A 60,948-nucleotide genomic window follows, 5' to 3' on the forward strand; every position below is an offset into this window, starting at 1 on the left:
GTACAATTTTCTACATTGTAGAATAGTAGTGAAGACATCAAAACTATGAAATGGAATCATGTAGGTACCAAAAAGTGTTAAACAAATCAAAATATATTTTATATTTGAGATTCTTCAAAGTAGCCATCCTTTGCCTTGATGGCAGCTTTGCACACTCTTGGCATTCCCTCAACCAGCTTCACCTGGAATGCTTTTCCAACAGTCTTGAAGGAGTTCCCACATATGTTGAGAACTTATTGGCTGTTTTTCCTTCACTCTGTGGTCCAATTCATCCCAAAACATCTCAATTGGGTTGAGGTTGGGTGATTGTGGATGTCAGGTCATCTGATGCAGCCCTCCATCACTCTCCTTCTTGGTCAAATAGCCCTTACACAGCCTGGAGACGCAAACCAGATGGGATGGCGTATCACTGCAGAATACTATGGTAGCCATGCTGGTTAAGTGTGCCTTGAATTCTAAATAAATCACAGACAGTGTCACCAACAAAGCTCCCCCACATTATCACACCTCCTCCATGCTTCATGGTCGGAACCACACATGCGGAGATCATCTGTACGCCTACTCTCACAAAGACATTGTTGGAATTTGGACTTATCAGACCAAAGGACAGATTTCCACCAGTCTAATGTCCATTGCTTGTGTTTCTTGGCCCAAGCAAGTCTCTTCTTCTTATTGGTGTCCTAGTGCTTTCTTCACAGCAATTTGACCACGAAGGTCTGATTCACGCAGTCTCCTCTGAACAGTTGATGTTGAGATGTGTTGGTGACTTGTACTCTGTGAAGCATTTATTTGGGCTGCAATGTGAGGTGCAGTTAACTCTAATGAACTTGTCCTCTGCAGCCGAGTTAACTCTGTCTTCCTTTCCTGTGGCGGTCCTCATGAGAGCCAGTTTCATCATAGCGCTTGATGGTTTTTGGACTTGATGGTTTTTGCACTTGATGAAAAGTTCAAAGTTCTTGAAATTTTCCGGATTGACTGACCTTCATGTCTTAAAGTAATGACGGACTGTTGTTTATCTTTGCTTATTTGAGCTGTTCTTTCCATAATATGGACTTGGTCTTTTACCAAATAGGGCTATCTTCTGTATACCAACCCTACCTTGTCACAACACAACTGATTGGCTCAAATACATTAAGAAGGAAAGAAATTCCTTTACTTAATTTTTAACAAGGCACACATGTTAATTTATGAAATGCATTCCAGGTGACTACCTCATGAAGCTGGTTGAGAGAATGCCAAGAGTGTGCAAAGCTGTCATCAAGGCAAAGGGTGATTACTTTGAAGAACCCTTTTGACTGGTAATATATATATGGATGATTTACAAAGCCAGGCACATTTAACAATTAGGCTATTGATTATAGACCTAATTTAGTTGGGTTTTCCTCTCTCCTCAAATTTCTTAGACAATTAGGCTAAGGCAAGGGCTGTTTCCCCGTCTCTGCTGCTGCTGCTGCCTAGGCAGCATTGTTCTCAATCCCAGTATGCTGGTTAACTTCGTTATTATGCACATAGCAACATAGGAACTTTTCTCCTTGTCACAGCCTGCAGCTTGATCTGAGGCAGGGGATCCTTCACTTCACTATCTTCTGGATAGTTTAAACCCAGGATATCATTCTTCATTTTCTGGACTTGACCTTCCAAACTTTGATGATCATGTGGATCATCTTCGTTTAAACTCTGGAATAAATTAGACCATTCTTTAAATGCTCATGGATATGGACAATATACCACAGCTAAGAGCTGTTCTTACACATGACACCTTGCACAGTTATTATAAACTGGTTACCAACTTAATTAGAAAAGTAAAAATAAATGTTTTGTCATACCCGTGGTATACGCTCTGATATACCATAGCTTTCAGCCAATCAGCATTCAAGGCTCAAAACACCCAGTTTATAATGGCCAATATATAAATTTTTTTGCAGAACAGGTTTTCGCTATAAATACACATAGATCCTATTGCCTGATATCAAGATTCGTAATTAATGCGTTATGGAGTCACCTATTATTATTATAGTTTAGGTAGAATTATGATAAATAGCCTACTGCTCTTATCTTTGCAAGGGTCATATTTCAAATCAATTTATATATCCCTTCGTACATCAGCTGATATCTCAAAGTGATGTACAGAAACCCAGCCTAAAACCCCAAACAGCAAGCAATGCAGGTGTAGAAGCACGGTTTGATGTATAACAAGTCCCATAGGTTATTATAATGCATTAATTTTTTTACAATATTAAAAATGATAATATTAGCGGCACATTAACGTTAGCCCACACCGCCACCCAGCTGCCACTACTTGCGGCACCCCTACCGTCATGTCCTGTAAACCCTGTGGTTCCTGACGCAGCATAAAAAAAGACAGTGCAGCGGTTCCTGCACCACTGCATGGGGCTTCTCTGTTAGCAATTCATAGGCTTACCTTATTATCCTCCATGGTTAAAGTCTATGGCTGGAGCCTATGTTCCCATCATGTAAAACTTTACCAAGTGATTACCAAAGAGATTAACTATCGCATTTTATACGGTAACTCAGCCAACGTCATAATGTGAATGCACTTTGACGTAATAAAACAACTTCAGGGATGATCTGTCAATCAATGCAATCAGCGACGCAATACTGGATCCCCATACCACTAAAAAGACCACTCGAAACAATAAATACTGGTGTATTATACTGGTGTATTTTTTTGTACAATAATGTGATGAGACAACAAATAAACAAGTAAACAACAGCCGACACCAATGATGAGCAATACATAACATTGTAAATAAGAATGTATTCTTGACTGACTTGCCTATTTAAATAAAGTTAAATCATTTTTTTTAAATCACAAAAACAAAATCAAATGCAGTAATTTGAGAAGAACGCTTGAGGGCGACTACGAACCATTTTTGAATAAACGAGGACAGAAACATGCCATGTGTTGTTGGGTCAGAGGCAAAGAGTCATAGTTGAAATGAGAAAAGATGGTGGCGCACGCAGAAATACACGTGGTTCACGGTGGTGGCAGCAAAATAAACTTCAGAGACAGTTATTACAAATGACATGAGCTAAACCTGAATTAACTGTATGACACAAGTATGGCATGGATGCAAACTGTAGCCCTGGCTAGCTACTGTGGCTAGCACGTTAGCTAACGTGTTACTGTATAGCTACAACACAAGTATTCTAATCTTGAGAGAAATGTAACGTTGGCTATTGTTGCCTGCGGTCCTGTAGCTCAGTTGGTACAGCATGGCGCTTGCCAGAAAAGCAGAACTTAATATTTGGTACAGAAACCTGTGTTTGCAATTACAGAGATCATACGTTTCCTGTAGTTCTTGATTAGGTTTGCACACACTGCAGCAGGGATTTTGGCCCACTCCTCCATACAGACCTTCTCCAGATCCTTTAGGTTTCGGGGCTGTCGCTGGGCAATAAGGACTTTCAGCTCCCTCCAAAGATTTCCTATTGGGTTCAGGTCTCGAGACTGGCGAGACCACTCCAGGACCTTGAGATGCTTCTTACGGAGCCACTCCTTAGTTGCCCTGGCTGTGTGTTTCGGGTCGTTGTCATGCTGTAAGACCCAGCCACGACCCATCTTCAATGCTCTTACTGAGGGAAGGAGGTTGTTGGCCAAGATCTTGCGATACATGGCCCCATCCATCCTCCCCTCAATACGGTGCAGTCGTCCTGTCCCCTTTGCAGAAAAGCATCCCCAAAGAATGATGTTTCCACCTCCATACTTCACGGTTGGGATGGTGTTCTTGGGGTTGTACTCATCCTTCTTCTTCCTCCAAACACGGCGAGTGGAGTTTAGACCAAAAAGCTCTATTTTTGTCTCATCAGACCACATGACCTTCTCCCATTCCTCGTCTGGATCATCCAGATGGTCATTGGCAAACTTCAGACGGGCCTGGACATGCGCTGGCTTGAGCAGGGGGACCTTGCTCGCGCTGCAGGATTTTAATCCATGACGGCGTAGTGTGTTACTAATGGTTTTCTTTGAGACTGTGGTCCCAGCTCTCTTCAGGTCATTGACCAGGTTCTGCTGTGTAGTTCTGGGCTGATCCCTCACCTTCCTCATGATCATTTATGCCCCACGCGGTGAGATCTTGCATGGAGCCCCAGACCGAGGATGATTGACCATCATCTTGAACTTCTTCCATTGTCTAATAATTGCGCCAACAGTTGTTGCCTTCTCACCAAGCTTCTTGCCTATTGTCCTGTAGCTCATCCCAGCCTTGTGCAGGTCTACAATTTTATCCCTGATGTCCTTACACAGCTCTCTGGTCTTGGCCATTGTGGAGAGGTTGGCGTCTGTTTGATTGAGTGTGTGGACAGGTGTCTTTTATACAGGTAACGAGTTCAAACAGGTGCAGGTGCAGTTAATACAGGTAATGAGTGGAGAACAGGAGGACTTCTTAAAGAAAAACTAACTGGTCTGTGAGAGCCGGAATTCTTACTGGTTGGTAGGTGATCAAATACTTATGTCATGCAATAAAATGAAAATTAATTCCTTAAAAATCATACAATGTGAGTTTCTGGATTTTTGTTTTAGATTTTGTCTCTCAAAGTTGAAATGTACCTATGATAAAAATTACAGACGTCAACATGCTTTCTAAGTAGGAAAACCTGCAAAATCGGCAGTGTATCAAATACTTGTTCTCCCCACTATACATGTAATACCCTTGTTTTGAACTAGGTATTGAGTTTATTCTTGTTAAAACCAAGTACTGAGTATATTTGTTATAATTAATTGGTATTATATTTAAAGGGTGATTGAATTGCTCCTAAATTGTAATGTTGTTAATGCATTTCTTTTTGAATAAATATTTATTTAATGTGTAAGTGAATAGTTGGGTTTGATTTGAAGTTAATGTTTTGACCAATAAGGTCGCTTGTTAAGCTGTGGCCAATGGGAGAGTGGACCTGGTTAATGGGAGGCTTGGGGGAAAAAAAGAGGGAAAGAGACGTTGAGAAAAGATGTACGTTTTACATTAGGACCGTTGGTGAAGAAAGTTATAAAAGAAGACGACAAAACGAGAACAAAACCCATACCTACTAAGACATGAAGGGAAATACTGTTATATAAATATTCATACACATAGCTCATATAAACAAAGACATTCCGTCGCAAGAACACATACACCCAGCCACAAGACTGACCCCCTCTATTGGTCGGATGCTCAGGATAAGGCTCTGCTGTGCACCAATGGGGCTTCTGCTCTGGCTAGAGCAAGGCCCGCCTCCAACCCTCCGACCAGTCAAGAAGACCGAAACGACAAGACTCCACCTACTTTATTCTATGTATAAAAATGAATGTAACCGTTGTATAAGGCCTCTTTTTCACCTGACTCCTTGCCGAGTTATGTGAACTAGGTCCGTGCACGTAAAACTGCGGGACAAGATATCTTTGACTCATTAAAACTGTCTTTTGTTACAACTGAAATCCACTCTGTCCAGCGCCCGTGATTGGGTCTCAACTCTCCAGTATTTAAACACTAACAATACCGATTTTATTTTATAAGAGAGTTATAATTTTGTTAAGACTTAGTAAAGACTGAAGCTACCGTCTCATCGTGGAGGTATTTGACAGCCTTGAGGTTAGCCTAGCATCGTGTAACACCGAGAGATAATTGGTTGTGAAAGCTTAACGAGTTCGTGTTCCCAAGGGATATCGGTTACGGCTAAGGAGTACTGTCTGCATTGATAGCGGTGCTTGCTGTGGATGTTGTGAGGAAACCTGCAAGGAACTGCCATACTTCGCTGAAGGAATATCTACAAGTAGTGAGTAATCACAACGTGAGGTGCTTCTGGACTTTGTGTGTCGTCGGTTTTTTAAGCTCCAACGGGTTATTAAACTTGAAATAATTTAGACATGGGTTGTGCACGACTCACTGGGGTTTATAGTCTTTATTTCTTTTTAATGTTGTGCTATGAAAATGTAATACACATATTGAACCTTATGTATGTTTCCTTGGTGGAGTCATTTACTGTTTCAATTTAATTGAATGTATGGGATAGCCTATCCTGATACAATAACAGAAACCTATAATTTCAACTGAAGTTAATACCCTGTTGTTATCACCCTAGACAGTTTACAATAGGAATTCTTATTGGAGATGTCCTTCGCACATAACATCCCATGCTGTTGAGATACTCTACATAAGTTAATAATGTGAGAGTCATATTCGAGCCTGGTGAGAGTTCTTGGCCTAACCACAGGGGTTACTTGAAAAGACTCATGAGACCATAGGCCTACTGGTAAAATGCACATGAGGGGGTACTTCAGGCAGAGCAAAATTCAGTTGGTGGTACAGTAACCAAAAAAGTTGGGAACCACTGGTATAGCCTATGCGCACGGTTGACTGTCTTCTCTGCCTGCCCAGATCCTCACTCTCCCTGGCCTGCTCCCTTTATGAAAAACGCTAGTGTGCGTTTCTCTTCGGTCTGTTGCGTGTTGAATAGCTCAGCATACTCATTGATAGCCCTTACTTTAGTGAACTTGCACGAGACATTGCAAGCCAAGAAATTGCACAATACATAATTTCAATACCCTATTGTTTTGTTTTGCACACTTCGTACAAAATAATACAATGCAGTACTACAGGATATTTCTTAACGTAACTCTTTATTAGTTAGCTATAACAGGCATGTTCACATATCGCCAACCAGGATCAATCTGCCATGACCTAACCATTTGGGTGGTCTTAACCAATCATATGATATGGCGGTAAAATGCGTCCAATTACAATTCCGTATGTTTACACATATGAATAGTACATCCCCCTTCTTTTAAAACAAAATAAATGTTTACATATTCTAAGGGTTTCTTTTGAATACATGCTCTGTAGTTTGATCTCAAGGTAGGTAACCATTTATATTGCATACTACACCAACTGATTCAACAGACTCAAACAATAATCCAACATACTGTTACTTTTCAAACAAGGGATTCTCAGCAACTCAGCTTTCACTGTAGAAATAACATCTTAACATTTCAAACAAATACAATACCAAAGCATTTCAAGTGAACTTTCAATAACAAGTTTACAGTCTGGAACTCTTTTAGGGCAGCGATCGGACTACACCCTTTGACATTTCACAGGTCTAGGACAGCTCTGGGCTTGACCTCTCTTCCTGACCTTGTGCGATATGATGCTGAGCATGCTTCTGTCAGTCAACAGTTCTTGTGGTGTTGCAGGTAAGTATGGTGTATGTTGTGCTGTGTGTGTGCGTTTAGTCCATCACGTTCTCTTTCAGGGGAACAGTTCATCTCATCAGTGTGTTGTTCTTTTGTGTTCAGTAGGTGACGGCGATTGCAGTGTGATCCTTCTGCGGTGCGGACGTGATATGAACGTTCTGTGTCAGCTGGCTGGATGACGACTACTGGCTTCCAGAGGCCATGCTCCTGGATTCTAACTGGCTCTCCGTCAATCAGTGGTGGCAGTGGTCTAGCTGACCTGTCGTAGTATCGCTTTTGTTGTTGTTGTCTCTGTGCACGTTTTCCATGCATTTCCTATTAGCTGACGACCTCAGTTTGCAGCTATTGGTTGGTGCTGGGAAGGATTGAGCGAAGTCTGCGGCTCATCAACAGCTGGGCTGGTGATTTGAAGTTGTCAACTGGAGTGTTGCGGTATTCAAGAAGACTGAGGTAGGGGTCTCTCGTCTGCTTTTGCTTTGTCCATGAGTGATTTAGCAATCTGCACAGATTTTTCAGCAAGGACATTACTTTGAGGGTTATATGGGCTTGTGGTGACTTGTAAACTCCCATGCTTTTGTGAAGGATTCAAACTCATTTGATTTGTAACAGTGCCCATTGTCAGATATTAAAGTCTTTACAATGCCATGCCTGGCAAAGGCTGCTTTCAGCTTGTGTATCACGGCTGCAGATGTGGTGCTGTGAAGCTTGTTGAGTTCGAAGTATCTGCTGTAGTAGTCCACTGTTAGGATGTAGTCCTCGTTGTTCCAGGTGAACAGATCGGTTGCCACGACCTGCCAAGGTCGGCCTAGGATACAATGAGGTAACATTGGATCTTTGGTGTTAGAGGGGCGTCGTTCAAGACATATGGCGCATTTACCAACAATGTCCTCTATTTGTTTGCACATTCCGGGCCAAAACAACATGTCCCGGGCTCTCTGTTCATTCAGAAATTCATTAAAAATCCTACAATGTGATTTTCTGGATTTTTTTTCTCATTTTGTCTGTCATAGTTGAAGTGTGATAAAAATGACAGGCTTCTCTCATCTTTTTAAGTGGGAGAACTTCCACAATTTGTGGCTGACTAAATACTTTTTTGCCCCACTGTATGTACTGATGGAAATGTTTACATCTGAACAGAATGGCGTAGAGCTCCTTTTCGATTTGAATGTAGTTTATTTCAGTCTGTGAGAGATTTGGAAGCGTAGCCGATGGGCTTTCCTTCTTGCAGTTGCACTGCACCTAGTCCATACTTCGACGTGTCCACTTGGAGTCTGAGCTCTTTGTCGGGGTCGTAGTAGGCAAAGATTGGTCCTGGTGCTCTCGTGATCACGTCTTTCACATTCTGGAAAGCAATATCGTGTTGCTTGTCCTAGAGAAACTCACTGGACTGCTTTAGCAGTTGACGCAGGGGTGCCTTAGCATTGGAGAGGCTGGGTGCAAACTTGGCTAAGTAGTTGACCATGCCAAGCACTGTTTCCAGCTCTGCACGGTTCTTTGGTGGCTCCCTTTCTTTTATGGCTAAGATCTTCTGTGGATCTGGCTTGATTCCAGTCGCTGACCTCTGTAACTTCGACTGTGTTCTTCTTGGTGTTGAGCCGGACTCCTCTCTCGCAGGACCTTTGCAGCATCGCGCTGAGGTTTCGGTCGTGCTCCTCTTTGGTTCGACCGTAGACAAGGATGTCGTCCACAACTCCGTCGAGGCCTTCGTACACTTCGTCAATCTTTCGCTGAAACTCGTCTTGGGCTGCGATAATCTCAAAAGGCAGGCGACGGAACCTGTAGCGTCCAAACGGTGTGTTGAATGTTGTGAGCTTAGATGACTCTTCTGTGAGCCCAGTAGCCTGATCTAGCGTCCATGACACTGAAGTAGTGTGCTCCCGCTAGCTTGTGTGTGATGCCATCTAGTGACAGTAAAGGATCACGGGGGCGTTTGATAGCCTTGTTCAAGTCTCTTGGGTCGAGACATACTCGGAGCTTGCCTATGCGAGGTTTCTCCACCACCACTAACGCGTTCACCCAGTCAGTCGGTTCTGTAACCTTGGTGACTATGTCACATTGCTCCATGCTCTCCAACTCTTTCTTCAGGCGGGCACGGAGAGCAAGGGGAATCTTTCTCGGTGTGTAGACCACAGGGGTTGCGTCTGGGTCAAGGTGAATGGTACATTCTCCTGGGAATAATCCTATTCCTGTAAAAACATAAGCAAACTCCTCCAGTGTATTGTCTCTCTACTGGTGCTGTCACTGATAAAACTAGCTTGATGAGGTCCATGTCTAAGCATGCTTTAAGACCTAGCACTGCAGGTGCTCTAGTGTCAACAACATAAAAGTCCAACATCATGTCACTTTCCTTGTATTTGCATTTGAAAGTGCATGTGCCTTTTACTGGGAGCTGTTCACCATCATAACCAGTCAGTCTGCGCGTGGTGGGCTGTAGCTCGTACTCAGATGTCAAGCTGCAGTACTTATTCAGAGGAATAATGTTTACTTGTGCACCAGTGTCTAGTTTGAACTTTAGCATTGTGCCTTGTGTTCCTATCTCAATGTCAGCAAAGGCTTGCTCTGTCTCTGATATTTGACTTTTCTGTGTCACTGAATCAATAAACAGTTCAGCAGCGTTTGACTCTTTGATTGACATTTCATCTTCACTCACTGTGAGTACTGTTTTTCCACGGTAAGCTCTGCACACTTTTGCAAAGTGATTCCATTTTCCACATTTATCACACTGTTTGCCTTTAGCTGGGCAATTTCCTTGTTTGCCATGTACTTTGTATCCACATGTTTTGAGTCTGTCGCTCTGTTTTGGAGTTATGTCTCTCTCCGTTCTATAACACTCTCTGTGCACCTGAGGTGTGCTTTGATGTCTGCCTGACTGCACTGCTTGTTCACGTGATGCGCTCGTGCTGCCACGCAAAATGGTTTTCATCTGAGCCTGTGCTAGCTCGTGAGATCTGGCTATGTCGATAGCTTTGTCCAGCGTTACCTCAGACCCAACATTCAAAAGTTTCTCTCCCACTCGCGGTGAGTGTATTCCAACTACAATACGGTCCCTGACCATCTCATCCTTGTTTGCATAATCAGTCTTTCACAAGCAGACGCAGCTCTGTCACAAACTGTTCAAAAGACTCGCTAGCTCCCTGTACTTTCTCATGGAATTTGTACCGAGCGAAAATCGTATTGGTCTTCGGCACAACATATGCTTCAAAAAGATCGTAGTATGTTTTCAGTACCTTTGATTCAGCCTCGGTAAGTGTCCATGTAAATATCTCTCACTTTTTCACCGATCCAGAGGAGCAGGTAGCAGCATTTTTCCTCTTCTCTGTCCTTCAGAGGACCCGTGAACCTTAGCTCCACATGCTGTTTGTACTTACGCCATGCATCGGGTAAGTTTGTAGACTCCCAGTTCATTCGAGGTGAAGGAACTCCAGAAAAATCCATCTTGTAAGGCCTTTTATTCTGACACCATGTCTTGTTTTGCACACAATAATACAATGCCGTTGTAACGCTCCGGGTGTCGTGGGTGTGGAGTCAGACGCTGGAAACAGAGAGTGCAATGCTGTGCTCTTTAATGCACAAACGCAACACAGGGTGCTCACAACCAAACTGCCCCAAACACGGGGGACGAAAATAGTACAACCGAAATACACGACCAGGAACAAACACGTTCCTCTACTACAGAACCGAAGGTCACAATAATTAATCCCGAACAAAGAAACAGGCTGTCTAATAAAGCCCAACTAATCATTCACGAACAGGTGCTAACAATAAACATACAAGGAGGGGGAGGAAAGACAATCAGTGGCAGCTAATAGGCCGGTGACGACGAGCGCCACCCGACCGGGAAGGGAAGCCACCCTCGGTCGGACTCGTGACAGCCGTACTACAGGATATTTCTTAACGTAGCTCTTTATTAGCTAGCTATAACTGGCATGTTCACGTATCGCCTACCAGGATCAATCTGCCCATGACCTAACCATTTGGGTGGTCTTAACCAATCATAGCACAGCATGATATGGCGGTAAAATGCATCCAATTACAATTCAGTATGTTTACACATATGAATATTACACCTATAGCCTAAATATTTTGATTACTGATGCACGTTTCTGACTGTCTGCCTGGTGGCCAACATGCCTTCCTATGCCTGGCTTTGCCCCTCCCATCTCTCTCTCTCTCCATCGCTAACTCCGTGCCTACCTATGGCGGGCTTTGGTCCCTCCTGTCTCTCCCATCGCTGACTCCGTGCCTACATATGGCTGGCTTTGGTCCCTCCTGTCTCTCTCGCTCTCTCCATCGCTAACTCCGTGCCTACCTATGCCTGGCTTTGCCCCTCCTGTCTCTCTCTCCATCGCTAACTCCGTGCCTACCTATGGCTGGCTTTGGTCCCTCCTCTCTCTCTCCATCGCTAACTCCGTGCCTACCTATGGCTGGCTTTGGTCCCTCCTATCTCTCTCTCTTGCTAACTCCGTGTTTCTTTTCTGTGAAAGATGCGAGAGTTTGTGCTGTTGAAGTAAAGCATGGAAAATAGTTTCCTCCGTTGCAGAAAACACTGAATCTTAGGAGTCGGAGTCCATTCCGCCAAGCTTGACACCCAAAATTTGTACTCGACACCAGGAGTGGACGACTCTATTATTTTGAAGTCGACTCCCAACCACTACCTGTGAGTTTCAGTCTGACTAGTAGCAGCTTTGTCTTCTCTTCCCTAGCAGTTGAAACTCAAACATTAAAAAACAACAGCTTGTGAACAAAACAATGTAAATAGCCAAGAAGGACAAAGTCTCCCTCCAGTAGTCTTTAGTTTCAAGTATTTTATTCCTGTGCGCAGCGCTTTTAAAAATATATCTTTCACTCAGATCTTCATGTGCGCACAACCCCCAGCCAGACAGTGTTGCAGCACAAGGTGGGATAGGCTATATAGAATTTGTAGTTCTTTGACTTTGCGATTTAATTTACCAGCTATGGAACAAAACAGCAGAAATACAGCTGCTGCCGTATTTATTTTACAATAAATGTGATCATGCTTGACTTTTTATTTACAAGTAAGTGAAATGCTGGAATTACACAATGTTAACCTCAGATCACGATGACAAGATTGATTGTTTTAAACAGATCTGTCACGACTTCTGCCGAAGTCGGTTCCTCTCCTTGTTCGGGCTGCGTTCGGTGGTCGACGTCACCGGTCTTCTAGCCATCGCCGATCCATCTTTCATTTTCCATTTGTTTTGTGTTGTTTTCCCACACACCTGGTTTACATTTCCTCATTGCTTGACGTGTATATAACCCTCGTTTCCCCCATGTCTGTGTGTGGAATTGTTTGTTGTAAAGTGTATGTGCACTTCAGACTGGTTATTTCAACCCACATTTTGTTGTTCTGGGTGCTGTTGGTTTTTTCCTCCATTAAACTGCTCCGGTTATTACCCAGTTCTGCTCTCCTGCGCCTGACTTCACTGCAGCTCGTTTCGAAACTCTTTCAAGATCAATATCTTAGGGTTTGAATTTTCCAAGCGCTGGGATGCGCAGAACTTAGAACACGGAGTTAATGAAATGCCCAGGAAATGGCACAGAGAATTTGGGGCGGTCTCTCCATAAAAGTCAATGGCCACACACCAATACATGGATTTGACAGTCAAATTATTACTTAAATAGCAGTCAACTGTTGTTACTGTTGTTATTCTATAGAGGGTCGTGATTCGTTTAGGTTAACTAACAAAAAAAGTGGTCTGGTCCCTTTTCCATGATCGAAGCCTCCCGAAATCAACATCCAATATTCCAAAATATAGATAATATATATTGTTTTTTATTTCCATATGCAGATAATAAAGCATCATTGTTCATGTAATATTCTAATATTAGCATTATACCTCTAGGAAGAGGAAATAGTCATAAAATCAAATGGATGAAAAGACGGAAACAAAAATGTTTTTGAACTACAACTTATTTTAAAATGTCAAATTCAGTGCAAAGTAATGTAGTGCATTCGTGTCTAGATCCCTGTTGGGTGGCAAAGTGTCACACGAATCCTGTGGGGAGAGAGAACAAGAGAATACATTAAATTAATGGGTGTTAACTAATCAGGGTTCAACAAAGCACTTCAAGTCCTCAATTCCTTCAAAAGAGAGAGAGAAGGAGAAAGGAGTATGGAGGAGAGAGAAGGAGAAAGGTGTATGGTCCCTGCAGTAGGACTACATGCTGGCCATGAGGTTCTCCAAGTGGTACTCCAGGAGGCTGGAGAGCTCAGTGACCAGAGACTCTGGGTTAAAGTACCAGGCCAGCTGCTGGCCAAACATGTAATCTAGCAGAGCCATCAGTCCGCCCTGAAGAGAACACCACACAACACATAGAAAATGGCTCTGAGTTATTAGCTTATCAAGAGGAGAGAGACAATTAGAAATACTCCCCCTAAAATGGCATTGGGACCTGGTTAACCATGAATATGGAAGTAAACAGGAAGTAACCTCTTGACTCTTACATTGAGCAGCAGCAGGTATCTGTCAGCCTCTGGCTCCATGTTGGCAGCAGTGGGCAGGAAGGAGGACAGGAGAGCGTACAGACGCTCCACGATCCCACCAGGGTGCTAAAGGAAACAAAGGAGGAGAGAAGAGAAGAGGAATTTAAGTGAAACTGCTAATAGAGAGAGATCAAAACATGTACCAGTGGGATGCTACTTACCACCATCAGGGACTTCTGAGCTGTCATCATCCCAAACAGCACCAGCTCAAAGAGGACATCTATCATGTTCACATGATGGATCGAGGACAAGAAAACACATTTGGAGAAAATAAGAATGATTTCATAGTGATCAGCTACTGTGATGTATAAAAGACATGCATGTGGAAGAACTCAGTGAGACTTGAAAGAGTTAATGAACTCACCTTTGCCTCAGCCAGCTCCCTCTCAATGTCATTCCTCTTGGAGGGGTCACTCAGGTAGTCCACAAAGTCGTTATAGGTATGCATGAACTTGGCCTCGTCCTATGACAAAGAAAAGAGCATCTTAGTGAACAAAACACATTTCCCCCCAGGGATGCTCTCTTTCCCTTGAAAGAGAATGAGTTAGTGAGTTACCATGTGGTTGGCCTGAACCAGAGCGCCCAGGAGGACCTTTCCCGCCACAAACAGATGGTTCCTGCTCAGGGTGGAACCAAGCAGGGTCTAGGAAAGAGGGAAGAGTTAGGGTGAGACATCTTCCTCTAGGAGACAGAACAAGAAGTCAGAGAGAAAAAGAAAAGTGGGTCCACTCACAGTGAAGGCCTGGCGCAGGGAGACGAGCCTCAGGGCGATGCCCTCCACTCTCTTGGTGGTAAGGTAGAGGCTGTGAAAGGGAGGGAATGGAGCATGTCAACCATTAGTCAATGGGGGATAACAGCATTATGACCACTTGTTCTGCACATTACAATACATTCATGTTGGAAACAGTAAACATTATAACAGTGATGTGACTATGTGGGGGTTTTCTTACCCTGATCACAACAGGCCCACAGTACAGGGGGCTGAACCTAATCAGAATCAACTGCCAATTGCCAGTGGTCTCCTAAAGCAGAAAGCAGACAAGAGATTGTTTTCATGTCAAAGAGAGACAACTTGAATATCAGGGATATTTTTCAAACATAAAACCCCAAACTTTCCGGAAATGGATGATAGCAGCATTCTGGACATCAAGGAGGACTGGCAACTGTGGAACATCTGGCACATCATCCAATGGCACATCCAACTGGACCTCATCCAGGACAGTTGTTTCTAAAATGAGGGACATTGGAATATAAAATAAACAATTGTTAAGGAAATAAAACGTAGCAAGATAGCTAATACTAGCTAGGTAGAAAAAGTTGATCGCTTAGCAACAGTTACTAAAGTTAATGTTAGCTAGCAAGCTAGCTACAACATCTCTAGCACTAGCATTTTTGCCAAGTCTGAATGATTGAAATACACGGCATTTATACACGCAAATTATAATGACATTGTTAAATGTAGTAAAAGAAGAGTTGTAAACTCCACATACCCTCTTTGTAGTCGCTGTCCACCTGTCGACGATCACGAACCCTGCAAAACAGAAAAAGGCGAAAAACAAGCCACAAATGAATTTGAACAACCTGTCGACGCAGTAGGCCGCCGACGTCCACGCACTCTCTCCGCCAGTCTTGAAAAGCAACCAGGCATTTCAGTCGATTGTTCTCAGGTCTCAAAAATCAAACAAGTTTGTCAGCAGCAAAGTTGTTGTTTTCGCACAGAAAACGTTCCATAGAACGTCAGTTAGATGTCTCTTGGCAACACACGTTCGAAAATGATTGTCCTGTTGAATAATGATGGGAAATTATCACGTTAGATATTTTCGCATCAGCTCTTTTTCAGAGCATATCTGATTGGTCTAAAGAACAATTACTCAAAAAAATTACTGAATTGGGCTGCCTTTCTCAACGAAGCCATAGAAACCTGGACATGCTCCAATGTTCTGAAATGTTCCATCCTGTCAGTACTGATGTTGCATGGCATTAAATACACTTTTTTTATTCTCTCCCAACCCTTGTAGGTTTGTTGAACATGAATAGAAATGAAACTCCAGCACACTGGTAGCACTAAAGACGGGTGAGTATAACTTTTCCAGATGAGTTGAACCTGCCTGTGGGTGCGGTGGGGATATTCCTGGGAGGTCTACTGATGAAGAGGTATAAGCTTGGCGTTGTCTGGAGCCCAACTGTCTCTCATCACCTCCTTCATGGCCTACCTCCTCCTCCCTCTGCAGTCTGGCACGAAGTGTGACAACGTTCAGGTGGCTGGCTGACCGTGTCCTACAACGGGTAAATATGACATCTGATTGGTTGGTGGGTTGATTAAAACAAAAGTTTTGATGATTAGAATATGAGGGAGAGTTTGACCAAAACACACATGGGCTTGTGCCGGGGCTCCCTCTTGTGGGAATATACAGTATGGTTGTTACTGTGCCAGGATTCCTGGCTGTTTTGTCACTGTGCGTATGTCAATGATAGTTCAGCAACAATTATTTAAACATCATTATTACCAGACATTTTCTGTTCCCCAGGTCCCCTGGTGTACGATGGCAGCCTGTTGTCAGAATGTAACAGAGACAGCTACTGCTTGGCTGGGGAGTGGGACCCTGTGTGTTCAGACAACGGCATCACCTACACCTCCCACTGCCTCGCAGGCTGCGCCAGCTTTACTGAGTGTACAATGCTGGCCCATGTTGACTCCAATGCTTCCCACAGTTGTGTCAAGTTGGCTATATGTCGTCTTTTGAGTGGTGGACCATCCTTGATACACACGGGAAACTGTTGAGCGTAAAAAAAAACAGCAGCGTTGCAGTTCTTGACACAAACTGGTACCCCTGGCACCTACTACCATGCCCCGTTGAAAGGCATGTAAATATTTTTGTCTTGCCCATTCACCCTCTGAATGGCACACATACACAATCCATGTCTCAATTGTCTCAAGCCTTACAATATACTTTAAAAAAACTTTATCCTCCATCTCTACTGATGTAAGTGGATTTAACTAGTGACATCCATAAGGGATTATAGCTTTAACCTGGATTCACCTGGTCAGCATATGTCATGGAAAGATCAGGGTTTCTTATTATTTTATACACTCAGTGTAACTCATTGGCACTGAAATGAGTTATTTTCAACCATTAACTGGGGCCTTGTTGAGGCATTATCTAAGTAAGTAATTGCTGACTGACAAAGTATTATTTTGATGTATGGAAAAAATATGGTATGCAATTCATATGTAGAGAAAGTTCTCTCTGATGGTTGTGACAATATATATATGACATCAACTTTTACAGGGCACTCTGGTAAAATAGATGTTTAATCTCAGTGTGACTCTTAAACCCTGTTTAAATAAAAGTTTAATAAAAACAAAAACATCAACACAAACACAGGATATGGGGTACACATGGTATCACATCATTACATACTTGGCCCTACTGCACCTGCATTCCAGCACCATTCCAGCATCTGGAATTGACTCAACATGTTTGAGGTGGGGGATCAATACATGTGGGGGTAGAGGTGGCTGTCGAATGTATGATTCTGATATGTACAGGTAAGTTCATTGTGTGTGTGTGTGGGGGGAGGTGTGTTTGAATATCAATGAGCAGCAGTGTTGTGATGTGTCCTATTCCGTCCTTGCAGAGTGATTTTTCTTGGCCTCATCACTTGTCTCAGTGGCTCCTCCTTAGGAGGGAGGGGGACACCACCACGGGACAGACCCCACACTCACCGCTAGAGATCGAGCTTCAAACTCCCTCCAAAACCACTGAACCCTCAACACACCGAAAGAGATTACGGTGCACACCGTTAGAGGGAGCTGGAACAGGATAACTCCCTCCAAACTCACAAAGACACAGAGGAGGAGGAACTATCCAACACCCAGGGAGAGAGAACGAGTGACCTCAGTCGAACATAGCCAGAAAGAGGAGGTGGAAGAGGCGTTAGATAGGAGGTTACCCCAGAGGCCATTCCTCCTGTTCATGTGAGCAAGAAAGAGCAGAAGGCTTCTGATCAGCCAAATGGCAGGTAGAGGGAGAGGTCATAGTGATTCACACCCACAGAGAGAAAGATAACCCACACAACCACTTGGTTGAGATGAACCACACAGAGGTAGAGGCAGAGGGCCTTCAGGGCTAGCCAGTCAGCCTGCCTGCTCTGATCCTCAAGTCAATTGTATTTAAATTCATGTTCATTAACGATTTTTATTCAAAAATTGAAAAGTGTCATTTACATAATGATCATTTTTCACGGTCTTCAACCCTCAAGAACCAGGGTGAGTCTGGGTCACCCTTTTCCTGTGCAAACACAACTTGCATATCATCGTAGACTAGGCCGAAATGTTAATCTTTTAACCTTGCCTGAATAAAACAATGCATTTTTTTTATAGTGAGCAAGAGTTGGGCTTTTTCCTTTTCTATGATGATTCAAATTTTTGGTTGCACCTCAACTCAACGTTGGTTGAGCGCCCGCCGTTTTTTTTGTTGTCAAATAATACATTTGTTTTTAAATGGACAAGTAAATTATTAAAAGCATTAAAATTGGGATGTTTCCCACTTATTTACACAACCTACTCCACAATTTTCTGAAATTAAGTAGTAAACAGAAGAAAAGCAGAATGAGTCCAATTATAATTTTATAATTTAATTTCAATCCAATTTCTGAAGGTCTGATGAATAATTAATATTTTTCCTCCTCTTCATTGTGGCAGACGCAGCAGCACACTGCCCTCCAAAGCCTGCAAAATAATCACCGGACTGCCCCTTTCCTAGCTCTGCATGGAACATCCAGTGTCACGTCCTTGATGACGTGTGGGGGGACATCCGGGATGACCACAGCAACATCCTCTGGAAAGGGAAAAAAGAGGACCAGAATGTAAACAAATGCAAACCGTAGCTTCTTAACACTGGCCAGTTGAAAAGTTCTACTAAGATGTCATGACAAACGGCACCTGTCAGAGTGCTCTCTAAGTGTTACTCACCTGCTTGGATGTCAGCTGGCAGAGTGGCGAAGACGGCCATCATGAGAGTCCTTTCTTCAGGTGTGACGTCCACAACCTCCAAGAGGGAAGAGATGGGCTCTGCCTCTTTATTAGGGGGGGATGTCCACCACATTCAGGTTGGAAGAAACCGGATCTTCCTCTGTGTTAGGGGTGATGTCCACAACCTCCAGGTGGGAAGATGCCGGGTCTGTGTTATGGGTGACAACAATCCTGATGAGCTCTACTACTAGAAGTCACCAAGATGTCATCGGAACAGGCATCTGTCAGTGCTCTATCATTGCTACTCACCTGCTTGGATGTCAGCTGGTAGTGTGGTTGAAACGGCCACCGCGAGGAAGATGGAGACTGGTAGGGTGGCTGCAAGGGGCTGGAAGCAGCTCTTCACCTCGTCCGCCACAAAGGCACAGACAGAGCTCATATAAAAAGGGCTCTGCAGGTCATCCGTGGAGAAAGACTGACTGATTCTCCCGAGGATCGACCGCACAGTCAAAAGCAGCAGCCCGGGAGAAAGGGATGTGAGGGGAAGGATCCTTTAACATGCAGGAGAGCTTCTCCACTACGGCCGCCACCATGCCCAAGACCATCCCACTTTTAAGGATTGGGTGCTCTGAATGGCCTTCCTCTGGGTGAAGTCACAGGGCCAGGAGGGGCCTGGCACACCTCCACCACCACCACCTGAGATGGGCTGAGCAGGTTGCTATGGGGCTCATTGGACTGCTCACCCAGAATGCTCCTCACAGCTCTCACCACAATGCTGTGGACATTAGGATAGCTGAAATCAACAAAAAGGAGAAGACAAAGCTAAACGATGTGCAATAAATATACTCACAGTGAACACTGTCTTAGTCTGTTTCTGCGTAGTTCCAGATGTGTAGATAAATGGATCAAGTCATATGCAGGGCAGTACATGGAACTCACATGTCAGCTGGCGAGGTGGGGTGCATGGAGCGGTGGAGCTTGCAGAAAGCCTCGTGCTCTATGTTCATCATTTTTAGGCAAGTGTTTACTTCCCAGGCCTGCAGTATGAAACAGGAAGTTCCATTAGTGTAATTTCACAACAGGTCTATTCTGCTGTGCTAACTTGTTGTTGAAAGGCTAGTAAAGAGCTCACTATAACTTGTAGTGTCTAACTCTCATTCTCATACCAGCCGAGCGAGGTCGTTTCCCTCCTCCAGGGTTACCTTCCACACCCTTCAAATAAAACACAGAGCAATTCAACTTTCCTGGTTTCTGATTTTTCTGTTATTAATTTTCCCCACACCTCCTGGAGTGCTGCTGGTGGCAGGGAATGGCAGTGAAGGTGAGTGCTGACGTGGTACTCACCTCTCCCTAAGGGATTTTTTTGCCCTGAGACCCCATCCAGTTGCTCATGTGCTCCGTGGTGACATGGGGCGGGACCTGGCCTTGACTCTGTAGCAGCAGATAGTGGACCATGAGCTTCTACTGCAAGATGAGGTAAGGTGTGAGACCGTGCCATGAAATACCATATCATGTCCTTTCAGAAGGACCTCTCGCAACATTTCACAACTGCTCATGCCTCACAATTTGCAAGTGATATTAAGAACTCTCATGACCACCTTCTCTAAACTGTCTTGAAATACAACTCTCTTTCTGTTGTTTGTTTTTGTAGGATGAATCTTACCTGTTTATTGTAATATGTTTCCTCCCAGCAGGCCTGCAGAGTCTGAAAATAAAGACTGCTTCTACAGAATTCCTTTGAAGATAATGAAAATAATTATGCTATATTATACACAGGCATTTACAGTATGCTAAAATTAATTTATCCTAAGATTACCTTTGGGGGACCATAAATGAACTCCGGAATGTACCAAATCCTATCCATGGTAAGATGAGGAAGAAATGCAGCGCTATAGATATACGGGATGCTCTAGAGATAACAGGAATGACTTAGTCGCGAATGATCAATGACTGTGGAGTCGTCCAATATGCTGCACTTAGAACAGACCAACTAATCCAACCTTGGTTTACAAGTTAAATACATAGATTTGTGTAGGCATATATAAACAATCGACCACATCCATTTAAAGCAATGATTGTCAATTGAAAATGTGGTTGTTGTGTTATCCTGTTGTGTGCTTTGAGTGTCAGTCCCCTTAAGCACATTATTCCAATATTTCCGAGCTCTGAATTGACACAATGAACACTTGCAATGATGTTCGGTTAAAAATAAGTATGTATGAATGACAATAAACGTATGACTTGGATTGTATGCATAATAGTGTAGTAAACAGTATCGCTCAGCGAAGGAACTTTTGGTGTTAGGAAAGTATCCGTTATAAGTCTCCATGACACGTATCACTTCGTTGTCTTGTTGGTAATAGTAAAAATGCACGACAGTCCGCATTGTAATTGTCTAACAGGTGTTTCTCATTTTGTTTCTCACATTAAACAGACATTTGAGAACGGAATTGCTTACAGTTGTACCTACGATGCACAGACACACTAAAGCTGTACAGTGTAGTTTGAATAATCAGTTTCAATTATTTGCAGATGTGTTCCCTATTATTTACAAATCGAAAGATGTAACATTTGAAATGAATGTGGCAGAACAGTTTAGCATAGAGTTATTGTGGGAGTCTTCTCCTTCAGTCTTTTTGCCTCCTAGGCCTCGTTTCTCATTACATGGGATTTCCCCAGTGCCAACTTCACATGAGATGGCCGCTGTATACTGTTATGTGGTGCTGGATGACAGATATCGCTATGCCGATATTGCTGCTGTCCATGGTCCTGAAATTTACAATATTGCCTATTTGCATATGTACGACCGTTCAAACTTGACCCCACACACATTAATGCTAATCTCTCACACACTTTTGAACATTGCACAACCTGCAACAAGACACTGAAAGAGCATTTTATTCCAAGTATGTTTGTGTTTGAATAAAGACCCGAAGAATGAAATCAATGTGTGGATGTTGATTGGACGTGTGGATGTGCTTAACAGAGGCCATTTTTTAAAATTCCCTGTAGCGTGCATTTTACTGGAGCATGATCAGATTGCTTTGTTTAAACCAGAATGAAGATTTGGTCTGAGAAACAATGCCGATTATAGCATGATTGATTTTTTATTTTTTTATAAGGCAATGTATATATGACCCCCTTTCAAAGAGTCGCTCATTTATCACTTTCTTGCAGATATACAGTGCCTTCAGAAAGTGTTCATGCCCCTTAACTTATTCCTCATTTTGTTTTCTTACAGCCTGAATTCCACATGGATTAAATTATAGTTTTTAAAATTTTTATCTCAACCAACTGCAGACAATACCCCATAATGACAAAGTGAAAACATGTTTCATTTTTTTTTTCTCAAATGTATTGAAAATGAGATACAGAAATATCTAATTTACGTAAGTATTCACAATACATGTTAGAATCACCTATGGCAGCGATTAAAGCTGTGAGTCTTTCTGGGTAAGTCTCCAAGAGCTTTGCACCCCTGGATTGTACCATATTTGCATTATCACAATATATACAGTACCAGTCAAAAGTCTGGACACACCTACTCATTTAAGGGTTTTTCTTTATTTTTACAATTGTTTACAGTTTAGAATAATAGTGAACACATCAAAACTATGAAATAGCACAATTGGAATCCTGTAGTAAGAAAAAAGTGTTAAACAAATCAAAATATATTTTATATTTGAGAATCTTTTCCTTGACCACTTTGCACACTCTTGGCATTCTCTCAAACAGAGTTCAAGTAACTGACACATCTCAACATCATCTGTTCAGAGGAGACTGTGTGAATCAGGCATTTATAGTTGAATTGCTGCAAAGAAACCACTATTAAAGGACACCAATAAGAAGAAGAGACTTACTTGGTCTTTGTGAGATGCGGTGTGGGTGAACGGATGATCTCTGCATGTGTATTTCCTACCATAAAGCATAGAGGAGGAGGTGTTATGGTGTGATGGTGCTTTGCTGTTGACACTGTCTGTGATTTATTTAGAATTCACACTTAACCAGCATGGCTACAACAGCATTCTGCAGCTATACGCCATCCCATCTGGTTTGGGCTTAGTGGGACTATAATTTCTTTTTATAAATTATTATTAAAAATATCTAAAAAATTGTTTGTTACTTTTACACCTTTTTCGTGGTATCCAATTGGTAGTTACAGTCTTGTCTCATCGCTGCAACTCCCGTATGGACTCGGGAGAGGCGAAGATCGAGAGCCGTGCGTCCTCCAAAACAACCCAGCCAAGCCACACTGCTTCTTGACACAATGCCTGCTTAACCCGGAAGCCAGATGCACCAATGTGTCGGAGGAAATACCATACACCTGGCAACCCTGTCAGTGTTCATTGGGCACTGCTCGCCACAGGAGTTGCTAGAGCGCGATGGGACAAGAACATCCCTGCCGGCCAAACCCTCCCCTAACCCGGACGACGCTGGGCCAATTGTGTGCCGCCCCATGGGTCTCCCGGTTGCAGCCGGCTGTGACAGAGCCTGGACTCCAATCAGGATCTCTAGCTGCACAGCTTGCCTGAGACCACTGTTCCACTCAGGATAATGTATTTTTTTTTCAACAGGACAATGACCCAACACACCTCCAGGCTGTGTAAGCCTACTAAGAAGGAGAGTGAAGGAGTGCTGCATCAGATGACCTGGCCTCCACAATCCCCCGACCTCAATCAAATTGAGATGTTTTGAGATAAGTAGAACCACAGAGTAAAGGAAAAACGGCCAACAAGTGCTCAGCATATGTGGGAAATCCTTCAAGACTGTTGGAAAAGCATTCCAGGTGAAGTTGGTTGAGAGAATGCCAAGAGTGTGCAAAGCTGTCATCAAGGCAAAGGGTGGCTATTTGAAGAATATCAAATATATGATATGTTTTGATATGTTTCACACTTTTTTTGGTTACTACATGATTCCATTTGTGTTATTTCATAGTTTTGATGTCTTCACTATTATTCAACAATGTAGAAAATAGTAAAAATAAAGACAAACCCTTGAATGAGTAGGTGTTCTAATAGTAATAAGGCACCTCTGAGGTTTGTGGTATATGGCCAATATACCACCCCTCCTTGGGCCTTATTGCTTAAATAACCCATATCTCTTTTCTAACAGGATATTATCATTGACTATATGAAAGTGCATGTATGAATGAGTCTGATTTACCGTCAATGGCAGGTTCACCTTCTGAAGTCGGATGAGGTTCCCAAAGCGTGCTGCGCACCCACCAAGCTCAGTCCGATCTCTGTACTCTTCTACGATGACAACAACAACGTGATCCTAAAGAAGCATCGCAACATGGTGGTCAAGACCTGTGGATGCCTGTGACACCAGTGGTAGCCCATCTATATTCTACATCATTTTAATCAACTTAATTGCCATTGTTCCAGAAGATACAAACAGGGTAATATAACTAGCAATAATCTGTCAATATGCTGATAAATATGCTGATAAATATTATGTATCTAATATATTGATTTTGAGTCTGCGAGTGGTATATGAACAATACCCATTGGACTTATGACCATACTTCACTTTTGATTAACTAAACTATTCAAATCTACAGTAATTCAGATAATTACATCACCCCTTCATGTCATATATTCTGTGACCAATCAAAGCTGTAAAGTACTGTATCATAAGTGCAATCAATGCTAAAATTCTACAATTTTGATGGCTATAATATCTTGTTGAACCATGAATTTCTCATCGTCTCTTTTAGATGTACTAAACATGGTTTGCAAAACTGACATGTTTTTTTCTTCTTCTTTAATAATACTTTTAACCAGTACAAGTTAGTAACAATTGAAAATGGCAACAAAAACATGTTTGGCCATTTTTGTATGTACAGAGTAACAAATACACAGTGATGTATGTCCCCTAACATTGTTTTATTTGATGCTATCCACTATTGAGCTGGTAGATCAGATAGGAGCTTAGAGGAAAGGTCATTTAGTGCTTTGAATGTGGTTCATATTGCCTTATAGTGGATTCAGGACTTGGACAAGGAGTCAATGCAGTTTAAAGATGCATTTACATGGGGGTTTAGAGGAGGGTGTCAAATTTCTTAGAATGAGCTAAAATATTGGAGTTTGGGGACTGGAGGGGATAATAGTCAAGTTGGGAAATGTGCAAATATTTAGATACAAATTTATCGTAAAATTGGGGATTATTCAAATATTTTCCTATGCCACGTAGCACTTATTTGTATTTATAATTTTTCCTTTTTGTTTTCAATTACTATTCCCCTCCAAGAGAACCTGTGGTTGTTTTCGAATACCTAAAATCCGCAATTCAATCCATGACACCCTTTAGCACAGATGCTGTAGACAGCCGACAATGTGGCTTTTAAAGGCAATTTCAATTTGTATTCGTGGTAAACACTGCAGATGTTGACTCAAGACTAAATTACCTTTAAAAGCTGCATTGTCGGCGATCTAGTGCTATAGCGAGCCATGGATTAAATCCCGGCCTTAACTGTTATGTTGAAGCAAGCTACTTTACAGGAGGAACTTCCCACCTGACTTCCTGTGAAGGGTCCACAGCCAGTTTACTAACGGCAATCAAGAAACGGTCAGTGAGGTCTTTCTTCCCCGATAGGAGACGAGCCGTCCCCATGACCTCAGCCAGTCTCTCCAGGTGCTGAGCAGTACAGCTCCTCACCGCAGCGTTACGGTGGCTGAGGAAGGAAAAACAGAGCACATCAGTTACATGTCTTAGAGATACATAAGTTAGGAGATGAATGATAATGGATTGTATTGATGAAGTCTCATCGATGGATCAAAATGTTCGGTAAGACTTTATATTAAGGTCCCTTAATATACCATTTATAAACTGTTTGTAAAGAGTTTACTTACCATTTATTAATCATTATTCCTACATTTGTAAATGTCAATAAGAAATCTATAAATAGTTATTTACACATTTATAAACGCTATTTTAAATGATTTGTTCGTGACTTATCAGATAATTAATAAAGGTGTTTGATCATAGTATATTCACAATTTGTAAATGATTAATAATGTACTACTAATGTACTATAAACCAGTTATAAAGGAGTTATTGTCAAGGCATTTGTTAATGGTTGATTAATGGTTTGACTCACCATTTATATACATATTTATAAATGTATTTATAAATGTCATGAATGGTGTATTTATTAATGAGTGCATTTATGAATGTGAGTACATGCACTTACTAATACCTCAGTGCCTCACTAATAGCCCCTAATCTTAAGTGTTCACTATATTTACTTTATGAAGGTTTATAAATGACTTGTTACTCCCCAAAGGCTAGCACACATCAGTAGACAGTACCTCTCCACCAATGGCTAAAAATAATCTAAATAACGCAATGGTTAAATAAGAAGTACAGAACACAAGGAAGTATAAGACATAACAAAAAAATGTGATTCCATTCAAATGTGACGTCTAGCGTTGGGGTGAGTTGCTGCCGGAACTGTTGTGGAATAACCTAGTGTAACAGTATAATTTTAAACCGTTCCCTCGCCCATACCCGGGCGCGAACCAGGGACCTTCTGCACACATCAACAGTCACCCTCGAAGCATCGTTATCCATCGCGCCACAAAAGCCGCGGCCCTTGCAGAGCAAGGGGAACTACTACTTCAAGGTCTCAGAGCAAGTGACGTCACTGATTGAAACGCTATTTAGCGCCCACGCTAACTAAGCTAGCCGTTTCACATCCGTTACACTAGCATGCTGATGAAAAAGGCAGTTAAATAAAAACTAGCAGTATTTCAATCTTCTCGATTTCGAGGCTTGGATAATAGGATAATTTGTGGAAGTCCGGATCTACCCCTTAGTGAGTGTTACTTGACCCTTCTCCCTCTTTACCGCAGCCCACCGACCAGCAGGGCATTCATGACACGGGTAGGGGTGCAGCTCTGCACCATGTGACCCAGGGCAAAGTTGGCGCCCTGCCGGATGAAGGCGTTGGCCTCGCTGGCTTTGTGGAGCAGCACGCGTGCCGTCCCCTCCACCTCACTGTCCATGGCCCTCTGGAGGTGAACGCACATGTCACCCAGTGTGGCCATGGCAGCACAGGACACTGCAGAGCGCAGGTTCTTCACCTGAATCATAATAACACACACAGGACCAGCTATTAATGTTGAGCAGTACATCAGAAACATGACACAATAATTTGACTTGTTCTCCAAATGTAGCAGATTTGTGCAGATGAATGAATAGGGCAGTGAATGAATACAGCTACCTCATTTATAATGGCAAGGCAGATATCATGGAGTTTAGGCATCTTCACTGTTTAAGAGTCTCATCATGTATTGGTGTAACACCATCGATGACCTTTACAGAGTCTTGGCAGGGAGTGAGAAAACGCCTCAGCATTTTTCCAAATCTATGATATATAATACGAGCAGCATGAAGGGTGCTCACTTTTGAAATTCTGAAATTTTCAGAGTGATGTGCCTGTATGGACTGAACAATAGTCTCCACATCTGTTACAAAAGTGTCCAGCAATTTAGATGCTTCAGAGTCTCCCAGTAAGCTGTTTGTAAAGGGGTTGACAGATCTCAGAGACTCGCTCACTGCCTTTCTAGCCTTTGTCTGGAAAGACACACTGGAGAGTTTCTTCATATTTATAACTGGAAGACTCAGGGTAGATTCACTGTTGGTGGTGCTGTCCTGCAGACCAAGTGGAAAAGTGAGATGGGAGAGACATTGTTCACTGTCTAACAACTCAGATGGTGAGGGGGAACACGAACTGGTGAAATCATTCAAGTCAGACATGATGCCATCCACAAATAGAATGGCCTCCAGAGACTCTTCAGAATCACACTCTCCAACAGAAGATGAGAACTTCTCCATCACCTCAGTCTTATACAAGACAAGAACCTGACTGGCAATCGCTTTTGTGGTGTCAAGGAGGACTTGGTCTTACAAATACTTTTTGAAAGCCAAGAGAGATTGTGAGGTCTCACTTTGTCCTTTTTGTTCATTCATAGATGAGGGGGTTATTAAAAGTGGTTTACAAGAAATGGAGTCCGATGTGTCAGCCTCACCATTACTGGAATGACCGACGTCCAGGCACAAAGTTAGAACCATTGTGAAATAATATTTTGTGCTCTCCACAAATGTACTTGCGAGATACCCTTTTTCTGGACAGGTAAGAATCCTCTTCAGCGTATTTTTCATGTCGTAGTAACAGCCAACAGTGTAAGACCAGATCTTACTCTGATGGTTTTCAAGAAGGATCTGCTCACTCTGTGCAGGAGAGCAGGATGCCCTGATAGACTGGGTAAGATTGTCCATGTCTGAAACAAAGGTACTTACCAACTCAGAGGCCTCAGGGTCAATCATAAGGTCTCTGATCTCACCTATCCGAGGAGTTGGACTAGATGATATAGTGCCAGAACAACATGATGTACAACCCCTGAATATTTTAACAATCTCCCGGATCGATTCAGTGGCCTTGGTCTGAAACTCCTCAGTGAGTAGTCTATCCATACTTTGTGTTGACAGACGAAGACTAGATTTGGCACCTTTGATATTGAGGTTGCTCTCTCCTTGTTTTAGCATCTCCTCAGGACTTTTACAAGCTTCAAGCATCTTCATATGGTCAGCAACAACACAAAGCAGTTCCCTCTTGTCGGGGTCATTTTCTTCCTTATTGCTGAAGTTCAAAACAGTGCCACTGAGGGCTGTCATGACCTGTCCTGTTAAATGTGTCATATCCACCTCAACACCATCCTCTCTGAGAACAACAATCTGCTCAACACTCTTCCCATTAATATACATCTGAAGTATGTTGGAAACGCCAGACACCATCTCCTCAACAACCTTGGTTCTGGAGACACCACCACTGGCAAAAATAACAGGGGACATTCGGCCAGAGATGGGAGTTTGGATGGCCACAGAGATTATGGAATTGACCTTCTTTGACACTTCTCCAACAATAACCCGGGATAGACTTTGAGTGTCTACCTGGTCCTCTCTTTGGATACAGAGGACATGTTCAGCGACTCTTTGAAGGAATCCTGGACACCAGTGAGGAGACTGTCCTCAGTAATCCCAAAAAAGTCCCTGAGTGGCTCAGATGATATAGACTCACCATCTCCCTGAGTATTTGGCAACACTGTCTGAGACCTTTGAGAATACAAAGCAAACAATACAGCATTCCATATTCAATAGTAGACACGGTAGTGACATTAATACATCATTCAGTAATCAGTTAAACTGGTCATTAAGAGTAAACTGTTATACAGATAACAAAACATATTTTCACAAAATGGGTAATGAATAGTTAGGTGAAACCGGTTTCTTTAGGAATGACTGAACATACCCATTAAGTGAGGAGCTTGATTTGGCCGTGCAAGACCTTGAGGATTTGCTGCTGCCTCTCTTGCGAACCTTCAGGTTTGTGCTAGAGGATCTCTCTGATTCTGTCAGAGACTTGCCGGATACTGGAGACACATGGCTGTATATCCGTACAAAACGGAAAATTGCAGGGATGATGACCTCCAGGATGGCCTCAGATACAAACCGCACAATCTCCAGGCACATCTCTGCAAGCAATGCCCTCATCACCTGTAGGACCGAAACAGTGTAGGTAGATTACTCATAGCCGGGCTCTGAAACCAAGCTCCTCGAAGAGATACCAACAATCTCACATATGTTCATGAGAATCATGAAAGTGGCATACATTGGAAAGCATGAAAAGCAGTAGGCTACTAAAAAGCTCTTTGAATGTAACTGTTTGTGATAATGTGGATGATACTGTAGATAGATAAAAGGTTTGTATCTAATATTCTTGAAACATCTATTAATATATCTATGAATCATTTTTAGGGTTAAGGGACTTACAGGGTCCATCCTGCCAATGCTTAACTGCCTCCATTGCCTATAGGAGATAATCAGATGTTTTTAGCACCAAAAAGCACACCAACACACATACAATTTATAAAATCCTCCAGATGACATTGCATTCAAATACTACAATAGAAGTTTGGACATCAGTAAGTTTTTCCAGAAACCGGATGATAATCGGGTTGAAAGCATCCGGATCGATTGGCGGGAGGTCAAGAGCCCTGGTCTGACAGGCCCTGGAGACACACTCACTTAGGATCTTTTCATTAGATTGTCCCTGGTGAGATGTCACCTGAACTGTCATCCCAGAAAATTCCACAGATGTAGAGGGACCTGTGTCCAAAGCAGCATTCACCAAGGTAAAGAAGTCAGAAAACATGTAACCTCCTGAGGCAAGTATGTATTAGCCAACTTTGTGTACTTTGTGAAGTTAAATACCCAAGAAAGGATAACATGTGCACTCTGCTATTAGTCCTCTGCTCAATAGATGTCCATACTAAATTGCATTTACATGCAAAAGGATTACATTCAGTGAAATTAGAGTTTAATTTATGACCTGCATCTGTCTCAGTGATCTGCTCCACTTTGTTTCTCTTGGTCTAAAAATACAATACAGTCAATAATATACACGTAGATACTGTATGAAGCCATCCCAATACAGCCCTTTGAGTAGAGCAAGGGTAAGACTGATTGTAGGGCTGTCCCTAAAAAATCTTTGTCGACGACAGTCATCCTGTTCTAATGTTAAAATGTATTTTTCCATATCAGACACACCCTATGTGTTTGAATACAATCATCTACATAGGCACTGAGCTAGTCTGATGCTTTACGCACACTGTTTAATTAAATAATTAAGACACACAAATGACTCAAGAAAGAGCCCGATGGTGACACTGTATTAAAAGAAATGACAGCGAGTGCCTGTGTGACAGGTGCACGTTGTCTCGCTCTCCTCCTTACTGCAGCGAAAAGGCACCACATAACAGCAAGTGTTTATTGTGCTGTCCATGCTGAAGACGCAACATCATTTCAGCCATTTAGTTTCTTCCTTACAGTTCTGGAAACTTTAGAGTGTTTTCTATCCTAATCTGACAATTATATGCATATTCTAGTTTCTGGGGCTGAGAAATAGGCCTGAGTATGCCTGATCTCGTCCGATCTCGGAAGCTAAGCAGGGTCGGGCCTGGTTAGTACTTGGATGGGAGACCGCCTGGGAATACCAGGTGCTATAAGCTTTTTGTCACTGCCTTGTGGAATTTCAACTCTTTGTCCGTTTTTTCCCACAAGGCTGAAATATGTGCCCTCGCTTTGAAATAAGTAAGCAAGGTTAGTTTGTATTTCATCCAACAATCTGTGCTACAAATTATGGCTACAGTATATGCAATTTCTTACCAGCCTGAGTGAACACTTCCTGTTTGGAAAGTGAGACAGGTGGGGGTAATTAAGTCGTGAGTGAGTGTTTGTTTGCTTGAAAGTGTTTGCTGGAGAGCTTTTTTGGTTATTTTCATCGGTTTTTGAAGTATAATTTAGATTTTTGGCATTTGAACAAGTTTAAGTTTGGTTCGTTTTTTCCCCCTTTGCAGTTTTGCTGCTTGGGGGAGAGTTTTTTGGGTTAAGGTTTTTTACAATGACGGACAACATGGCAATGGCTAATGGAACGGACAAGGACAAAGAAAATGCTCAACGGGAGAAAAATAGAGATGAAGGAGAGATGAAATATGGCAAAGAATTTACGGTGGCAGTGGAGTTGATGGGAGAAGATAGGGTCACGACGATGGAATTACTACGTGCGATTAAAGAGGTGTGTGGAGAGGTGGTGGGATGTAGAGTAAAAGGAGAAAGAAAGTATGAGGTCACGATGAGAAATGGAAAAGGAAAAGAGCGCTTAATGGATGGATTTATGATTAAAGAAACAAGAATTATGGCAAGAGACATGGTTTCCAATGAACTTATAGTCTCTTTCATGAATTTGCCTGTGTATATGGAAGACAACACCGTTGCCGTACTCTACAAGGTTTGACACACTTGAAGGAGGAGAGTACTTTAGAGTTATTCATGACAAGCAGGTCAGAGTTTGTAGGCTTTGTATTCAGCCTGGTCACATTTTGAAGGACTGCCCTGAATTCAAATGTTATAAGTGTGGGAAGCAAGGGCATTATGCAAGAGAATGTGTAGGTGGAAAGGAAAGGGCATTTTGCGAAGGATGTCGCATGAGAACTGACGAGTGCAACTGTGGAGAGGTTGTGAATGAGGAGAGCAGCCAGGATCTTTTTGTGGAGACTGATGTATCACCGAGACCAGAAGAAGATGATGGAGGAGAGGACGTGGTGGAGGGTGGAGAGACGGAGAACGCAAGAAGGGAGAAGATCGAACAGAAGACGAATGAAATAGGGAGCAGTATGGACTCAGCAATAAGAAGAGGGAGCTTTCAGGAGGAGGGGGGGAGTGGGCTGGGTGGAGGAACTGGGGACTCACAGATTTTGGGGGGGACCTCGGGCTATGTGGGTGCCTCGGAAGAAGGTGAAGTGGAGGGGAGTGAGATGCTGACAATAATACAGGAAACGCAAATGGATACAGAAAGCACAACAGGCACTGGAAAGAAGAGTTTAAGTTACGTGGAAGAGATGGATTTAGAATCCATTTCAGATTCAGATGACATGGAACAGATTGACAGAAAATGGGGAGGCTACAGGAAGAGGAAAGCGGCGGCGGAGGTGAAAAAGGACAGAAAAGGAAGAAAACATGACAACAGATAGAGGTAAATGAGAAAATATTTATTATTTTTACTATTTATTGGAATGGTTAATTTTATGTCAATCAATGCAAACGGATTAAGAACAATGGAAACATTTCAAATAATTGTAAAAATGACAGGGGGAATTCAAGTGGTGTTGCTATTTTATTGAGGAAGGATGTGGTAGAGAATGTGAAACATATATATATAATGATAATAACGGGAGGATTTTAATTTTAGATTTTGAATATATGAATATGGTTTTTAGAATTATAAATATTTATGCTCCTAATACTGAAATAGAGTGCAAAGATTTATTTTTAGAATTAGGGAAATGGTGTGAGGGAAACTGTGTTGTAGTTGGGGATTTTAATATTAAAATGGATAGACTGGATATGACAAGGGGAGCTATTTTTAGAAGTGATGTATCTAGGGGGGTTTTAAAGAAGATGATGTTAGAAAAAGGAATGATTGATATGTGGAGAGAGGAAAATCCAGAAAAAAAATAGAATTTTCTAGAAGGCAGGTGGTTTTAGGGGTTTTGAAACAAACTAGGATTGATCTGGTTTTAGTAAAAGAAGGTTTAAGGAATTTTATGAAAGCTATTAAGTATGTTTTTACAACTTTTAGTGATCATGCAGGTTTAACATTTTCAGTGGGTTTAGATGAGGAAAGAACAGGGGGTGGAATATGGTGTATGAATGCAGGGTATTTAGAAGATGAGGAATATGGGAAACAACTAAAATCTTTGATAGCATGTGAAATAGATGATAAGCGGAAAGAGAATGATAAGTGTTTATGGTGGGACAAGGTTAAGGAAAAAATAAACGTTTTTAGTATAAGATATGCAAGGAAAAAGCGAGGAAGGATGAAAAGAGAAGAAAATGAGTTGAGGGCTAGATTGGATGAAGAAATGGGGAAGTGTGACAGTGAACCTAATTATAATGTAGAAACATTTTTAGATTTAAAAGCAAAATTGAGTAAATATGAAATAGATAAGTGTAAGGGTGCAATAATAAGAAGTAGGGCAAAGTATTTTTTGGAGGGGGAGAAATGTACTTCATTTTTTCTTGGTTTAGAGAAGAATAAACAGAGGAGAACATATATTAGAGAGATTGAAAATGTAAAGGGTGAAGTTGTTAATGATTATGTAGAGATATTAGAAACAGTGCAGCATTTTTATAAGGATTTATTTAAGAAAGGGGAGGTGGATGAGGGTTGTGTAAAGGAGATATTGGATAGTGTGGATGTGCAAATTAATGTAGAGGATAAACAAATGTGTGATGGGAAGATAACAGTGAATGAAGTTAAAGATGCGATTAGGGGGTTACAAGTAAATAAGAGTCCTGGTGTGGATGGAATAATTGCAGAATTTTGAACGAAATGGAAGCTAGGGATTTGACATGGAGTGGTGTGATAAATAAAGTTAGGAAGGTAGTAAATATGTGGAGGGGGAGGTCTTTGAAGTTAAAAGGGAAAGTCATTGTGATAAATTCCTTGTTGATGTCATTTTTATTTATGTAATGAATGTTTTGGATATGCCAGAATGGGTTTTATCTGAAATGAATAAGATCTTAGTTGATTTTTTATGGGACGGGAAGGGGGTGAAAATAGCTTTTAAAACTTTGATTGCAGGTTATGAGGAGGGGGGTTTGAAGTTGGTGGATTTAAGGGTAAGGAAAATAGCAATAAGAGTGAAAATGGTAAAGAAATATTTATATGGTGAATTGGATTATGGGTGGAAAAGGTTTTTTAAAGAGTATTTGAATAAGGTTGGGAGGATTGGAGATAATGGTTTATTGATGTGTGTGAAACAGGAAATGTTAGAAAATATACAGTTGTTTTATAAAGAAGTGTTTGGGGCTTGGGGGCAATTTTTACCAAATATTTCTTATGAATGTACCATTTTAGAAAATATTTTAAATCAGCCGATATTTTTAAATCCAAAGATCAAGTCTAAAGATATGACGTTGTTTTGTAAATATTTTATGAGGGCTGGGATGAGGCAGATAGGTGACATAGTATATGAGGTAATTCCTGGGTTCCTTCCGTTGCAGGCAATATATGATAATGTGGTTGAAATAGATGAAGAGATTAGTAAAACTACTGTGGAGAATATGTACAAGAAAATATTAGGATGTATTCCTGGGGAGTGGGTGATTTTAATAAATAAAGAGGTGGCTAAAAGATCTAGGGGTTTACCGGTTTTATATTATGAAAGTAATGGGGAGAAACATGACTTATCAGGTTTAAAAGTTAAAATGGCTTATAGTAAATGTATTTTAAAAGAGATAAAAGTTCCTGCATCGGAAAAAGTGCTGTCTAGGGTGTTTGCAAATATGGATGTGAAATCAATATGGAAGAATGTAAATGTAAAATATAATTCTATAGAGTGTGAAGACAATGATTTCAAATTGAAACAATAGGATTTTTACAAATGTGGTTTTGCATCAAATAAATAGGGATATTAAAAGAGAATGTGATATTTGTGGTACGGGGGTGGAACATTTTATGCACTTTTTCGTTGAATGTAGCAGGTTAAAAGATTTTAATGAGTTTTTAAAAGGGCTTTTAGTAAAACATTGGGGGGAGGAGATTTTTAATGGGGTGGAATGGAGGAGATTCTTTCTTTTTGGTATTAATGGGAAAAGTAAAGTTTTGAATTTTAATTTGGTTAATTATGTTTTAAGTCATGCTAGATATGCTGTAAGACAAAGAAGGAACATGGGTCATTATGAAGGGAAATGTGTGAGTGTGGAAGGTCTTTTTAGGAGGATTTTAGAAAATGATACAGAGATAATATATAAATACGGTGGAGGAAATTTTGAAAAACTGTTTGTGTGGGGGAGTACTTTTATTGAAATAATGTCAAATGGGAAACTTGTATTTAATTATTAATTGGAATTAGTGAATGACTGTGTTTTAAATTGGTTTTCTTCTATTACTTTTCTGATGTTGTAAAAAGAGTGAATTGTTCATCCTTAATTATTATTGACTGAATGAGGTAAATATTGTGTGATTTTTCATAATAAAAGATTTTTTTTAAAGTACGCCTGATCTCGGAAGCTAAGCAGGGTCGGGCCTGGTTAGTACTTGGATGGGAGACCGCCTGGGAATACCAGGTGCTGTAAGCTTTTTGTCACTGCCTTGTGGAATTTCAACTCTTTGTACGTTTTTTCCCACAAGGCTGAAATATAAAAATAAAATAAAAAAATAAATAAAATAAATAAAAATGTTAAACCTGCATGATCACTAAAAGTTGTAAAAACATACTTAATAGCTTTCATAAAATTCCTTAAACCTTCTTTTACTAAAACCAGATCAATCCTAGTTTGTTTCAAAACCCCTAAAACCACCTGCCTTCTAGAAAATTCTCTTTTGTCTGGATTTTCCTCTCTCCACATATCAATCATTCCTTTTTCTAACATCATCTTCTTTAAAACCCCCCTAGATACATCACTTCTAAAAATAGCTCCCCTTGTCATATCCAGTCTATCCATTTTAATATTAAAATCCCCAACTACAATACAATTCCCCTCACACCATTTCCCTAATTCTAAAAATAAATCTTTGCGCTCTATTTCAGTATTAGGAGCATAAATATTTATAATTCTAAAAACCATATTCATATATTCAAAATCTAAAATTAAAATCCTCCCGTTATTATCATTATATATATATGTTTCACATTCTCTACCACATCCTTCCTCAATAAAATTGCAACACCACTTAAATTCCCCCTACCATTGTTAACAAAAATAAAATCTCTCCATATTTTTTTAACTTCTAAAATACATACGTTGTCCCAATGTGTTTCTTGAAGACATAAAATATCAGAATTCTCCATTTTTACAATTCTTTGAAATTTTTCCATTGTTCTTAAACCGTTTGCATTGATTGACATAAAATTAACCATTCCAATAAATAGTAAAAATAATAAATATTTTCTCATTTACCTCTATCTGTTGTCATGTTTTCTTCCTTTTCTGTCCTTTTTCGCCTCCGCCGCCGCTTTCCTCTTCCTGTAGCCTCCCCATTTTCTGTCAATCTGTTCCATGTCATCTGAATCTGAAATGGATTCTAAATCCATCTCTTCCACGTAACTTAAACTCTTCTTTCCAGTGCCTGTTGTGCTTTCTGTATCCATTTGCGTTTCCTGTATTATTGTCAGCATCTCACTCCCCTCCACTTCACCTTCTTCCGAGGCACCCACATAGCCCGAGGTCCCCCCCAAAATCTGTGAGTCCCCCGTTCCTCCACCCAGCCCACTCCCCCCCTCCTCCTGAAAGCTCCCTCTTCTTATTGCTGAGTCCATACTGCTCCCTATTTCATTCGTCTTCTGTTCGATCTTCTCCCTTCTTGCGTTCTCCGTCTCTCCACCCTCCACCACGTCCTCTCCTCCATCATCTTCTTCTGGTCTCGGTGATACATCAGTCTCCACAAAAATATCCTGGCTCCTCTCCTCATTCACAACCTCTCCACAGTTGCACTCGTCAGTTCTCATGCGACATCCTTCGCAAAATGCCCTTTCCTTTCCACCTACACATTCTCTTGCATAATGCCCTTGCTTCCCACACTTATAACATTTGAATTCAGGGCAGTCCTTCAAAATGTGACCAGGCTGAATACAGAGCCTACAAACTCTGACCTGCTTGTCATGAATAACTCTAAAGTACTCTCCTCCTTCAAGTGTGTCAAACCTTGTAGAGTACGGCAATGATTTCACAGTGTCCGTAAATTTCACTTTGCAGTATCTTGTTCCATCTGCTATCTCCGTCCCTGGCCAAACTCTCCTCCTGATTTCAGAGACTGCTGATACACCCCAGCTACCTAGCTTGGCCAATATAGCGTTGTCTTCCATATACACAGGCAAATTCATGAAAGAGACTATAAGTTCATTGGAAACCATGTCTCTTGCCATAATTCTTGTTTCTTTAATCATAAATCCATCAATTAAGCGCTCTTTTCCTTTTCCATTTCTCATCGTGACCTCATACTTTCTTTCTCCTTTTACTCTACATCCCACCACCTCTCCACACACCTCTTTAATCGCACGTAGTAATTCCATCGTCGTGACCCTATCTTCTCCCATCAACTCCACTGCCACCGTAAATTCTTTGCCATATTTCATCTCTCCTTCATCTCCATTTTTCTTCCGTTGAGCATTTTCTTTGTCCTTGTCCGTTCCATTAGCCATTGCCATGTTGTCCGTCATTGTAAAAAACCTTAACCCAAAAAAACTCTCCCCCAAGCAGCAAAACTGCAAAGGGGGAAAAACGAACCAAACTTAAACTTGTTCAAATGCCAAAAATCTAAATTATACATCAAAAACCGATGAAAATAACCAAAAAAGCTCTCAAGCAAACAAACACTCACTCACTCACGACTTAATTACCGACACCTGTCTCACTTTCCAAACAGGAAGTGCTCACTCAGGCTGGTATGGCCGTAAGCGAGAAACAATCTCTTGATGCACTATGTAAAGTCAAAGTGAGCCTGATTAACAGCTGTTGCATTTTCACCATTTAGATAAGCATCTTTGTGTCACTCAAAAAGTGGAAGAAATTGCATATACTGTAGCCATAATTTGTAGCACAGATTGTTGGATGAAATACAAACTAACCTTGCTTACTTATTTCAAAGCGAGGGCACATATTTCAGCCTTGTGGGAAAAAACGGACAAAGAGTTGAAATTCCACAAGGCAGTGATAAAAAGCTTACAGCACCTGGTATTCCCAGGCGGTCTCCCATCCAAGTACTAACCAGGCCCGACCCTGCTTAGCTTCCGAGATTGGACGAGATCAGGGGTACTCAGGCCGGTGTGGCCGTAAGCGAATGGTAATCTCAAAAAGTGGAAGAAATTGCATATACTGTAGCCATAATTTGTAGCACAGATTGTTGGATGAAATACAAACTAACCTTGCTTACTTATTTCAAAGCGAGGGCACATATTTCAGCCTTGTGGGAAAAAACGGACAAAGAGTTGAAATTCCACAAGGCAGTGACAAAAAGCTAACAGCACCTGGTATTCCCAGGCGGTCTCCCATCCAAGTACTAACCAGGCCCGACCCTGCTTAGCTTCCGAGATCGGACGAGATCAGGCGTACTCAGGCAGGTGTGGTCGTAAGCGAGAAATTATCTCTTGGTGCACTATATAAAGTCATCACCGCCTGGCATGGCAACTGCTCGGTATTTGACCATAAGGCACAACAGAGGGTAGTGCATACAGCCCAGTACATCACTGGGGCCAAGCTTCCTGCAATCCAGGACCTATATAATAGGCGGTGTCAGAGGAAAGCCCATAAAATTGTTAGAGACTCCAGTCACTCAAGTCATAGACTGTTTTCTCTGCTACTGCACGTCAAGCGGTACCAGGTGCGCCAAGTCTAGGTCCAAACGGCTCCTTAACAGCTTCTGCCCCCAAGCCATAAGACTGCTGAACAGTTAATCAAATGGCCACTGGACTCATACATTGACCCCCCACCCATTTCTTTTGTACACTGCTGCTACTCGCTGTTTATTATCTTTGCATAGTCACTTCACCCCTACCTACATGTACAAATTACCTCTAACCTGTACCTCCACACATGGCCTCGTTATTGTTATGTTATTGTGCTACTTTTTATTATTTTTTACTTGAGTATATTTGGTAAATATTTTCTTAACTCTTCTTGAACTGCACTGTTGGTTAAGGACTTGTAAGTAAGCATTTCACAGTAAGGTCTACACTTGATGTATTCGGCGCATGTCAAAAATAAAGTTTGATTTGATTTGAACTGTCCAAAATCATGTTACCTCAGGTGTTACATCACTTGCATCTTGTCAGCGTCTGAAAATGGCTAATTAAATGACTGATCGCTGGCTCTGAATGGTTAATTGATACTCTCTGTATGGTGATTACATGCGATAGTTGGCAAGCATAGTTCGCAAGGTCTATAGTATCAATTTTATCCCTCAATTCATTTAATTTGAAAACAATCACAGTAAGGTACTTAATTGTTACCCAGAAAGGATTTGATATCGAGATAAAAACAGCTGCATTGGACCTTAATTAAAATGAAAGGTATTTGGAATTTAGTCATTAGGTTTAATAGGCCTGAGGTGTGACACTTCACCTGTCCTAGTCTAGTGAGTGAAGGTAGCCCAGACACAGACAGGAGCTCCTGGGTTTGGTGCGAGGCTGCGAGTGTGGGAGAAAGGTGTACATATAGGGAGAAACATAATACTGTAAACACAAGAGAAAGATACACTTAGAGTGCATTTGCCATTCTGGTAAAATGCATTGTCTATTGTATAGGACAGGATCCCAGAGTAAGGCCATGAGAGCATAGGACAGCTGGACAAACCAAGGTCAGAGGGACATACAAAGGAGGGGGTCAGCCAAATGACCAACGGATGGACCAACGGATGGACTATAGACATAGGGCATATATTTTTAGGACATGAAGAGAAGAGACACATAGTCTACGAGTCCTAATAAGGACAGACATACCAAAGAACACACCAGGCTGAACATAAGGGGGCCCATAGGATAAGATGGGCATGTATTATTTTTGGGACATGAAGACGTCCTGCCACTATTATAACTTAACTGAAAGCAGATATGGGCGTTATCGAGCTGAACAAGCAGGATGCACAGATTGGGATATAATGGTGGCAGATGGACTGAGGGAAGTAACTTAATTTGCATGTGGGATGGACACATATGTTGTATGTGTATAAATCAGAGCCAGTGCTCTGGAAAAGTGCGTGTTCCGCGGACCATCTAGGCTTCTGATATGTTTGTATTAAAAGCCTATATTGAATTCACAAGTTCTTGTAAGTGTTAAATTTTGTTACGATTCTCCACGACACGAGTTAGGACAAGTCTAACAGACCATAACATATCTGTGAAAGTGAGCAACAAGACACATTCCACAAACTCACAAGTAGTGAGATCACTTTAATAAAAGGTCACAAAGATGGTCGGAACTGGCCGATGCTACAATGAGCAGGGGTACAACCAGACAGAAACATTGTACAGTATTCCGTAATAAAACTGGGAAATTACAGGCATCCCTGCTGTATACCGTAAGGATGTCTTATAAGATCAAACCTCTGCATTCCATTTTGGCTAAGTACATCACATGGTGCTGAAACTGGAATTCCTGACTCACTTAAAAACACTACTATCAAGGTGTCTTCAAATTATCACAATACTTTAGAAAAAAATTATACTAATAATACTAATATGATGGAATTTAAGACTCCTTAATACTCTGTTCACATAGAAAACCATGTAGCAGCAGTATTCAAAACTAAACTTTGGAAAAAGTACGGAATGTATTCTTCATGATGATCATATATATATTAGTTGGGTCATCATCATGGCACAACAGTTTCACATTTTCAGTCAAATCTTTGTTTCTCAATTCTCTTCATGGTACAGTATATACACAGTGTACAACACATTAGGAACACCTTCCTAATATTGCGTAGCACCCACATTTGCCCTCAAAACAGCCTCAATTCGCCGGGGCACGGACTCTACAAGGTGTCGAAAGCGTTCCACGTGGATGCTTTGCACAGTTGTGTCAAGTTGGCTGGATGTCCGTTGCATGGTGGACCATTCTTTATAAACACAGGAAACTATTGAGCATGAAAAACCCAGCAGCGTTGCCGTTCTTGACACACAAACCGGTGCTTCCTGGCACCTACTATCTACTGTTCAAAGGCACTTACATCTTTTCCCTTGCCCAGTCGCCCTCTGAATGGCAAACATACACAATTCATGTCTCAGTGGTCCCAAGGCTTAAAAATGATTCTTTAACCCTTCATCTACACTGACTGAAGTGGATTTAACTACAATAAGGGATCATAGCTCTCACCTGGTCAGTCTCATGGAAAGAGCAGGCATTCCTAATGTTTTGTACGCTGTGTAAAGATACATCTCTTTCCTGAACTGGGGTACACATGTAAACAGAAGTTGTTTAGGGCCTTGTTTTGTAATAGCTACCTAAATGCTAAACACGTCACCTTCAAACGTTACAACAATGCGTGAGAAAACACAAGGCAATTCAGTTGAATATTGGAGATGGCAGCTATTATAGTAGAAGTACTGGTCACAGTAAAACAAATAGAGAAATAGTTGGTAGACTTTTTACAATTCTGAACATGCAGATTCGTACTAGAAGTACTTCATAAAGATACAGAGAATAGCATGGTGATGGTTCAACACTAATTGTAATTTAAAAGCGCAAGGTCCATGCAAATCAGGCTTTAAATTTTATATTCATGTGCACATACACCCATTTTTTTCCTTCATACTTAATATTTTCCTTCACACAGCAATTTAACACATTTTGCCATGGGGTGAAAAATACAAAAATGGGTAACCACACTGTAATAGAAAAGTTGGTGACAATTTGTGTTCCTTTGGGGATGGAAATGCATTCCAGGCTGCGCCTCAACCTAGGATGGTCTACTCGCCCTGTCCCAGAGAGGGGCATGGGAATCTTATTCTTTGATTGGCTCTGCTGTATCATTTAGTCATCAGTTCATACATATAGTCTTTGTCCTCTTAATATCAAAATAAGGCAAGATTCTCACAGTATATTTTTGTCCCTGACCTGACAGTGGGATTTAAATCCGTTCTCCAGTGTTCCATCCTGCTTACCCCAGTGGCAGAGGGTGGTATAGCATCATGCAGTTGAGTAAAGGTGCGGAGGGCTGGACTCAGATCAGATGGCCTTGACATCCATGAGGTGGCTGTGCTGGGTTCCCTGCCTCTGGGCCTTGACGCCCTGCAGTCTGCGACCGTGGAGGGTGAAGCGGGACCAGGCCAGTAGCTGCAGCAGGGCGCAGGAGATGGGCACAAACACCAGCAGGTAGAAACAGCCCTGGCGAAGTGGAACAGTGAAGCCTGCTTGGCCTGAGACAGGGGATGCCATCGCTGCCGCAGAGTCCTGTATGGAGTTTCTCTCAAAGATATCATAGCCTGGAAATAAAGAGAGAGATGCTGAGAATAAAGAACAGACACGAACGTGTGGGAATCCACCTAGAGAAGGTTAGTGAAATGGGTTTGATTCTAGCATCTCCTCCATTTTCGAAGAGCCTTTATTAAAACAGACTTTTGTCGCCCTTCTGTCAATTTGTACCTGTGTAGACACACAGCAACCAGGTGCCGATGAGAGGAGCAAAGGTCTGGCCAGGCTTGGTAACCAGGGCCACCATACCGAAGAGCAGCGCTGATGCCGCCTGCTGGCGCTGGTTCACCACAAAGTCCTCATCCACCAAGTCTGTGATGACCAGGTTCAACAGCTTGCAGGTGCCCTCCGTAAACACCCGGTTACTTGAGGGGGGGGAGAGAAGGAGCACAAGAATATAAGCATATTTCAGAGCCATTACTGAAGTATTTTTCCTCAACATTTTTTTCCAATTTTTCCTCAACATCAGCAAGACAAAAGGAGCTGATAGTGGACTACTGGAAACGGGCCGAGCACCCCCCCATTCACATCGACGGGGCTGTAGTGGAGCGCGTTGAGAGCTTCAAGGAATTACACACACCAACACAGTCATGAACACAGGCATGACAACACCTCTTCCTCCTCAGGAGGCTGAAAAGATTTAGCATTGACCCTCAGATCTTCAAAAAGTTCCACAGCTGCACCACTGAGAGCATCTTGACTGGCTAGATCATTGTTATGTATGGCAACTGCTTGGCATCAGACCGCAAGGCTCTACAGAGGGTAGTGTGTACGGCCCAGTACATCACTGGGGCTGACCTCCCTGCCATCCAGTACCTCTATACCAGGCGATGTCAGAGGAAGGCCTCTGCTACCGTATGGCAAGCGGTACCGGTGAACCAAGTCGGCAACCAACAAGACCCTGAACAGCTTCTGCCCCCAAGCCATAAGACTGCTAAATACACTGAACAAAAATATTTAAAAAACGCAACATGAAACATTTTCAAAGACTTTACTGAGTTACAGTTCATATGAGGAAATCAGTCAATTGAAATAAATGAATTACGCCCTAATCTATGGACTTCACATGACTGGGAATACAGATATAAATCTGTTGCTCACAGATACCTTGAAAAAAAAGTAGGGTTGTGGATCAGACAAAAAAAGTCAGTATCTGGTGTGACCACCATTTGCCTCATACAGCATGACACATCTTCGCATAAAGTTGATAAGGCTGTTGATTGTGGCCTGTGGAATGTTGTCCCACTCCTCTTCAATGGCTGTGCGAAGTTGCCTGATATTGGTGGGAACTGGAACCTGCTGCTGTTGTACACGTCAATCCAGAGCACCCCAAACATGCTCAATTTGTGACATGTCTGGTGAGAATGCAGGCCATGAAAGAACTGGAACATATTCAGCTTCCAGGAATTGTGTACAGATCTGTGTCATTGGGCCGTGCATTATCATGCTGAAACATGAAGTGATGGCGGCGGATGAATGGCACGAAAATGAGCCTCAGGATCTTGTCACAGTATCTCTGTGCATTCAAATTGATAAAATACAATTGTGTTCATTGTCTATAGCTTATGCCTGCCCATACCATAACCCCTCAGCCACCACGAGGCACTGTGTTCACAACGTTGACGTCAGCAAACCATTTGCCCACACGGCACCATTCACGCTGTCTGCCATCTGCCCGGTAGAGTTGAAACTGGGACTCATCCGTGAAGGACGACAAGCACGTAGATGAGCTTTCCTGAGACAGATTCTGACAATTTTTACAGAAATTCTTCAGTTGTGGTAACCCACAGTTTCATCAGCTGTCCAGGTGGCTGGTATCAGACGATCCCGCAGGTGAAGAAGCCGGATGTGGAGGTCCTAGGCTGACATGCTTACACATTGTCTGCGTTTGTGAGGCCAGTTGGACATACAGTACTGCCAAATTCTCTAAAACAACATTGGAGGCGACTTATGTTAGAAAAATACATCTTAAATTATCTGGCAATAGCTGGTGGACATTCCTGCAGTCAGCATGCCAATTGCAAGACATTGTGGCATTGTGTTGTGTGACAAAACTGCACATTTGTGTAATGATCATGCTCTTTAATCAGCTTCTTGATATGCCACACCTGTCAGGTGGATGGATTATCTTGGCAAAGGAGAAATACTCACTAACAGGGATGTAAAAACACTTGTGTACAACATGAGAGAAATAAGCTTTTTTTTGTGCGTATGGAAAATTTTGTGGATATTTTATTTCAGCTCATGAAACATGGGGACCAACACTTTACATGTTGCTATTATATTTCTGTTCAGTGTAGTTAACCGAATAGCTACCAGGACTATCTGCTTTGACAGCCACCCCCTCCCCCTGACTCATAACATACGCTGCTGCTTATCATCTATCCTGTTGCCATGTCACTTTTCCCATACCTGTATGTGTGTTACTGCCTCAATTGCCTCGTGCTCCTGCACACCGACTCGGTTCTGATACACCGTGTATATAACCATGTTGCCGTTGCTCATTGTATATTTATTCCTTGTGATATTATCTTTCCATTTTCCTTCTCTCTGCGTTGTTGGGAAAGAGCCCGTAAGGGAAGCATTTCACTGTTAGTCTACACCTGTTGTTTACGAGGCGTGTGATTTTGATTTGATCTGCTAATATACAACGGTGTGGAATATGCAACCGATTTCCCCGAGCAGGAGTTTAGAAGGGAAAGAAAGGAGAAGGCAAAACGCCTCCTGGGCTAAAAGGTCAAGGCATTTATATAAAGGCCCAAACCAACAGAGAAAAGCCTCTCCTCCACTATGACTTTCTCTCATTTCGGTCTAGGAAAACAATGGCACTGTGCCAAGGGGACTAGTGGTAGGCTGCGCCCAGCCGCTGCCAGCCCCATGTTGATAAAGGGATTGGTTGGTTGGCTGACACACAACACCCAGCCAGGTACAATGCAAACAGAGCCACACAAAACTGCTGGGTAAGCTGGGAATCTTCATTCATTTGCTCAGCTTCGACAAGTGTTGGAAAACACATGACACTGGGTCCTTGATATGAAAATAACTTCCGTGACTTGAGTACATGACCTTGATATGTAAAAATGAAATACAAATGTGTTATTTATTAACATTTCTAGCAAACGATGTCAGTATCTTACATTAGCAGCTAGCGCACAGTATTCGATTGAATGAAGAAAGTGTGTGTGTGTCAGTACCTGGCGATGAAGATGCACAGCAGATAGACCTGGTCGGCCCCGGCCAACAGCATGGCCACACTGAGAGCCAGCTTGACCAGGAACAGCCAGCGGATGACCGTGTAGACCCCGTAGCGCTGACACAGGGTCAGGAAATACAGGTTGTTCAGGTGGGGTGCTATGTAGGAGATCCCTGTGAGGAGTTGTCAAGAGCAGCTGTTAGCGGACTGAATAGTCTGTAGAGCATCTACAGATGGATTAACCCTAGCTCTAACCCTAACCTTAGCCCTTATCCTAATTTTAAACCTAATCTTAACAGGCAGTTGCTTATCAACTGATGGATTGTTGAAAGTATGACCATCTGTTGAGCATCTACAGATGGAAAATCCAGACTAACCAAATAGTGTGACCGTGGACTGAAAAGCCATATGCATTAAATGTATGCAGACAAGTGATAAACTGTGTTTCCTCACATTCTAAGAACTAGTCCTTCCATAAAATGTAAACAGACCAAAACGAATAGCCTGGTCCCAAATCTGTTTGTGCTGTCTTGCCAACTCCTATGGTCATTTGTCAGGCCAAACGTGACAATGGCCATAGAAATTGCCAAGACAGCCCCAAACAGATCTGGGATCAGGGTATGAAACTAAGCCCATTCTATACTTGAGGCCCATCCCTTGTCATGGTGCATATATCCAAGCAGTACTCCTCTTACCCAGCAGAATGGAGCCGGTGGAGGCAGAGATGCTGTCAAAGAGGAGGTGCTCCAGGAACAGAGGGAAGAAGTTGTTGTTGAAGTGACAGTGAAACACCTGGACCAGGTTCATAGAGGCGAACCACATGAAGTTTCTGTGCTTGGAGAGCTGCCTTAGATACTCTCCTAGAGTGACTGGCTTCTCCTGCTGGGTTAGAGGGCCCTGGCCAATACTCAACCTGAGCCAGAGGGAGCGGAGGATTAGTGAAATGACAACTAGTGTAACATCACACACACACACAACACAGGGGATTGAGTCTGTAACCTGAGCAGGTGTTGCTGTTTATCTACCTGCCCAACAGACTGAATGAGTGTGTGCAAACTGTGCATCAATTCTATTTGCTCACATTTCAGTCTCTTTGAAATTCCCATTAGCAAGAAAAATGCCTGGCCAAGGCTGGAATAGACACCACAGGAGTATAAAGATTAAACGCATGATTTGAGGCCATAAGGTGAGTTGTGGGAAGCAAACCAAGAATGGGTGTCATTATTCAGTTACCACTTGCTTGTCAGTGAATAATGTAAACCAAGTGTTTCTCAAGTGCATACATGATGAATAATAATGTCACCTACTCTTTGAGTTTCAGCGCCTCGTCCCGTCTCAGGCGCGCCTCTTTCTGAAAGCGGCTCTTCAACAGGCGCGAGACGGCGGTGAAGCCTAGTGCGGAGACGACCGCCAGCGCTACGCAGAACAGCCGGAACGAGTAGAAGTCACCCTTGTCCCAGACGCTGTAGGACAGGAAGACAGAGAGCGAGCCCAGGGCACTGAACAGAGAGCAGTGGAAGTTGAGGCGCGTGCGGTCGTAGGCCGACACGGCCAGGTCGGCCAGCAGGGCGTTGTGGTTGAGGTCCACCACGGTGAGGAAGCCGTCATACAGGCACAAGCACACCAGGAACTGGAGGCCCGGCCGCGCCCATGACACCCAGAAAGCCAGGAAGGAGAGGGCGAACAGGGGGCCATTCCTAGAGAGGGCAGCCAGACGCTTTAGTACCACCTCTGGGCTGGAGATCTGGGGGCCAGATCTACGATAGAGGGGAGAGAGAAAAAAAGGATAGAGCAATGGTAAAGAAACATCTACCACTTTTCACTAACTGTGCTATCCAACCGTGCTTCCAAGACAGTGTGAAAAAGAGAGAGACGTAGAGATTGAAAAAGAGAGAGAGGTGCACCATTGATTTGAGAAAACGATGAGAAGAGAACGTCTTACTGTGGGGAGCTGAGGAAGGAGCGGTCACTCAGCCAGCCGAAGAGAGGGTCGTTTAAGCTGTTCCATATCAGGAACACTGTCTGTGTGGGACAGAGAGTCAGTGGTGGAGGAGTTAGTGTAACAGGACAGTTAAACATCCTAACCGAGAAAAAAGCCAGGTATCAGTCTTTCTGCTTTATCCAACACATTTGTCATCGTCTAAAGCAGAAAGCGTCCAAACCACAAATATTATAATCATCCATTGAAGGCAGGAACTGTCACTCACCTCTCCGACCCAAAAGGAGAGCTTGTCGATCTTATAAACGGAGACAAAGGTCTCCACGTAGTAGAGCAGGAAGACGTTGTGCAGGATGGAGACAAACAGGGACAGGGAGCCGTAGAGGACCGCAGTGGGGACACAAGTGGAGACAGCGAGCCTGCAGTCACAGCCCTTACTGCCCATTCTTCTCACTCAGTCGCTCTGCTGTTCCGTGCCCCGCCGCCACACCCCACCACACTCATCGAGTCATCCCACAGACCAGGGGGCTGGGGCACCACCGTACCCACTCCTACCAGAGCAAACAAGACACATGTCAACAACCATTTGGAGGGCAGACTAAATGTGGTTGTGTGAAGTGTGAGGTGGGATAGGCTAGGTTAATGTACAGCGTGTGAGAAGAGACCGCTTTAACGAATAGACACAAAGGAGCAAGAGTAACACAGCTTACTTATAGAGTGCATTCAAAAAGCATTCAGACCCCACATTTTGTTACATTACAGCCTTATTCTCAAATTGATTAAATAAAAACATTTCCTCATCAATCTACATACAATACCCCAAAATGACAAAGCAAAAACAGTTTTGAAAAGTTTGCCAATTTATTAAAAAAACAGAAATACCTTATTTATTTAAAAGTATTCAGACCCTTTGCTATGAGACTCGAAATTGAGCTCAGGTGCATCCTGTTTCCATTGATCATCCTTGAGATGTTTTTACAACTTGATTGGAGTCCACCTGTGGTAAATCCAATTGATTGGACATGATTTGGAATGGCACACACCTGTCTATATAAGGTCCCACAGTTGGCAGTTCATGTCAGAGCAAAAACCAAGCCACGAGGTCAAAGGAATTGTCCGTAGAACTCCAAGACAGGATTGTGTCGAGGCACAGATCTGGGGAAGGGTACCAACAAATGTCTGCAGCATTGACAGTCCCCAAGAACACAGAGGCCTCCATCATTCTTAAAATGTAAGAAGTTGGACTCTCAGACCATGAGAAACAAAATGATCTGGTCTGATGAAACCACGATTGAACTCTTTGGCCTGAATGCCAAGCGTCACCTCGGGTGGAAACCTGGCACCATCCCTACGGTGAAGCATGGTGGTGGCAGCATCATGTGGTGGGGATGTTTTTCTGGGACTATGAGACTAGTCAGGTTTGAGGCAAAGACAAACGGAGCAAAGTACGTCCAACCGGCCTCACAACAGCAGACCACGTGTAACCACGCCAGCCCAGGACCTCCACATCTGGCTTCTTCACCTGCGGGATCGTCTGAGGGGTGCGGAGACATATTTCTGTCTGTAATAATGCCCTTTGTGGGGAAAAACATTCTCCCCTATGCCCTCCCAGGCCCACCCATGGCCGTGCCCTTGCCCAGTCGTGTGAAATCCATAGATTAGGGCCTAATTATTTTATTTCAACAGACTGATTTCCTTATATGAACTGTAACTAAAATGAACTGTAAGTAAAATTTTTGAAATTGTTGCATGCAGGGTTGCAAAGGTTTGGAAACTTTCCGGTAAATTTCTGGAATTTTTCAGGAATTGTTCCATGGGAAGTTAACTTCTTATGGGCAGGTGGACAGTAGGGTCCCACCTGGTCAACATCCAGTGAAATTGCAGAGCGCAAAATTCAAATGACAGAAATATAAATATTTATGAAAATACAAATTCATGAAAATACAAATACATCAAAATAAAGCTTAACTTCTTGTTAATCCAGCCGCTGTGTCAGATTTCAAAAAGGTTTTACGGCGAAAGCACACCATGCGATTATCTGAGGACAGCGCCCCGCATACAAAACATGAAAAAAAAAATTCAACCAGGCAGGTGCGACACGAAAGTCAGAAATAGCGATATAATAAATGCCTTACCTTTGAAGATCTTCTTCTGTTGGCACTCCAAAAGGTCCCAGTTACATCACAAATGGTCCTCTGGTTCGATAAAGTCCTTCTTTATATCCATAAAAACTCAGTTCAGCTGGCGTGCTTCATTCAATAATCCACCGGTTTCCCTCCTTCAAAATGCATACAAAATTAATCCCAAACGTTACCAATAAACGTATCCAAACAAGTCAAACAACGTTTATAATCAAACCTCAGGTACCCTAATAGGTAAATAAATTATACAATTTAAGACGGAGAATAGTATGTTCATTACCGGAGATAAATAACAAAGAACGCGCTTTCACCTCCGCACGCACATGGAAACACTACAGCCAAAATGGGAGCCACTTAGAAAAACTACAACTTCTAGCTCATTTTTCCCAAAACAAGCCTGAAACTCTTTCTAAAGACTGTTGACATCTAGTGGAAGCCCTAGGAACTACAATCTGTGAGGACTTCGCCTCATAATAAACATGAAAGCCATTGGAAACAGTGGAAGGCTGAATATTATTACTTTTTGGATGACATATCAGCCTGCCACATTTTAACAGTTTTAGAAGCCTTCGAGTGTTTTCTATCCAAATCTACCAATTATATGCATATCCTAGCTTCTGGGCCTGAGTAAGAGGCAGTTTACTTTGGGATATACATAAAACAAATCTAGATCTTGTGGAATAATTTGGTTAAACTATCCCCAATTCAATAGGATTGCAACCCTCTGCATGCACAGTGCATGGGACGGCAGGGTAACCTAGTGGTTAGAGCGTTGGACTAGTAACCGGAAGGTTGCAAGTTCAAATCCCCGAGCTGACAAGGTACAAATCTGTCATTCTGCCCCTGAACAGGCAGTTAATCCACTGTTCCTAGGCAGTCATTGAAAATAAGAGTTTGTCCTTAACTTTTATTTTATTTTTTTATTTAAAAAAATGATTCCATCACATGTGCAGTGTACTCTTCCATCACATGTACAGCGGATTCTCAAGATCTTGCACACTAATGAGATGCTATTGAGCCCACACTACTACACTGTCTGAGCCAAGGACTACATGCCTTCTGGTAAGTTTTGATTACAATACTGGGTGGGGTGAATATACACTGCTCAAAAAAAATAAAGGGAACACTTAAACAACACAATGTAACTCCAAGTCAATCACACTTCTGTGAAATCAAACTGTCCACTTAGGAAGCAACACTGATTGACAATAGATTTCACATGCTGTTGTGCAAATGGAATAAAGAACAGGTGGAAATTATAGGCAATTAGCAAGACACCCCCAATAAAGGAGTGGTTCTGCAGGTGGTGACCACAGACAACTTCTCAGTTCCTATGCTTCCTGGCTGATGTTTTGGTCACTTTTGAATGCTGGCGGTGCTTTCACTCTAGTGGTAGCATGAGACGGAGTCTACAACCCACACAAGTGGCTCAGGTAGTGCAGCTCATCCAGGATGGCACATCAATGCGAGCTGTGGCAAGAAGGTTTGCTGTGTCTGTCAGCGTAGTGTCCAGAGCATGGAGGCGCTACCAGGAGACAGGCCATTACATCAGGAGACGTGGAGGAGGCCGTAAAAGGGCAACAACCCAGCAGCAGCTACCTCCGCCTTTGTGCAAGGAGGAGCAGGAAGAGCACTGCCAGAGCCCTGCAAAATGACCTCCAGCAGGCCACAAATGTGCATGTGTCTGCTCAAATGGTCAGAAACAGACTCCATGAGGGTGGTATGAGGGCCCGACGTCCACAGGTGGGGGTTGTGCTTACAGCCCAACACCGTGCAGGACATTTGGCATTTGCCAGAGAACACCAAGATTGGCAAATTCGCCACTGGCGCCCTGTGCTCTTCACAGATGAAAGCAGGTTCACACTGAGCACATGTGACAGACGTGACAGAGTCTGGAGACGCTGTGGAGAACGTTCTGCTGCCTGCAACATCCTCCAGCATGACCGGTTTGGCGGTGGGTCAGTCATGGTGTGGGGTGGCATTTCTTTGGGGGGGCCGCACAGCCCTCCATGTGCTCGCCAGATGTAGCCTGACTGTCATTAGGTACCGAGATGAGATCCTCAGACCCCTTGTGAGACCATATGCTGGTGCGGTTGGCCCTGGGTTCCTCCTAATGCAAGACAATACTAGACCTCATGTGGCTGGAGTGTGTCAGCAGTTCCTGCAAGAGGAAGGCATTGATGCTATGGACTGGCCTGCCCGTTCCCCATACCTGAATCCAATTGAGCACATCTGGGACATCATGTCTCGCTCCATCCACCAACGCCACGTTGCACCACAGACTGTCCAGGAGTTGGCGGATGCTTTAGTCCAGGTCTGGGAGGAGATCCATCACGAGACCATCCGCCACATCATCAGGAGCATTCCCAGGCGTTGTAGGGAGGTCATACAGGCACGTGGAGGCCACACACACACTACTGAGCCTCATTTTGACTTGTTTTAAGGACATTACATCAAAGTTGGAACAGCCTGTAGTGTGGTTTTCCACTTTAATTTTGAGTGTGACTCCAAATCCAGACCTCCATGGGTTGATAAATTTGATTTCCATTGATAATTTGTGTGTGATTTTGTTGTCAGCACATTCAACTATGTAAAGAAAAAAGTATTTAATAAGAATATTTCCTTCATTCAGATCTAGGATGTGTTATTTTAGTGTTCCCTTTATTTTTTTGAGCAGTGTATTTTGGGAGAGAGTGGTAAAGCAGCCTGAAACTCATAGCAGTAGCCATTGCACGGATTGAGGGAGAAAATGCCATCCTGTCTGATGTTCAGACTCTGCTTGCAGATGTAAGAGAAGAACTCCATACTGCCTACTTCACTGTTGCTTCAATCAGAGGAAACTGCAGTTCTGAAATACATCAAAAAGGGAGAAGACTTCTGCCTGAAGCCCATACACGCCACAGTGTACATGTTGGACCCCAAGTATGCTGGCAAGAGCATCCTGTCTGGTGCAGAGATCAACAAGGCCTATGGTGCAATCCCTACTGTAACTCGCCACCCTGGCCTGGATGAGGGCAAGGTTCTTGGCAGTCTGGCGAAGTACACAGTTCCAAGCAAGACTTTGGATGGAGATGAAATATGGCAGTCGTACCAACATATCTCACCAGCCACCTGGTGGAAGGGACTTTGTGGATCTGAGGCTCTTTCCCCTGTGGCCTCCAACATCCTCCAAATCCCACCAACATCAGCCGCCTCAGAGCGCAACTGGTCCTTGTTTGGGAACACACACACACAGCAAAGCACGCAACAGGCTGATCAATACAAGGGATGAAAAATTGGTGGCCATCCGGGCAAATTTGAGGCTTTTTGAGCCTGACAATGAGCCATCCTCAACAAGGTTGGAAAGTGACAGTGAAGATGAGGCCTCAGAGTCTGATGTTCAGAAGGTGGACATTGCGGAGGTCCAGGCAGAAGACATGGAAGCCTGAGAGGAAGACAACCAAAGCTTTAGTTTCTAGACTATCATTTTACAGATGGGAGACGCGATGGATCATCGAGGATCATTCAATATTCCCTTTCTTTTGTTGTTCATTGAAATCATCCCATGTGCAGAGTCAACTCATTGAAAGTTCAATTCGTCACTAAATTGTTTTATTTCTATTGGAAGGATTGAATCAATAATTTGCAAGTATGTCTACTTATGATGAGGTAAAATGTTTATGTTTCTGTCTCCATATGTTATGGTAAATTTATCCAATGCAAAAAAACATCTACATTTAAATGGTATGAATATTAATTTGCATATATTCCCATTAATTCCCACCTCTGAATATTCCCCAAAATGTGCAACCCTAGTTGCAGGTTGTGTTTATATTTTTGTTCAGTATACAGTATATACACTGAGTATGTCCACTTCACCGTCAGACCATTTTATTGGTAACTACACTACCGGACAAAAGTTTTAGAACACCTAGTCATTCAAGGGTTTTTCTTTACTTTTACTATTTTGTACATTGTAGAATAATAGTGAAGACATTAAAACTATTAAATAACACATATAGAATTCATGTAGAAACAAAGTGTTAAACAAATCAACATTAGTTTTACATTTCAGATTCTTCAAATAACCACCCTTTGCCTTGATGACAGCTTTGCACACTCTTGGCATTCTCTCAACCAGCTTCATGAGGTAGTCACCTGGAATGCTTTTCAATTAACAGGTGTGCCTTCTTAAAAGTTCATTTGAGGAATTTCTTTCCTTCTTAATGTGTTTGAGCCAATCAGTTGTGTTGTGACAAAGTAGGGGGGTATACAGAAGACAGCCCTATTTGGTAAAAGACCAAGTCCATATTATGGCAAGAACATCTCAAATAAGCAAAGAGAAATGACAGTCCATCATTATTTTTAGACTAAGGTCAGTCAATACGGAAAATGTCTTCAAGTGCAGTCGCAAAAACCATCAAGCGCTATGATGAAACTGGCTCTCATGAGGACCGCAACAGGAATGGAAGACCCAGAGTTACCTCTAATGAACTTATCCTGTGCAGCAGAGTTACCAGAAATTACAACCCAAATAATTGCTTCACAGAGTTCAAGTAACAGACACATCTCAACATCAACTGTTCAGAGGAGACTGTGGAAGGAGACCGGTGGAAATGTGTCATTTGGTCTGGAATCAAAATTTGTGATTTTTGGTTCTAACCACCATGTCTTTGAGAGATGTGGTGTGGGTTAACGGATGATCCCCGCATGTGTATTTCCCACCGTAAAGCTTGGAGGAGGAGGTGTTATGGTGTTTTACTGGTGACACTGTCTGTGATTATATTTAGAAACCAAGGCACACTTAACCAGCATGACTACCACAGCATTCAGCAGGAATATGCCATCGAATCTGGTTTGGGCTTAGTGGGACTTAGTGGGACTATCATTTGTTTTTCAACAGGACAATGACCCAACACACCTCCAGGCTGTGTAAGGACTATTTGACCAAGAAGGAGAGTATGGAGTGCTGCATCAGATGACCTGGCCAAAAATAGTACAAATAAAGAAAAACCTTTGAATGAGTAGGTGTTCTAAAACTTTTGACCGGTAGTGTAAAAGTTGTATTTGTTTGTGATCCAATACGTAATATACAGTTGAAGTTGGAAGTTTACATACACCGTAGCCAAATACATTTAAACTCAGTATTAGGTGAGTTAGGATCACCACTTTATTTTAAGAATGTGAAATGTCAGAATAATAGTAGAGAATGATTCATTTCAGCTTTTATTTATTTCATCACATTCCCATTGGGTCAGAAGTTTACATGCACTCAATTAGTATTTGGTAGCATTACCTTGAAATTGTGGTGTGTAGGCCTCCTTGCTCGCACACGCTTTATTAGTTCTGTCTACACATTTTCTATAGGATTGAGGTCAGGGTGATGGCCACTCCAATACCTTGACTTTGTTGTCCTTAAACCATTTTGCCATAACTTTGGAAGTATGCTTGGGGTCATTGTCCATTTGGAAAACCCATTTGCGACCAAGCTTTAACTTCCTGACTGATGTCTTGAGATGTTGCTTCAATATATCCACATAATTTCCTACCTCATGATGCCATCTATTTTGTCATGATGCAATCTATTTTGTGAAGTGCACCAGTTCCTTCTGCAGCAAAGCACCCCCACAACATGATGCTTACATCCCCGTGCTTCATGGTTGGGATGGTGTTTTTTCAGCTTGCAAGCATCCCCCTTTTCCATCCAAACATAATGATGGTCATTATGGCCAAACAGTTCTATTTTTGTTTCATCAGACCAGAGGACATTTCTCCAAAAAGTACGATCTTTGTCCCCATGTGCAGTTGCAAAACGTAGCCTGGCTTTTTTTATGGCAGTTTTGGAGCAGTGGCTTCTTCGATATGTCGATATAGGACTCATTTTACTGTGGCTATAGATACTTTTGTACCTGTTTCCTCCAGCATCTTCACAATGTCCTTTGCTGTTGTTCTGGGATTGATTTGCACTTTTCGCACCAAAGTACGTTCATCTCTAGGAGACAGAACGCATCCCCTTCCTGAGCGGTGTGATGGCTGCGTGGTCCCATGGTGTTTATCCTTGCACACTATTGTTTGTACTGATGAACTTGGTACCTTCAGGAGTTTGGAAATTGCTCCCAAGGATGAACCAGCCGTGTGGAGGTCTACCATTTTTTTGATGAGTTCTTTTGATTTCCCCATGATGCCAAGCAGAGGCACTGAGTCTGAAGATAGGTCTTGAAATACATCCACAGGTACACCTCCAATTGACTCAAATTATGTCAATTAGCAGATCAGAAGCTTATAAAGCCATGACATAATTTTCTGGAATTTTCCAAGCTGTTTAAAAGGCACAGTCAACACAGTCAACATAATCGGAATGGCCGATTAATTAGGGCCGATTTCAAGTTTTCATAACAAACGGAAATCTGTAGTTTTGGATGCCGATTTTTTACAACTTTATTTAACAAGGCAAGTCAGTTAAGAACACATTCTTATTTTCAATGACGGCCTAGGAACGATGGGTTAACTGCCTTGTTCAGGGGCAGAACGACAGATTTTTACCATGTCAGCTCAGGGTTTCAATCTTGCAACCTTACTGTTACCTAGTCCAATGCTCTAACCACCTGCCCCACGAGGAGCCTGCCTGTTACGCGAATGTAGTAAGAAGCCAAGGTAAGTTGCTAGCTAGCATTAAACTTATCTTATAAAAAAAAAATCAATCAATCATAATCACTAGTTATAACTACACATGATTGATGATATTACTAGTTAGCGTGTCCTGCATTGCATATTATCGATGCGGTGCGCATTCGCGAAAAAGGACTGTCGTTGCTCCAACGTGTACCTAACCATAAACATCAATGCCTTTCTTAAAATCAAGACATAAAAGTATCTCAAAAGTATATTTTTAAACCTGCATATTTAGCTAAAAGAAAGGTTAGCAGGCAATATTAACCAGGTGAAATTGGGTCACTTCTCTTGCGTTCATTGCACACAGAGTCAGGGTGTATGAAACAGTTTGGGCCGCCTGGCTCATTGCGAACTAATTTGCCAGAATTTTACGTAATTATGACATAACATTGAAGGTTGTGCAATGTAACAGCAATATTTAGACTTAGGGATGCCATCCGTTAGATAAAATACGGAAAGTTTCCGTATTTCACTGAAAGAATAAACGTTTCGTTTTCGAAATGATCGTTTCCGGATTCGACCATATTAATGACCTAAGGCTCGTATTGCGGTGTGTTATTATGTTATAATTAAGTCTATGATTTGATAGAGCAGTCTGACTGAGCGATGGTAGGCACCAGCAGGCTCGTAAGCATTCATTCAAACAGCACTTTCGTGCGTTTTGCCAGCAGCTCTTCGCAATGCTTCAAGCATTGCGCTGTTTATGACTTCAAGCCTATCAACTCCCAAGATTAGGCCGGTGTAACCGATGTGAAATGGCTAGCTAGTTAGTGGGGTGCGCGCTAATAGCGTTTCAAACGTCACTCGCTCTGAGACTTGGAGTGGTTGTTCCCCTTGCTCTGCATGGGTAACGCTGCTTCGAGGGTGGCTGTTGTCGATGTGTTCCTGGTTCGAGCCCAGGTAGCGGCGAGGAGAGGGATGGAAGCTATACTAAAGTGCCTATAAGAACATCCAATAGTCATAGGTATTTGAAATACAAATCGTATAGAGAGAAATAGTCCTATAATTCCTATAATGACTACAACCTAAAACTTCTTACCTGGGAATATTGAAGACTCATGTTAACAGGAACCACCAGCTTTCATATGTTCTCATGTTCTGAGCAAGGAACATAAACGTTAGCTTTCTTACATGGCACATATTGCACTTTTACTTTCTTTACCAACACTTTGTTTTTGCATTATTTAAACCAAATTGAACATGTTTAATTATTGATTTGAGGCTAAATTGATTTTATTGGTGTATTATATTAAGTTAAAAATAAGTGTTCATTCAGTATTCAGTTGTCATTATTACAAATAAATAAAATATTTTTTAAATCAGCTGATTAATCGGTATCGGCTTTTTTTGGTCCTCCAATAATCGGTATCGGTGTTGAAAAATCATAATCGGTCGACCTCTACTTCTGACCCACTCGAATTGTGATACAGTGAATTATAAAAGTGAAATAATCTGCCTGTAAAAAATTGTTGGAAAAAATACTTGTGTCATGCACAAAGTAGATGTCCTAACCGACTTGCCAAAACTATAGTTTAACAACAAATTTGTGAAGTGGTTGAAAAACTGTTTTAATGACTCCAACCTAAGTGTATGTAAACTTCCGACTTCAACTGTAGTACACATCATTTGAATAATGAATACTCCTACTGTATTCATTAAGTGAGAGTGAAGTTATGAGCAGTAGCTGAGCCTTAGGTTGCGTCCTAAATGGCACCCAATTCCTTACATAGGGGTTTGGTCAAAGGTAGTGCACTACATTGGGAATAGGGTCCCATTTAGGATGCAACCTTAGTTAATCTAGGTCAGTCTCTTCTGACCTAGGAACAGCTGGATGACAGGACGGTGTAATCCTATCCTCCGATTATTGTGATTTTGGGTTCTGTCTTTCATGATACTAACTCCACCTCACTGTCCTCAGAAAAGATTTGGCTGGCCACCATTACACAGGACGAGAGACAATGGAAAAGGCACTGAATCTCTTGATATTGGTATTTTCTTGTTATATGGTTGGTTCTGAGGCACACTAAGGTGTAGCCTTGCTTTGTTCTGTGTCAATCAAGGAAAGGAGTCTAAGTTCGATAGAGTTCTGTTATGTTATGTTGAATCACTTCAGCAAATAATTCTATCATCTGTTATTTGTCAACAGGGTGGAGCGAGTCTGAAAAGCATTGGTTCAAATGCTTAAGAATGTATTTTTCCAGTCTTTTGTGGCCTGGTGGTTTACTGCTACTGCTGTAGGTTTGACATCTGAAGTGAAGCATAGAGGTTCCCCGCTATGATCCAGCACGATTCAGCCTTCAGAACACAAGTCTCACATGTGGCGTCCAATGGAATCTTTGTTCTGTTAATAATGCCTAGGCTCTGGCTCCACACCTGCCTGTTAGCTGCTACACCACACAAGCCATGGCCCTGTCCCAGTATTACCCATGTAATGTTTTCTCCAACAGGTTCTCAGCAGAGAAATCGCACACAGAGTTCTGATCAGGACAAATGTCAACAAATAGGCCTACACGTAGAGCAAATGCGAGCTGTGTCTGGTCCCATCCGATCCATGCAGTGGAGAGGAACGACTGTATTGGATAATGTGATTCCCATCTCACTTAATCTTCTGGGAACAGGTAGCAAAGTAGTTTGTGTACAGTATAGTTCAGTACACCTCTAACGAGGGCCAACTCTAGTTATAGCGGATGCCAGGGCAGCTCTCTCACCTGCCTGCTAAGACTGGAGAGGCTTCTTGGCAGAGAGAGCAGGTGGGCTGGCAGACAGAGGGCTGTGCACTTGTGTACTCTACTCTACACAGCTAGTTCGTCACACTGTGTTAGATACCGTGAAAGTGCGTGGGACTGTGGTCTGATACTTGATCTCTGGGGCTGGGCTGATGAGCGAATAGACCTCTGGGAATAAGCAGCCAAGTGTTCTCTCCCACTCCCATTGTTCGACTCCACTTCCGACACACACACACACACACACACACACACGCACACACGCACACACGCACACACACACACACACACGCACACACACACACACCTAATGAAAGCTGCTATAACAATACTGGGTGGCTTACAGGAATTAGATGCAGTAAAGGGAGCTATTGCTATTACACACACATATATATATATATATATATATACACATCTAGTTCGCTAAGTGAGGTAGCTATACAGATAGCTAGCTACACAATATATAGTTGCGGCCCAGTATCAGATGTGTCCAGTCGTTCTACAGGTTAGATAGCTACCGTTAGCTGTATTCGCTGCATCAGCTGTCACCGAGACGTACTAAGACAGCTGTAGCTAGCGTAGGCTAACCACTAAACCAGCGAGTTAACTAGCTAGACCTGTGGTTAGCCCAATCACCTAACAAAACGGAAAATGTACTTACCATTATCATTAAACGAAGCATCGGAAACTAATTGGAAACCTTTCCAACAAGCCACAGTTTACGTTGCATTAGTAGACGTCACAACAAATGACTGTAATCAGCCACGAATAGGGGTTTCCCAAGAGAGGAAGAGGCTAGCGAGAGGCTTTACTCCGCCCAAAATGGGTCCACCTTAAGCATGTTACCAGTTTTGTATGGGGAAGACTGGGTGTGTTGAATTGAGTCAAGATACAATGAATTGCTGTTTTGACACGTGAGGCTTATTTTATTCGATAGATGTTTCGCTATGCTAAGGTTTATACGAGTGTACTGATATAAGTGACACGTGACATCCCGGCAATTTTGCGAAAAACCGCTTAATATCGGAGCTGCACTTCCTAACCTCCTGCCAAATGTATGACCATAGAGACACATATTTCCCTCAGATTACACAGGCCCACAAATAATTCGAAAACAAATCACATTTTGATAAACTCCCATATCTATTGGGTGAAATACCACAGTGCGCAATCACAGCAGCAAGATTTGTGACCTGTTGCCACAAGAGCAACCAGTGGAGAACAAACACTATTGTAAATACAACCCATATTTATGTTTATTTATTTTCCATTTCGTACTTGAACTATTTGCACATCATTACAACACTGTATGTATACATAATATGACATTTAAAAAGTATTTTACACTTTTGTGAGTGTAATGTTTACTGTTTATTTCTTATTGTTTATTTCACTTTTATTTATTATCTATTTCACTTGCTTTGGCAATGTAAACATATGTTTCCAATTCAAATAAAGCCCTTTGAATTGAACTGACCAGCATCTCCCTCTCGATTGAATTCAGGCTGCTGACGTCAATACATCGAATATTTAAAAAATTATTAAAATAACGAGATGTATTCACCAATCCAAAGAGAGCAATAGACGGGCTCAGCCGGTTAAATGGTATCCCTTAACAAGACAAGAACAAGATGTACCGTTGAAGTCGGGAGTTTACATACACTTAAATTGGAGTCATTAAAACTCGTTTTTCAACCACTCCACAATTTCTTGGAAACGATTGTTTTGGCAAGTCAGTTAGGACATCTACTTTGTGCATGACACAAGTCATTCTTCCAACAATTGTTTAAAGACAGATTATTTCATTTATAATCCACTGTATCACAATTCCAGTGGGTCAGAAGTTTACATACACTAAATTGACTGTACCTTTAAACAGCTTGGACAATTCCAGAAAATGATGTCATAGCTTTAGAAGCTTCTGATAGGCTATTTGACATAATTTGAGTCAATCGGAGGTGTACCTGTGGATGTATTTCAAGGCCTACCTTCAAACTCAGTGCCTCTTTGCTTGACATCATGGGAAAATCAAAAGAAATCAGCCAAGACCTCCAAATGCCTGAAGGTACCAAGTTCATCTGTACAAACAATAGT

The 60,948-nt window shown here is 42.2% G+C and overlaps 1 protein-coding gene and 2 non-coding genes across 4 annotated transcripts; all 3 read right to left on the bottom strand.

Moving 5' to 3' along the window:
* Positions 1–37,956: 37,956 nt before the first annotated feature.
* LOC139377705 (5S ribosomal RNA) lies at positions 37,957–38,075 on the bottom strand. The gene has a single exon (XR_011628197.1). It is a non-coding gene; the product is annotated as a 5S ribosomal RNA (ribosomal RNA).
* Positions 38,076–38,252: 177 nt separating this feature from the next.
* On the bottom strand, positions 38,253–38,371 carry LOC139377709 (5S ribosomal RNA). Its single transcript, XR_011628201.1, has one exon. It is a non-coding gene; the product is annotated as a 5S ribosomal RNA (ribosomal RNA).
* A 1,795-nt stretch (positions 38,372–40,166) lies between these two features.
* LOC139376448 (transmembrane protein 180-like) lies at positions 40,167–59,668 on the bottom strand. 2 transcript variants are annotated; one of them, XM_071119063.1, is made up of 9 exons: positions 59,516–59,664; positions 49,475–49,617; positions 47,608–47,890; positions 47,343–47,422; positions 46,708–47,157; positions 46,096–46,313; positions 45,402–45,573; positions 42,379–42,572; positions 40,167–42,218 (listed from the first exon to the last, which is right to left on the bottom strand). In XM_071119063.1, the coding sequence occupies exons 3-9, from the start codon at positions 47,782–47,784 to the stop codon at positions 41,962–41,964; spliced, it is 1,548 nt and encodes a 515-aa protein (XP_070975164.1). In that variant the 5' UTR covers positions 47,785–47,890; positions 49,475–49,617; positions 59,516–59,664; the 3' UTR covers positions 40,167–41,961. The 2 variants fall into 2 exon arrangements, with proteins under 2 accessions (XP_070975164.1, XP_070975162.1); XM_071119061.1 differs by lacking the exon at positions 49,475–49,617 and having other exon boundaries at positions 59,516–59,668.
* Positions 59,669–60,948: the final 1,280 nt, after the last annotated feature.

Source organism: Oncorhynchus clarkii, chromosome 20, assembly GCF_045791955.1.
Source record: "Oncorhynchus clarkii lewisi isolate Uvic-CL-2024 chromosome 20, UVic_Ocla_1.0, whole genome shotgun sequence".
Lineage (NCBI taxonomy): Eukaryota > Metazoa > Chordata > Actinopteri > Salmoniformes > Salmonidae > Oncorhynchus > Oncorhynchus clarkii.

What these genes read in the sequence shown, in the direction of transcription:
- LOC139376448 (XM_071119061.1), bottom strand. Translation starts at nt 47,784, where the DNA reads ATGGGCAGTAAGGGCTGTGACTGCAGGCTCGCTGTCTCCACTTGTGTC. An exon ending in TCTCCTTTTGGGTCGGAGAG is followed by an intron (nt 47,423 to 47,607) that starts GTGAGTGACAGT and finishes TGTCCCACACAG; the next exon opens with ACAGTGTTCCTGATATGGAA. An exon ending in GAGGCGCTGAAACTCAAAGA is followed by an intron (nt 46,314 to 46,707) that starts GTAGGTGACATT and finishes CCTCTGGCTCAG; the next exon opens with GTTGAGTATTGGCCAGGGCC.